Genomic DNA, 60,948 nt, shown 5'->3' on the forward strand with positions numbered 1-60,948 from the left:
TCCACTGCCAGACTAATGAAGTACACACACACACACACACACACACACACACACACACATGCTTGGACTGGCCTAATTGTCTGTCAGTGAGAGACAGAGAGACAAGTGTTTAGTACTTGAAAGAAGACATTAATGGACTCTTCTCTTTGTCTCTGAGTACAGCCTCTCTCTGTCTCTTTCTCTCTCTACGTGTGTGTATATATATACAGCTCTCTGATTTCCACTGCACACAGTATCACTCTCAAGTACAGTAGTATTCTTAGTATCCAGTCGGACTGGAGACATGGGAACTATTAGTTTTATCTAATATAACCCTCCCAGCCTAATCCCTTCTGCTGTGAACATGTAGTATTTACAATAGCTCACAGCAACTAATTGCAGTCAAATTCACTCTCAACAACCTGTTGAATCCCATCAATGAGTGAGCAGCATACTCCTCATCCTCACCAAGACTCACACGGCTCTAAGTGAGATCTGCTGAAAGGTTCCTCACAGGCTCCTGCTGCTAACTTCATGTCCGCCTGCCCAACGCATAGCACGTTCCCCTTCCCCTCTGAGCCCTTCAAGACTCTACTCACACGCCCTAGATAAACAAACATCCCTCTGCAAGATCCACCCAGCTTACCATCCATCTCTCCTAAACGAGGGAGAGAGGGGGAGAGGGGGAGCCTTTGCTTCATGACCACTGATCTGAGGAGTTTGATACTGTGAGTATGGAGTCATTCAGACATGACTCACTGAGGTTTGCCTGAGGAGACCTGCACCTGGCTCCGCTCATCATTGTCCTTGGTTACTTGCCACCCCGTAGCTAACAGCATCCCTTTCATTGGAAAACATTCACAGAGAATGCTCAGGATGCTAGATGTGTGTGTGCGAATTATAAAATTGTTCATTTTAAGTCTTACAACATAGTAGACTGTCCTTGAGGAAGTGTTGGAAGCTCAGCCTTGAAGTTGAAATTGATATGCCTTGTTTATCCAACCTGAACTGAGACGGTGGTGAAGTTTTATAGTACCCAAAGCAGATGGAGACAGACTGTCTATGGGTCTCTGATGGTTGTGTTGCCTTATCTGAAGACCGCTCTATTAAGCCATTCAAAATCTCCTACTCCATTCCTTAATGGCCTACTGTATCTTCAGCCACTCAAGGTCTTTTAAGGCTTTTAGTGAGCTTGAGGCTGATTGAGGCAATATGCATCCAGTAAATTGCATGGCTTGCATTTATTCTACAGTTAGTGTTTGAATAGCTGTGGTAAGAGTATCACACTTTATATAAAGTTTCTTGCACACTGTAGGAGTGCATTACAGTATCTTTATATACAGTACGCAACTTAAGCCCTGACCCTGGAATACAAAAGGTGTTCAAACTTAATGATCCCAGTTATCAACTGGATGAGTGAATCTGTTTGCCTGTTTTTTTCAGTTGGAAGTGTTGGCATCCATACATGTGGGAACGTTGTTTTCCCCTCTCTTTACTGAAAAAAAAAATGACTGTCCCTCTGTTTGGCTGACAGGGATTCCATATCTGACAGTTGACCCACATCCTTCGCTCTACTTATCCAAGGGCCTCATTCTAAGTAATGAGTCCTTTTGATTTCTGTCTCTCTCTGCGATAACCGTTGGGCCGAGCAGGCAGACCGCAGGTGTGAGTCTCCTCTCCCCTGATTCGTCTCAGGCCAGGATCCTGGGGACTCACGCCCAGACGCCAGACGAGCTGTCTCGCACCGCCGCCACCGTCCAAACAGGCGACAGCAGGCCAACGTTCTCACCGCTGAACCCGCCCCGTGGCTTTGTGGGATGTGTGGGCCGTGGTCACTGGTCATGTGACTCCCAGTCCTGCCCTCCCGTGGTTTCTTTCTCTCACCCTGGCTGTGGAGACTCAGAGGGATCTACCACAGCACAGAGACAGGGACCGTTTCCCGCAGAAGTGGGCATCATGAAAGGTACAGTGTGGACCTCTTTCTTTTTGGACCATGGGCCTCCACTGCTCATTCTCTCTCTTTCTTTTTCTCTCATTTGTACTGTCCATACACGCCCTGCACTCTGCACCGTAGACATATCTGCTTGTTAATGCACTGTGAAACCTAATTTATTTGCTATGGCGGGCCGGGGCCAGTCGACAGGCATTGGTGGGAAGAGGGCCTGGTTTGTATAACTGTGATTTTGCCTCTGTTGAGTAAGCATGTAGGTCAGAGAGGGGTGTGTTAGGGGTTTAGTAGGGAGAGGGGGGCAAGAGCCGAACTGGAGCTGTCAGCACTGCTCTGACACATGGCTCCCCAGCACCCATCTCTCTCTCTGTCTCTCTCAGTACCAGTGCTTTGAAGCCATTATCTCCTCACTATCTGTGTCCATTTAGGGTCGATGGCTTCTTGGATTACTAAATCAAATCTTGTGTTGTTGTAATCAGGCAGTTGTGAACTTATACAATATTGGTCTGACACCTGGGTTATTGAGGGTGAGACAGGGAGTTGAGTTTGTAAAGAGAGAAGCTCTTTTATCAGAGTGCTTTGGCTTCTCTGGCTGCTTAGTCAGCAGTCTCTAAGTGCACTTCTGGGTCATGGCAGTGTTGTTGATGTGTCAATTGTGGGAGTGAGAGCTCTTGAAATCTTTAAAATGATTTACAAACAAGTCTAGAGTAAACATGTTGCCCCCCACAGCTAATCAGTGTAATTCTGGAACTTGTTTACTATAGCACCCCCCTTAGGCCAATCAGTGTAACTTTTCAAATACCGGATCTCTTTGGCAAGATGAATCATTCACCCAAGTTTCGTCAAAATTGTCCCAGTAGTGTCTAAGATATGGCTTGTGACATACGAACGGACAGATTTCATTGTGGACAATTAGTTGAGTTGCTTTCATTCTGACCCTAGTGAGGCTGGGGTCTTTGTATTTGCTACTTGAAGATCATAGACAAAAAACAGATACTCCCTTTTTTATTTTGAGTAGCACTTCTTCGCTTCTATACAAATATGTTGGTTTTAAAAAAAAAAAAATCAGGAAAACAACAGACTTGTATGAGGGAAGCTATTAACCTGCTGAGCGAGGCCTGATACTTTGGAACCTGTCCCTCTCTATGGTATGTGGCAAGATGTTCCATTTGAATTAGTTTTGTCTAGTCTAGATAGATTTTTGAGTCCTCTAAACAGGGTTTTTATTGTGTCTCACAATAATTGGGACTGGTGCTCATGCTCAGTGCTCTGTGTGAATAGTGTCCCAGGCTGTGCTTGGTGAAAGAGAGGGGGGGGAGAGGAGAGCCCTAGGAGGGGATGGTCTGAACGGATCCAGCCTGGTCTCTCCTCCTGTGGTCAGAGCAGAGGGGACAATGGCTCTCCACAAGAGTGTGAAGAGCCAGGTTCTGCAGAGGAACATTTTAATTGAAGGGTTTTGTGTCCTGAATGCTATTTGCTCTGTATGTCATAAAAACCCGTGAGTCCCAGTTTACCATCACAGTTAAGTGTGTTTCACAGTGGAGGAATGGGGTTTATATGTGCAAATATTTCCAGTTTGTCTCCATCAATCCAGGCATTGTTATGGTTTATTTTTCTGCTGCTCATGGAAAAACAGAAGGGTAGTTGCTGTGCCGTCAGTTTTTCTCAGTTGTGCTGACTGTTCTGTGTGGTCGGGGCATGTTAGCAATAAACAGTCTGCCCTCACAACAAGGCTAAATTGAAATCACATTCGCTCCCACGTTGTGTGTCTTGGTTGGCTGCTAAAGCACTAACGTTTCCCTTCAGCTAATTAGCCTTTGAGTAGCTATTCTCATAGCCTTCAAAGCTAACAGTGAACCCACTGAAAGTACAAAGCCAATCCCTTGCCTCCACTGAAGAACCTCCAAACCTGGCTACATGCCCAGGCCCTATTTCTCAACCAACCAAGAGAACATATATCAACTCCAGGGTTGACTTCTTACACAAGGATAAACTAAAAATCAATAAACACATATTTTGGAAGACCAATAATTCATTTTATTGTTAAGCCAACAATAGGGTAAGTCAATAGATGAACAAAGTCATGTGAAGTCATGTTGCTCAATTCAAAGGGAGATTCTGTTGCTGTACCTATTTGTGAGCACTAGAGGGTGCTGCTAGTTGAGAAACTGGTTCTTGGGTTGCAGGCGATGTGGATCAGTTTATCTCTGTGTCCCAATGAAGAGTATTCAGCTTTTTCTCTATATTGCTCTATACTAGCTGATTCAATTAGCCTATGCTCACACACACACATCCACACAAGGAGCCTCTGATGTGGTCTTAGTTAGCCCTCCCCCCTCCATGCCCCCTTGTTCAGATGTTGGCACCCATTCAATGATTCCTCTAAAGCCCAGTGTAGACCCTGTCCTACTGAGGCCTGTCTGTGCTCATTGTATACCTCACTCCAGCTGACTAGTGTTATGTTCTAATTTTCCTGGGATCTGGACTTGAAATGTTTGAATTGGTCTTTTGATCAATAGGTGCTTTGTTTGATTGCTTGTCATCCCTTCGTCTTTTCATTTCTTCCAGCCACATTTGGATCTGTAGATGTTTCCATGATTACGTTTGGATGACAATTGCCCCATACTTACTTAGGTGATGAGGTCTCTCATGCTCTGTGTAGTCTGTGATTGTCATGCCTAAAGCCTGCTAGGTGCCATGGTGATGAGAGTGTTCAACTGGCTCAGATCCAGATGGCAACACCCCATCTACAACACAGGGGCTAGATTTAACCCACCACATCAACTCTCTGGCTAGCATCACACCCTATACAGTTTGTAACGCATACTGTATGAACTTGTGGCGAAGATCTTTAAATAGTCACCCACTGAACTTTGTTGTCACCTCTGCACCCTCTTGAGAATGTCCTATCAGTATTCACCATTTTCCACTATCCATTACTATGTCACTGTGTTGGAAAATACGTACATGTCCCTTAGCCTCATACATTATACCATTATGTTACTGTGCTGAATAACTGCCAAATGTTAGAATAATGACTTAAAGTCACTGTTTAGAAAGTGTGTGTGTGCGCATGCGTGCCCGCGCCAGGGTAGACTAGCATGATTGTTGCCCTGACAGCTGATTTGATCCCTTTGAGTCTATTTCTGGGAGATTGAGTGCTTTCAAAGCCTTGGTGTTGAGGCCTTAAATGGCTTCCGGCAGGTCCAGTTACCCACGTTGTATTTGGTCTGCCCTCCCAGTGCCATCGCAAGCCATGTCAGGACCAGGTACACATCCAAGGACGGCAATGTAGGGATACCAGGACACACTGGCACCTAGAGGGGATGCATCCGGACTCAGTATTTTAAAGTAAACATAACAGTGTATTGAATGACCCTCTGGAATTCTAAGTAGAAATACACCTGGAACGTACCCCAAGCCCTACCATTCCTCCCTGGTGTTGCCTCTGAATGGGATCTCTCTCTCTCTCCTTCTCAGTCTATACCCCTCTCTATCTCTTCTCTCTCTGTCTTTGATTGATCTGGCCTGGCGTTGCCAAAGTGGGAAAGCACCGTTCTAAATTTGTCAGCCTGATTCATGCCTACTGTAGATGTAGTTGCCACACATGCTCACCAGAGAGGAGGGGGTTAGGCAGGGGGAGGTGGCAGGGGAGATGGGGGGGGGGGGGGGGGGGGATGTGTTTGTGCCTGTGGAGCTGGCACTCGTGCCTCGTGTCACTCCAGTCCTGTCCTGCCCTGCTAGCCTCCTGAGCTGTGACCTTCTCCAGAACTGTGGAACTATTAGCCCCCCAAAAGACCAAAGACTCCCTCCCCCCAGACCCCTCTGCTTTGTCACTTCTAATGTAGCCAGAGAGGAAAGCCAAGTAAGTAACTACGTTATTTGTTCTCCCCTTCTCCCCTTGTCCCCTTGGCTTGCATTGTTTTTGCTGAGCATTTCCTTTTTAGCTCTTCTCCTTGGATTATTGGCTTTTGAATGTAAACTATGGCCATACATTGGTCTATGATCTGTTAATTTAAGACTAGCTGGGCTGTGGTTGTGTGTGATGTGTTCAGTGACAGAGTGATCTGATAAGGTCGCTGGCTATCTTCTATCTACTGGAGTTGTATTTGGTTGATGTCAATAGTTGGAATAAAATGAGGAAGGGAAATAAAGATGGTGTGTCGATCCTTGTTCATTCCAAGGCTGCTGATACCTTTTGGCATCTCCCTGTTTGACTTGGAGCTGCCCAGCGACAAACTCAGTCCAGAATTCTCCCTCTGTGACAGTCTGACCATCTATGACCTCTTGGACACATTTTAAGATGATTACCTGAGTACTACTGTATCTGCCTAACAGGTTGTCAGATTGTTTAAAACGCCTCTCTGGAAATTTCTGAAGTCAATTTGACATAATTGGGCTTTTTGTCCACTCTCTGTTGATCAGTAAACTTTGATAAACTCATGCCAGTTCATGATATCTATGAGAGCACAGATTTGTTGTATCCAATTTCCCATGAGACACTTTGAGATGTCTATGCCCATTCCTCCCCACTTCTTTATGATTGTGATGAGGTGTGAAAAGGGAATGGGTGAAATGGAGATTTGGGCCGTTAGCTTGCCTGTAGGAGAGTTAGTGACTGACTGGGCCATTGGTCTGCCAGCGTCTGAAACTACAGCTGTTCATTGTGCTGCACCTGCTCTCTCCTTGTCAGAATACACAGACAGAAATAGAGCTCAACTGCCGCACACACACACACACACACACACAGAGTAATGTGGCCTCAGTGTTCATACATGGTTTTGGCTTTGCTCCTAAAACCTGGGGTTCAAATGAGATCAAGAGAATGACCGTCTACAACCAGTGGAAGCTGTTCATTAGATTAGATATGTCTTCATTGTTTGATTTCAGAGATTTGCTTTACATAGCAAACAATGCCTTGTGATAAGATGGGAGACCTTGCATAAGCCAAACATAACAAACAAATTCATGAAGAACAAGACAGAAATTACAGTGGAAGGACTTTACCCCTCCCTTCCCAGTAACATAACTGTAACCTCCCCCTCCCTCATATACTCAATATTGCACATCCCCTTATACAACAATAACTTTCAATGCCCACGATTCCACATTTCACTATTGCACATTCCTGAATAAGTGGGTCCATCCCCATGCCCCTAATGTCCTCCTTACAAATTTGTTTTAGTACTGACCAGGTTTGCACAGGGGGAGTCAATAGGGCTTCCTGGATGGCAGGAGCACACACTCTGAGTTGAGTGCATGGGAGAGGTCCTCTGCTATTAGAACTACCTCTTAGATATCGCCTGTGTCTAGACAATACACCCTCCACCATGTGTGTATGCTGTTTGTGTGCGTGTGTGCGTGTGTGCGCGTGTGTGCGCGTGTGCGTGTGTGTGCGTGTGTGTGCGTGTGTGTGTGTGTGTGTGTGTGTGTCTGTGTGGCACTCATCATTTGATCGGGCTGTTGGATAAGTATCTATTTTTAGCACTGCTCTAAAAATACTCACCCAGTTAAAAGTTACTTAATTGACTAACAGTGATCTATTTTCCGGCTTGAGTGATGACAGGAGAGCTCTGATGCCATCCCTATTTTTACTGCTATTGTTTTTCTGCTCTGTGAGCCTTGAATTAGACTTAGATTGTCTCCCTCTCCTATCAGCTTTTTGACTCAGAGAATCACCCTACAGTAGCTTGCACCATCATCCAATCCCATTCCCTATGGGTGCCACTACGTGTCAGTGAAGAAGTCAGAGGAAAGGACCCAGATTCTGTCTTGGGAGTGACACTCAGTCCGTCTGTCTCTGTCTGTCGGTCTGTGAGTGATTCTAGGAGGAACTTACCACTGTCGTAAAGCCCAGGGGATCTGATGAGTCAGATCATTAGAGCGTATGTGTGAAGAACGCGTCTTAACGATGCATCTTCCAGTGCAGTGAGGAACCACCGTTGGAAGCTGTGGACAGCTTTACATTTCTCATGTTGATGTTCATCCCTTCATTTAGCTTGGACACATCTTTGTCATCACCGTCACATTTTAAAATGGAGGTATTGTTTATGTGACTCTCTTGGTTTCACTCTGTTTACAACCCTGTTTGGGCACCAGAAATGTTTGTCCATAAATCTGGTGATGATATCATCCAACCAGTACTTTGTGTAGATAGCTGGTCGTGTCTGATGTTCAGACTGGGCATACAGTATCCATGCATTAGTAGCTCTGAGGTCCAGCGTTATAGTGTCAGGTGACGTCTATCGAACTCAACCGTGTTGTAATCGGATCCTCATCCCTCGACAGAGTCACTCTGAGACGTTGAGTTAAAACATCCACCAGTCTGATAGTCAATGACACTCATGGACCTTTGCCAGGCATCAGGTGGAAAGCCTCACACCCAAAGCCAGGGGAGACTTAAACATGTCAGCCTTAACATGCTACATGCCTCAAGCCATATATTTACTTCTCCTTGAGTGTGTAACCTCTGTACAGTATGGGTGCCGGTGTTGTGAAGTATCCTGTGTCACTCTGGGTCATGTTCCCTTGACCTCAGACCCTAACAGGAAGTATGTAGTGTGACCAGATTTGGCTGTATTGGTGTTGTAGTACTGTAGTCTTTGCAGGCTTATGTGTCCGTGTTGGTATTGTGTTGTCACAGAATGGTGCCAGGTCCAGGGGTGAGTGTTTTTTTGCACTGTGTGAGAGACACACAGATATTTAAACCCTGTGAGATTTTGACTGTTACCAGGGTCAGGGAAGGTGACTGGCCAGCCTGCCTGCCGCAATAAGACTGTACAACTCCTCCTCCGGCTGGCTTAATCGGGGTGATCAGAGTCAGGCTGGGGGATGTTAAATCATACTGGACTGTTCTTACTGTATATGATGTCTATTTTATTTTATTCTATTATTCTATTCACTTTATTTTGCTGTTCTTGTTTGTGTGTGAGCTGCTGTAACGCCTTAACGCAATAAAGTATCTATCTGTCTATTTGTCTATCAATCTATCTATCTGTCTTTATAGGGCTGATATCAGAGCCCCCTACCTCCTCCCCTTACTTGCATTTCTAGTGACTGTTTTTGTTGTTGAGTGCCCTTTTGGGTTTTAGCACCAATACATGTGTACTGTATATGAACAGTAGAGGTTTGCATCAAAGTTCTGGCCTAACTATCAACTGTACTCTTTACCCATTATTTACTCTCTCTCACTGTTGGAAGATTCCATTTGAAAGTCAATAAACCATAGTGTATGCAACACTTAGTAGCTACTGTACTAGTACACACAGTCCAATCTTTGTAATGCTTGTCTATCTGAGTTTATTTGTATCATCAGCACCTTTTTGGAGTGTATTGTAGACATCTGGCTACATAACGCTGTGTTGAATAGCTGAGGTGTAACAGTGCTGTGTAGAGTCATACTGGCAGCATTAGGCAGCAGTCATGCTGCTGTATAACGGGACCTATAGACAGCTGTGGCACACATGTATAGCCAAAGGAGATGTGCATAAACTGATTTATACCTCATTTAAGCCTGACTCCAATATACAGCATAAACAGACCCACATGCAGGAACAAGGAAAACAAACATCGACACACAAACATATATATATATATAAACACACACACACACACACACACACACACACACACACACACAGGTTGGAGTGTCTCAGGGTAATGCATTTCCTACAGGTGTGGAAAGCGAGCACTGTGTGTGATTTATATCCTCTCTACCCAGAATCCCATGGTCTCTTCCTCATGTCTGGTAGTACTTATCCAAATACTAACAGTAACATCAACACCATCAACCTGGGGAAGGGAAGAAACTCTGACCAGATATGGATACATGTTGATTGGGTTTTGGCTATTTCTCTCATTTGGATGATCCATGATTCTGCTATACTCTGTTTTTTAAAGTTCCAGCAGCTGCACACAGGGCTTGGAAAGGGGATTTGAGAGACAAAAGAGGAGAAGAGAGAGGACAAGAAAGAGACAGGGGGAGGACAGTTGGGTTGTGTAGAGCGCTGGGCTTCTCTCGCTGCCAGCTCTTAGCTGAAGACCTGTTGACAGGTCTGTTTTACAGTGGGCGGTACACTCGACCTTGGCCGGGCCATAGCAGTGGATTTGGGTAAGCTTCATGTTGATTCCTTCCTTTCCATGTGTATACTAACATATACAGACAAAAATAGTCGGACTGAATTGAGACAAAAACTGTCCGTGTTCCAAAATAACTTTCTTGTGAGTTAATTTACCTTCTATTGAGTTGAAGGTCAATAATGCTTTTAATGAATGGTGTGTTAACTCAATTAGATGAGGGGTTGGAACCCTGTTCCAAAATGATAGGTCAGAAGTTCATGGAGATATGAAATATGGAGATGTATATGTATTACTGTATTACTAAGGCATCCACCGCTGAGCCACTCAGGCATCCACCGCTGAGCCACTGAGATTTATTGAGTTCCTAGTCATTTTTCTGGGAATAGGTGTTCCCTGTTTTGGCCAACATCTTCTGGTGCTACAGTTGTCTCATTATGCCAATGGCACAGTCTCCTACCCTCTGGCTTACCTTGTGTTTTGTTGACTGGAAATGAGAGCCACAAGCTTTCCAGTATGGTCATCTCTCTAGCTTTCCCATACACTAAACCAAACGGAATGACAGCTCTTGGGAAGATGGTCCAAATGGAAAAAGCACCAGGAATTCGCTGGCAGATGGAATCAGTAAACTATGCTGGTGCTGTATCCCACCAGATGCTCTGCCAACATCACACGCCTGGAAAAAGTTCCTCTTAAAGAAAATTGACATTTCCATTCTACCTTTTCAATCTGTGAATGTGTGTGCACCTGGGTGTGCATCAGAACCTGATACTGTAGATGTGTAGGAGTCTTGGCTCTCCAGCTGCACTAGATGTCTCTCTGCTGACATCATCACTCTGCGCCGCCAAGCCAGAGAGAGCAGCTCATCCACAGGTGTCCTGGTTTTCAAGCCCTTATCCTTATGCACTGCATATACACTATATCAGAAGATATCAAATGTTACAGTACAAACAGTATGATAATAGCCCAGCAGTCCAATCCTCCTAGACCTACAGAACTGTAAAAGGGGTAGTGGCTAGGGATCCATTTGGGCCTCAGATTGCGTTCCCTGAAGAGCATTACACCTTCAGCTACTGAGTGCCCCTGCTTAGGGCCACTTTTATCTGTGTTATTTTTGTTGAGCCCGAGTGAGGCAAGAGGGTATGGGTATATGTGGAGGATGGAGCTGGGGTTATCTTGGTCTACCTATTTGTGGCAGTTACAGTATGTTGGAAGGCAGGCAGGCTCTGGTAAGCAGTGGGGTCTGTTTTGAAAGTGTACATAGGTGTAAACTGTTTTTATCTAAGACATAGTGTGTCTGGTGTCTTGACTGTTTCTTGACGGATATCTTATCTGCAACTTCCTGGCCTATGGAGATGGCCCAGGCCAGACCAGGGTGCCAATGGAGGCAACAGTGACCTCTGTGCTAGTCAGCCACTCAGCTAACACCTTGCCTTATTAGGGTTGCTGGAGGTGTGTGTGTGTGTGTGTGTGTGTGTGTGTGTGTGTGTGTGTGTGTGTGTGTGTGTGTGTGTGTGTGTGTGTGTGTGTGAGAGATGAAGTGAATATTTGTCTGACCTTGTGCAGGCTCTCAAAATGTCCAGAGGGCCTACGACTGAACATGAAACCCTGACAATATTTGGACCTGTGGTCCCTGCAAAGGTGTTGGAGGAAACAGAGCACTCTAGAGATCGTGCTTTTACTATGGGGAGGTCAAAGGTGCTTAAGTAATCAGTTTCCTTCAAATTGTAATTTCCATTTTACCGTACCTATAAAACACATGAAACATGTTGCCAACATCATTTTGACCGATATCCCCCCAGCTCCTTGCATGCATGAGCATGAATATCTTTACCTTTCATTCCCTACCCCACATTTGAATTTATGGCTGTGGAGAGGAGGCCTGAGAGCTGTTATGTGTCTGTAGAGACAGCATGGCCAAACACACTGGACCCCTTCACCGGTAACTCGCCAGAAAAGAAGGATATCTTTCCTGTGGGATGTCGTAAATCTGAACTTTATTTCTGAGAGAGACGACGACCAGGCCTAGAGTTTGAGACAAACCTGCTAATGCTTTTTCTCTCCCCTCAAAAATGATTTTCCAAGCGGTGTAAACATCTAGTATTTCTCCAAGCAGGCCTGGAGAGACTGCCCAGGACTGTGGGTCACCTACAGGGCAACACTGACTGTCTATAATGTATGTAAAGATGACCTTCTGCACTGTAGACTTGAAGTCTTCCAGGCTGAATTAGTTTGACTTCAGATGTGTGGCCAATGCTGGCCATCTGTGTTCATGATTGGTGGGGAGGTGTGGATGTGTGGTGTTATGATATTAATCATGTCATTGCTCTGTTTTTTTCACAATCTGCTCAGATTACCTTGCTGTTTGTGTGTAATGACTTTGAAGGGCTTTGGGTGACACTATAGCTAATTTGAATTCTGCCAATTAAGAACAGAACGTTTTGATTTGTGTAGTTGCCTAAAGAGTTAATTTGACTAAACTAATTTGCTTGTGGTTTACCTAAGACTTGTTTTGGGATGTAGTTAACTACATTCTGTGACCTTTAACTTAAATTAACTGTAAACACTCCTAATGCAGAGCTACACTGTTTTACTGTCTTCATACTGTATCAGCCGGCGTGTAATTAGAGCTTAACACTTCCCCATTGGTCCACAGGAGGGCTTTGAACTTGACTTGTCTGTGTTTGTCTGTCTGTGTCTGCCCAAATACTATTAGCGTGTCAATGACGCTATACTACATTGTAGACTGGAGAGCTACATGTGCGGTCATGTTTCTTCCCTGGAGTCTGAACTGGCCTTCCCATCCTTGGCAGCGATCGTCATATTTAATGATGGTGTACAGCAGCAAGTCATTTCTAGCACTGATGTCATCCTAGTACCAGGTGAGCCATCGGGAGAACACTGGCTGTGCTGAACGACTTGTCTGATGATTATAATAAGGACATTAGCCTCAGGTCTGGTATGCCTCTGATGCCGGTGATAGTTTTCCATGATAAGGAAGGATCAGAGGGCTTCAGATGTCCTGTGCCCTGTCAGGTCTGCCCTCCAAGACCACCCCCCCCCCCCCCCACCCCACCCCCTCCCACATGATCCAGCCAAGGAGGACTGATCTCTGAGTCTCAGCCTCCCAGAGTCTCTCCACAGGCTCAACACTGCATTCCTCCACTGACAGAGCCCAGTCCTCACCTCCTCAGCCTGTATGGAGATACAGGGATGAATGTTAAGTGTCAGAGGGAGGAGAGTGCTTTAAAGGTCCAACATGAAGGGAGAGAGGAGAGATGAGTTCTCCTCTGGTTCTGTTGGAGCTCCATGCTGTTCTCAGAGGAGCTAGAGAGCTGAAATGGGTCCTGGGTAAAAGTCGGACACTGCAGAGTTGTTTACCCTACTGATTTAGCCATATTAGACTAAAAGAGAATTTAGTCTGTGTAATTACACTTACGTTATGCCCATTGAATACATGCCAACTGATTTTGACGAAGAACTAAACCCATTTTGGTTTAAGTTAGGGAAGTGGAAGGTCTCACTGAAGATGATGCTTCTGATAGTGTAGCATGTTGCGTGCATGGCGTCTTCTAACCCTATCCTTACCCCCAGTGTGAATTGGCAGGTCTGCAGTGTGTGTGCATGCCTAGCCCAGATGAGCTCACTAGAGAGAAGCGTCCAAACCTGCCATCTCTAATAAATACAGCCCCACAGTCTGCCTTGAAGTTTATCCTCTCCACACACACACACACACACACACACACACACACACACACACACAACCTTGCTCTGCAGACAGACAGCTAGGGTGTCTGATGTTACCAAGTCCATGCTTGGCCTGTGATGATGTTCAACATCAGTTTTTGTGAATGTAGGCATAACAGCAGGTTCCACCAATCTGGGATGCATTTAAAAGTATGTGCAAGTGGGGACTGTGCGTGTATGCATGTGTGAGTGTGTTTACCTCATAGTTTCAGTGTAAATCTGCAGGTCTGAACAGGCTCACACATTTGCGTCACTTTGGGGTTCTTTCTCTGTTTCTCTCACAGAGACAGACAATACCTCACTCACCTCTGCAGGCTCCTTGTGTCTGTGTGTCTGTGTATGTGTGTCTCTGTGTGTGTGTGTATGTGAGTGAAAAAGAGAGAAGCTCAGAGGTTGTCCATAAATCTGTCTTTTTCCCCACAGTGCTTCTTTTTGGCTGCTCTGGGGATGGCCAAAGTATTTAGCATAATGATACGATTACTCAATCTCCCATGGCAGGGCTCGCAGCTGATTTCACATTCTCCCTCTTCCCTCACCCTCCCTCTCTCGTCTCTCTCTGCACGCTCCTTATTTTTTTGTCACCACTGAGGGATGAGTGGAATTTCTCATCCATCTGAGACGCTCATTTTGTCTTTCTTCTCCTCTCTTGCTCTCTCTCTCTCTCTCTCTCTCTCTCTCTCTCTCTCTCTCTCTCTCTCTGATGCTCTGCACCTCTTTGGTTGCCCAATGCTCTGTCACTGAGCTAAGGGAACACAGTGCACTCTCGAGACTTCCTGAGCCGTCCTTTCTGTCTTTCTTTCCTCTGTCCTCCTCTCTCACTTGAGTCTCATTCTGCAGGGTGGACACTCCTGTCCAGTCTGTTAGCTTAGTAATGGGGCATCATTTCTTGACTGTAAGCTGATTAGTAAGGTACTGAGCTTCAGCCCTCTGCCTGCCTGCAGCCTGTTTAGTTGTTAGCAGTTAGCGTGGAGGAGCAGAGGGAGCTCTCAGGAGGGGCAGAGCTGTGGCCACAGCTTCACTCCTCCACACTGCCCAGAGGGACCGCAGCCACTGACTACTACTACTACTGCTGCTGCTGCACTGAAGGGGAGCAGCTCCCTCGATCCTCTCCTCTCTCTCCCTCTCTCTCTAACGCTACCTGACTCCCTCTCCCTCCCTCTGTCTGTCTCTCTCTTTCTCTCTCTCTCCCCCTCCTCTCTGCTGAGTGCAACCCGTCCTGGGGCACTGACTGACTGCGTTTGTGTCTGCATCACCTTGCAGTCAGCTGCCTGCCTTTGGTTTGCACCTCTCTTTCTCTGTCTCTATCCCTCTCTTTTTCCTTTTCTCTCTATCTGTCCCCCTTACCGACCTGGTCTTGCCAAAATGTATCGGAACCCGTGGATCTCGAATTACCTGAGTCATGTCAAGTTCTGCGGCCAAGGTAAGAGAGGCTGGGGCTGGGGACTGAGGCTGGGGATGGTACTAGGACTGGTACTGGGGCTGTGGACTGAGGCTGGGGATGGTACTAGGACTGGTACTGGGGCTGTGGACTGAGGCTGGGGATGGTACTAGGACTGGTACTGGGGCTGGGGACTGAGGCTGGGGATGGTACTAGGACTGGTACTGGGGCTGGGGACTGAGGCTGGGGATGGTACTAGGACTGGTACTGGGGCTGTGGGGGGGCCGGCAGGCTGCAGACTGACTCTCTCTTCACTGCCCCCGTTTCCAGCTGTCCTTGCGCTGTAGCTGTAGCCTCCAAGGACGTGCAGCCGAGATAAGGGACTCTGCTGAATGCAGGAGCTGTTTCTGCGCTCTACTTTTGCTGAGATTTGAGTTCTGCGCTTTTCATGTGGCTTCATTTATGTGTGTTTATATTTGTGTATGATTAAGTCCACATGACGTGTGTGTGTGTGTGTATGTGTGAGAGAGAGGGACACTGTGTTGTTGTTTTTGTGTGTGTGTGTTTATGGTTGTTTGTCAGAGAGAGTAACTGTGTACATATGCATGTGTGTGTGTGTGTGTGTGTGTGTGTGTGTGTGTGTGTGTGTGTGTGTGTGTGTGTGTGTGCGACTGTGTGTGTGTGTGTGCGACTGCGTGTGTGTGTGTGTGTGAGCGACTGCGTGTGGTTCTCATTCAACATCATTCTCATTCTCTCAGTGGTGTTTCCAGAGTGTGGATGGAGTGTCGAGTCCAGGCTCTGCATGGTTAACTGGCTGGGAATCGACAACAGGTGTCTCAGTGTTTCTGGTGCCCCAGCAGGAGTTCCCAGCCTTTCAGCCCAGTACGAGGGCGGTTCTGTAGGGCATTGGGTGTTTATCCAGGGTTTGGGTTGTTATGCCAAATTGAACACACATGCTGTGTTAAGACATGTGCTTATCAGTCATTCCATCAGCTTTTTTCCAGAGTTTAATGCCCAGGGCATAATGAATCTAACTGACTGAGCTTTGTTATTGTCTTTTACAATAAGGACATGATTGGCTTATTGGCTCTAAACCCTCTGTTTTCAAGGAGCAGGTTTTGGTTGGCTCAGTCCCACCTTATCCCCCCCCCCCCCCCTCCCTCCTTCTGAATAGGCCTCCCTTCATCTCTTCACACCATAAATCCCTCCGGGCCCATCCTTGATGACTTTGTGTCCTGTAGTAAACTCTGGGGGAGGTCGGGCTGGGTGGGCGACGGTGAGGGAGGGGTGGGGATGTGATGTAATCAATCCTGTTGTTAGGGAGTGACACAATTCCTTTTGGGCTCTCTCTAATCTCGGGTGCTTGCGGTAATCCCACTCCCGTCTCAATTTGGACATGCTAACCCCCCCACAGCCATGTTGGCTTGGTGTGTGTGTGTGTGCAAAAGACAGGAACAGAGTAAGAATCTCAAAACACTTTGTCACGTTTAATTTCAGTTATAGTCCTTTGTCTTAAAGATATAGCTCAATGAATCTGTCTCAGTGCAAAAGTCATCATGCTGCGTTCCTCTTCTATCTCAGCATGAAAGCACAGCCTTTCTTGACTATTAGGGGATTAATGAGGCTCCATTAAATCATGTTATCCCATTGTTTTATTAGTGTTGAGTGTCTTTTATAGCACCATCTACATGCATGTGTGATGGTGTTAAAGAATATCTCATACTTTCTTTCATGGCTATAGCATCCATTGCAGGCCTGGTGCCAGGACCAACACCTTGGGTGTGCGGGTGGGTGGGGGGGGGGCGGCAAGGTAGCAGCAAGGCCAGTGGTGGCTATGGGCAGTGCTAAACAGACAGACATAGTATATGGACCTACAGTAAATACAAATATGAGATTAAACATTGAAACACGCCCCCGGAATGGGTGGGCAAGATGCACGTTTTCACCCCTGCCCATCGCCACCACCGGCCTTGATCCATTGTGATCCTGTCTATTACAACCTGCATCAAAGGCTTTGGGACATCTGTGATCATTGCAGTGGTTTTATGCCTGTGCCTGGAAGGAGTTATGCGTCGAGACACTCCACCTTATGAAAGATCCCTCTAGATAGTGTGCATGCCATTAACAAAGCAGGCTTTAAAAGTAACACAGGTCTGTCTCTGATCCCCCTACATGCCCTGTTGAGCACAGCATGTCTCCACATCAACCCAATACCATGACCTCAAAAGCTAAATGTAGCTTTGCACTGCTGTGATGTAGGCCTATGTGCACTCAATGACTAGTTTGAAGATAGTGGACAGTCCCAGTTAAAGCTAATGTTAGTCATTCATTAAACAAGATCTATGGCTGGGCACTTTTATGAATAAGGATATTTTCCTCTCATATCCATTGTATCACTGTTGCTTTATCAGCTGGTAAGATGACCGCGATGACACGGGATGCCTTCTGAGTGGGCTGTGTTTTTGCCAAACGTTGCCCCCCCAGCTGAAATAATATATAGCCAAAGCAGTAACAGATCCGGACGCATGGACTTCTCACAATAATCCCTCCTCTTTCTCAAATGATGTTTTCCCAAAGTGGGGGGATTTAAGCATCAATCCAAACATCCTTAATAAGGACTAACAGATCTGGAATGGCGGTTTAGGGAGGGGTGTGTCACGTCAAGCACGCCCCTGAGGTGACCTCCTGAAGGGTGGTCTCTATACGGAGAGCCGTTGGCAAGTGGAAACACATGTCCCCCTCCCAGTCTGGCCCAGAATCCACTGCTCAACACAGTGTGGTTCAGGGGAGTCCGGCATGCCCGACTCCCCTGAATAGATCTCTATAAAGCTCTGACATTCCTGAAAGGGTGATATGATACCCCACACTCTCTTATGCCTCGACTTTATGATAATTAAAGTTTATTTCTTTTGTGGCAAGTGTGTTGTAGGCATATGTGTTGTTTACTTGACATCCTGTCCTTGCTTACATATAGCGCGTAATACCCCATTATAATCAGTGTGCTCGTGGTAATAGACTGGTAATAGAGTGGTAATAGACGACAGACTGGTAGATAAAGTGGGTCACTGTTTTATCAATCTAATAAGGTTGTTGTGCTGCACATAAATATAGGCCCACACACATTACTCACATTATTCATGTTGTATTAGAGCGGAGTTGCGTTGTGTCAGCCTTTGACTGCCAGTGACTCTCTCAGAGAGACATCGTCCCCCATCCCTCATCTTCTTGTGAAGTGTGAAGTTGAATATGCATTTCTCTTAAGCCTTGCCTGTGTGCCACTCCTCTGCATTCTGTGTTGGTAGTGCGGGGCTCTGCTGAGTAACAATGATAGGCCTGGTTGCCACTGTCCCAGCAGAGGCAACCTTGACGTGTGATCAGACTGTCAAGAATCTGTCTCAATGAAGCACTTACAGTGTATCCTGTAACAACATGAGCATTGACCTCATAGTGACAAGCCACTTTTGACAGAGTCAGACTGCAGTTTACTGTGTCTTTCACTGTGTATATGTGCTATGTCCTCCGTCACTATGTGGTTGGAGGTGGGGTATGATGGATCGTGCCAGTGACTAGCGCTCTCTCTCTCTCTCTCTCTCTCTCTCTCACCCCTCCCCCCTCCCCCACCAGGCCTCATTTCTGCTCCAGTCACAACCACAAGCCCTGCTGCACATCCATCATCAACCGTGTGTGTGTGTGTGTGTGTGTGTGTGTGTGTGTTTATGAGAACTCTCACCTGGTTTCTTCAAATAAACACTCGTGCACATTATCTCATGATATCCCTTAAGGCTGCACAAATCTCTTATTGTTCAACATCATTCAATAAAGCAGGTTTTTGTTTTCCAATTTACTCCATCATTCATTTATTTTCTCTGCATAAGTCCACTTGGGATTTCTGCCAAGATATCCCTGGAGATGTTTTCTGGATGACCTAATATAATAATATATGCCATTTAGCTGATGCTTTTATCCAAAGCGACTTACATTGCAGTGAGTGCATACATTTCAGTATATATGGTCACAGCGGGAATCGAACCCACAACCCAGGCATTGTTAGAGCCATGCTCTACCAACTGAGCCACAGAGGCTTGATTCCGTATGCTTTAATACTGTAATTAAAGTTGGAATATTAAAAATAGCCTGTCTCCTCCGCTTTCGCAGTAGATGAACTGTGGGTATGGCCCCCCTCTAAATGTCATCCTCTCCTATATTGTGTCTAGGATTTGGTAGCGAGACCCCCATCAAACTTGGGAACTCAAGACTGTTGCAGAAAAAGGCTCTAAGGTAAGATGCTTTATTTTTATATTGTTATATATTTTGTTTATATTTTTTTTTTACATTTTGTTAATGCTTGTACTGTAGCAACAGTATGTAATGTTTGCAGATATAGCCTGCCTGTATGTACAGTACAGCATTATGTTTGTGTTTCTGCATGTGTGGGTATGTGACGGCACGTTTCCCCGAGTGCGAGTGGTTGATGTGCGTCAGGCTGGGAAAGTGTCCAAATGAAGTGAGAAAGTGAAACATAAGGTCACTGTGTGAAGGCCACCGACCACAGCATTAGTGTGATTGCTCCCTTTGTCAAAGTGCTGGCTGGGTGTCAAATACTGCAGCCTCCATCCATGACTCTGCAGACAGCACCATCCAGTTCTAATAGGATCACAGAGTCTCATTGACAATGACGATAGGAATGAGTCTGCATTATATCTGTAAGAAGTTGTTGATTTGAAATTGATGATAAAGAAACCTATAAATATAGATGATACTGTAGATTTTGTTTCAATTGTTATTTACTGTGAATGATACGATCCTGAGGAAGGGGTGGGTTCTGTTCAGAGTTCTGTGGTAGGCTAGTTGTCAAAACCCAAAGGATGTTTTTGTGTTCCAAACTGTCTCTTCACAGAAAATGCCTGCTGTCATATTTCATATCATAGCTTGTTTGTGGTAATAAAATGCACCTCACTCTGACACAAACAACCTCAGGATATTTCCAAGGATATTATTTTCCCAAGATAATGGTTTTGCTATAATAGGGAGAACAGATTGATGTCTGGGGTACGTTTGTGTTTTAAGCCTTTTTAATCATTGCTACATTGTGTCTGATGTGTGGAATTGTGTGACGTTTGGATGTTTAATCACTTGTTTTAGCTGCTAATCTGACTAGGCCCAAATGTATTGGCCTATTTAGATTCTTGAACATTGTTCAAAATGATGTTGCTTCCAAAGGAACCAGAATTATTGTTTTTGGATGTCCTCTTAACCTCAGTATATGAATACATGAGTCATATCACAACACATGCATTTGCAATAGTCAGATTCTACTCACTGAAACTGATCCACATTTTACAACCTCTGATATTCTTTTTTCTGCCCCCCCCCCCCTCAGCTTCCAGAAGGAGTTCTTGTTTGATGAAAGGGACGACCTAGCCAAGAGCACCAAGGATATAGATGTCAATCTCTTGGCAAACCTCCCTAAAGGTGAGTCAGGGCTTTTTATTTCAGCATGCACACACATAATGTGTACTCTCACAAAGTTGACTTTCCCATGGTTTGAGGGGGGAAAGGCTCTCTGTTGTGCTGTAACCACAGCCATATTCACTCAGAGGAAGTAGGATCTTTAACAGGGCTGGCCCCTATCCCTCAGACCACTGGAGAGAACCACTCACTCAACCCCTTGACCTGGCCACATCTGTTACGAAACCTCTTTTACTAAAATGGTTCTCTCTCATGGCTGTGGCAAGGAGGTTGTTAATATATGAGTTTGACGGCATCTCAGTCGATTATTCTCCTCATCTCCTATCCATCGTACCGATTAGGTAGCATAGGATAGGTGCAAGTTATATGTGTCTAGTTATATGTGTTATATGTGTGGCAAGTTATATGGTGGGTGTCTACAGGGTATTACATTTCACTTGATTAAATGGCGTATATTGCACATCAATGCTGATGATGGGAAAGGAGGTGAGGTCACTTTAGAGTATTGGGATACACCCCTTGACTTTGAGCTGGTTTGAGAGGTTGTTTTTATTGGGTGCTTGTTGCCTTGACAGGCTTAGTCAGTGTCTTGTAGATCTCCAGTGGAACAAGTTTGATGTGTGTGTGTGTGTGGTCTCACTGAATGGCTTGTGATAGTATGTGGGGCTATTTAAAGTGTGAACAAATAATAAGTCACGTCTGCTGGAGCCTCAGTGTTTGGATCAAGGTGTGTGTGTAACATGGGGGTACTAGCAGTGGACACTCCGCAGAAACCCTCTGGGAAATATTTTGCATTTCAAATTGTAGGGTTGTGTAATCTTATTCATTGTTTGGTAGTTGTGAAACAGCTCTCCATTAATGATGCTAACAGGCTCAGTGTTGGTTGTTTGTTGTGACCTCAACTCAACTAATGGATAGGGCTGCTGTCCTAAGAGGAGCAATCTGGTTCAGTCTAATCCAATAACCCATTACCCAACTGGTCATACTACAGTGGAAACTCTGTTAGCAGGATGTGAATATCCACTAGATGTTTGTTGCGTAACTTTCCCAGTATGCAGGGTCATCATTGTAAGACCAATCACGTAAGTGAGTTCCTAATTAGTTAACGTCTTCTGCTAAAGTAAGTCAGCAGCCAGAAATATTCTGCTCTATGTTGATGCCCCTGTTCACTGCAGACTCAAATGGCAACATTTGATTTGCTGTGTTTGGGTTGAGTTTCAGAAAGACAACAGATCTCTTGATGTTGACTGTGTGACTCTTGATGTTGACTGTGTGACTCTTGGTGTTGACTGTGTGAGGTGATGCAGGTTTGTTGTGATCTGAAAGGGAAGCACCCTCGTGCAGCGTCGTTCTTCCCATCATTCATTATGTTGAGGGTGCAGGGTTTGTTACTCATCCGTGAACGTCTCCAACTATTTGTCACTGTGTTGTCAAGTACAAACGGTACTGTAGGAATCATTCCCTCCTTTTATAACGCAATAACAAGACAGATAAACAGAGTATGAAGGAGTGGACTTCCTTCACTACAAAGACTTTGTTTTAATTTACAAATGTATATGATATGTTTGTATTAAGCCAGTAGTGACGGATGTATTCATTGAAGTTAATTAGTTTGTCACTCAGCATAACTCACTTTGATTGTTCCTGTGAGCTGATTGGCTGGCTAAGTTGGTGTAACTGATTGGTATGACCTAAGCAAGAACTGCATTAAGAGCAGATGTTGCTCTGTGTTTGGAGTGTCTTTGTGTTTCAGGTGAGCCACAACTTTCAGCCCTCAGTTCTTGTACATTTGTACTTGCTTTTATCCTGCCTTTTAAATACATTAAGTAATTTGAAAAGTGCATTTCTCAAGCATATTCAAAGCCTTCTAAAGTGACTGAGTATCAGCCAGTCTCCCATAAAAAGATGTACTCTATCTCCAAGTCTGTGCTTTACAGCTTCAATTGTAGAACCTCTCTTTCTCCGGGCTTCTCATCCTGTCCATCTGTTGAACTAGTTTTCTCATCCATGTCTTTTCCCTCAGTTTCAGAATTGAGGAAACGTTTTGAAGGCACTCGGTCAAGTGATTGGGAAATGAACAGGTACAAAAATATGGTCATAAAAGGTAAAGATGATAATGTTGCTGGTGATGATGATGATGGTTACAGCTGTGTGTGTGTGTTTGTGTGTGTGTGTAGGAAGGAGCGGATCGCCAGACGGCTGGAGGGCATCGAGAGCGAGGTGCAGCCCGCCCTGGTGCCCAGCTATCCCGGCCTGGTGACCAATCGGCTGCTGGAGGAGGACACGCCCCGCTACACACGTGCCTCTGACCCCTGTGACCCCTGTGGTGGTGAGAGCCCAGCTACAGAGCCTGTAGGGGACATGCAGTGACAGCTAGAGTATATCCAGAACTAGAATGTACCAGGCCTACAGGATTTGAGCATAGCCAGAGATACAGAGTGTGACAGAACTAGATCATAACCAGAACCTTAAAAAGACAGTGTTATTATTGAAACCCTACTCATTTTTCTAGATAGTTTGGGTTATATTCTGTCAGTCGTGTTCCTTCTCTAATGTACATTCATGTGCATATTTTAAGACTTTCATTAAAAGTCACAGATAAACATGATATTACTTTCTTGATTTAGTTACATAGGAGTAAAAGGAGTCTGAAGGAGTAACTCTGTCCCTCTCCTCCAGTCACCGTCCAGCGTTACAGTCAGGAGGACATGGAGATGGCAGACATGCCTCCAGAGAGGCAGTCTAGGGCCAGGTGCCGTCCAGAGCCCCAGACAACGGTCTACACTGAGCCTGCCTACAGCTCTGGCTCCACCGACAACACCGACTCCAAGGCAGAGCGCATCGCCCGCTACAAGGCGGAGCGCCGGCGCCAGCTAGCCGAGCGCTACGGCATCTCCCTGGACCACGAGCCTGACGCAGACCCCACCTCACGCTACACCCGTGGCCGCAAGGAGTCTGATGCCTCAGAGAAGCACGGCCGCAGTGGGGACGAGGGGAGTGACTTCACCTCCTCCTACACCACCAACAGCACCAGGGGAGGCAGGACAGCCGCCCCCCAGGAGGCCCAGGGGGACCCCGGCCATGGGCGCTCCAGGGTGGACTCCTTCACTGAGAGAGAGAGGATGATGAACCTGGAGAACCAACGCAGGGCCCAGGAGAGGAGCATCCCTGAGCCGTCCTCTTCCTCTTACATGGATGTGACATCATCGACCACCTCATCCGCCTCTGCCAGGGTGCCCGCTAAGGACTATACCATCACAGGGGTGCCACCTAGCTCGCCCAAGACGAGCAGGCGTCCCTCCCTGCCCTCCCCCAAACACGGGGTCTCCCCAGGGGACATGTTTATCGAACAGCAGGCCCACAACATCCTCAGCAGACAAGGGTGAGTGGACTATATCTATGGTGCAGGTTTCTTTATACAGGATCTCTGAAACTGTATCTCTGTGTTTGTCTTTCTAGTTTCTTTCAAGTCTTAGTTTCTCTGATCTCTCTCTGAATCTGTCTCCTCTATATATCTCTGTCTGTCTGTGTTATTTACTCTCTCTGGCATATGCTGAGTGTCCTTGATGGCTTAAACAGAGCTAGTCTTTGTGCTCATCTGAACCTCTGATTTTGTCCTCCTCTCTGACCCCTGTGAATGAGGGTTGAGGAGGGTCTCTGCTATGTGTGTTGCGACAGACACACCCGTCTGGTTTTCCATTCCCTGCTATGGGTGGGCCCTGCACTGGATATGACACCATCCATTAGAGCAGCGCTCGCTCTCTCGCTCACAAGGTCATCTTCCTGGCAAGCGTGCTATTTCATACAAGGCATGGCAATCGGAGCAGTCAGTTGACTGGAATGAAGTTACAGCGCAGGCTGAGTCCAGCAGGGTTTCCTGCAGGATTTCACAGCTGGGAGGGCTGAATTCACAGCAGTGATTGATGCTGCATGTCTTTTGTCTTCCAGTCCTTGCCAGAACGTTCAGGTGGCCTGGTAGAACTGCAAGAGAAAAAAATTAGAGCTGTAGGATTTTCTTAATCAGGGTAAATGGGATTTTGAATAGGTCAATGGTTGGCTAAACAGGTCAGTTTATCTTTCTGTTTGTCTGCAAGTGTTGAATGAACTGACTAAGCTAATTAGCTAACTAAGTGTGTTAGTCTGAGGCTCAAGACTCCACCCATCAAGGCGTGTTGGACTTGCTTCATGACTTGTTTATTACATTAGGATACTTAAGACCCTGAGATTGAATTAGACTTATCATTGCCTTACAAGTGGATATCAGTAGGGCTCCACAGTACACTGTTGACATTCACATCAAACATCTAATTACGCACACTACTCATTCCTCTAGTCTACTAAAGCCCTTTTATTAGCATGAACATCTGCAATCTAGTGGCATCATACTGTACAGTATGCCATATGAAGCCGTTCTATCTATGAGATAGATTTAGAGTATATAGTAATGATATCTCATAGATAGACCTTACAAAATGTACCAAGTGCTCTGGGGGCAATGGACCTTTCCATCGTTGGCCCTTTCATACAGTGCTGATCCTCTGTCCCTCCATCTTGATGTAACACCCAGTTCTTGGCCAGACCCAGCCTTAGCCTGCTGGTGCTAAATGTTGACTTGCGGAGAGGAACAGTTGGGGACACATGCTCTGACTCCATATCCCACCAGGCGGCCTTCTCTCTCAGGTTTCAGAACCTTGCAGCACTGTGTGTTTGCCATCAGAAGGGGTGTTGTGTTACAGGGTGCGCTGTGTGACTCCTCGGTCAGAACTATGACCGCATCCGGAGCACAGCTGGGCCTGATAAAGGCCAGCAACGCCTGCAGAAAGACTTACGGACACAGAGCAAAGGCTAGTCCCTCCCTTTGTCTTTCTCTCTTTCTCTGTCCTTCTCCTTACCATCTATCCATATCATACCTTCTTATTTTTTCTCCTCTGCAGAGAGAGGTGACTGTTTTCCTTTGTGTTGGAGGTTCACTTTGTGTGCAGATCACAGATGTGTAGGCTATTCACAGTTCAGCCCAATGTTAGGAAGGTATGGCTCTGGCCTTTGTTCAGCCTGATAAGCATAATGACTCACCTGCTGTTGATGTGTGGTGAAGGAGATGGGGATGCCTCTAGATACCTGGTCTGATAGATAAGGACCTGCATGTGACAGGACAGCAGAGTGGGATTTAGTCTCAGCTGTATTCAGGAAAAGATGGTGCATGTGCATAGGCTGTAGTTATACAATACATTCAGTTGAGGCCCATTTTTCTGTATAGATACAGTATTGTATGTGCAATACATGGATGGAGGTCATATTTTCATTTTCTGCCATTTTTTCATTTCAATGAACATTCCACGGGAGATTTATTGTTTCATATTTCATCATTTGTGACATCTCTCCAAATACCAGAATACTTGTAGTTCCCATCAGGGAATGGAGTATCCATTGAAGTATGAGGCAGAGGTTTGCTGATGTGGATGACTCTGGTCAAACTCAATGTAAATTCAATGGTGTGTGTGTGTGTGTGAGCTACATGTGAATGCTCGGACTAGCCACTCACTCACTCACCCAGTGTCTCACTGCATTTCCTGTGCAGCCTGGAGGTGAAACCAACCAGCGATTGGTTTCTCCAGACCGATTCGGAAGGCGACACCCATTCCCTTATCAACTGGCCCTCCAGGTACCCCCTCTCTGGGGCGCGTGGTTGTGTCTGACCCCCCCCCCCCCCGCCATCTGGGCAATCTCTAACACCAGGGCTGGATCTCAATACTTCAAATTAGCCTCCTACTCTATGTTGCGCTCTCTCTCATTCAACTGCTCACTGATGATTTGAGGACTGGACAGGTAAAAACAATGTGATGGCTGCTTTCCTCATCTGGTTGTCCACCACCACCCTATTGTTTTGAACCTATTCACCTTTTCAATGCTTTTAGATCAAATAACCATATGAGATGGAAGGAAGGCAAGAAAGGTAAGGAAGTCACTTTGAGTATTTGAGATCCACCCTATATCAGGCCTTCTAATGTATCCCATCATGCCATAGTCACATCAGACCCCAACACCCATTTATAGTTGACGCAACAGTAACCCAAGCCCCTTCACAGATAATGGGTGGTGTTGTGTCATTTTTGTGTGAAATACTTTCCTCATGTAATGTTTACTAATGATTATCATCAAGGATCCCAAACTTTTTGAGTTATATTTTATTTATTTATTCTTTTATATTTTCAATTATCTCATTGACTCAGTGTTACTTACAGTAAGTGCTCTTCTGTGCCACATTCTTTCTCTCTGTATTTTCCTCTCTTTCTCTGCTGACGAGGGAGGGAGAGGGAGAGAGAGACTTCCTGTGGGAGAGAAACCCTTAGTCACAGCTCACCCCCCCCCTCTCAACCTTGACTCAGCAGATAGCTCCTCTCCCCCAGGCCTACAGTGCATGCATGCAGGGAATCATGAAATTAGAACAGGAATTATGCTGCTGATGTTTGCTTCATTTTCACCCCAAATAATTGCACCCATGGATTACCAATTATATCCATTTCAAACATAATACAATACGCCGAGGCATCTGTGTTTAGATCAAAGTAACTCTGTGGTGGTGTACAGGGCTGTCCAGGGTATATTATACAGTCCATTTGTGACCCTTTAAACCTAGCCTTTTATCAGTTTCCAAGGGGGCCAAGAGGGTTACCAGTATGGTCCTGCGTCGTCTGTAGTTCATCAAATAGAACTGTGGGCTCAACAGAATGAAGAACAGCTGACTTCACTGGATATAGTCTTAAAGGAATGTGTCACTCACAAATGACCTTAATATGAGTAGAAAAGCAGACATGGGAAGTTAACCATCCATAGCGAGGGCAACGTGCATGAGTTGAGTTGATCTCACAGGCTACTGTAGTAGTCCAGGTTGTGGCTGAGGCTAGCCTGTATCTGCCCACCTGGGTGACTCAGCGGTGGAGGGCTATTATGGGATGCCTTGATTAGTGCAGACAGGTGAGGAGAGAAAAAGGTTTTTCCTGTTTTTACCATTATGAAGAGTTCAGTGATGGTCATTGTAAAGTCCATTTTTAAATGCACAGTACCCTCAGCAAGGTTTTTTTTACTAACCTATTCAGAAAAAATAAGTACATTACAATAACAGAGGTCTTGTAAAAAGATACTGTAAAGCTGGTGGTTTCAGACCATCTGCTAGTGCCCTGGGGGATTAGATTAACCTATAGTGTTGCGCTTTACAGTAACTGTCCCAGGAATACCCCATCCTCACAAACGGGTATTAGACAAGAGCTAGTGTTAGCATCGCCGCCGTCTAGCGACAGCTGCTAGCTAGCATGCTGTCAACCCCCACCATCATCAAGCATGCAGTCTGCAGACCAATCCCCATGTTTGTTTAGTTTTGTAACTGTTTCTCATGTGTTTCTCATTTGTATCGTAGTTGGAAGGATGAACATTTTGGCATTAAATTAATCTTGACTTGTTTTCTCTAGGGATATCTGTGATGACATTTTGACTGTTTCTAAATGGAGCCAAACTGTAATATGATGGAGGAGTGTTGGGGAATGTTTGTGGTTGAGGGGAGGTGTTCATTCACTATTTCTCTCTGCTCTCTGTGTGTGTTGAGCTTCAGTCCTGAAGCACGTTGTTAACCCCTCTCTTTCTCCCTGAAGAATCAGAGTTAGGGAGAGGCTGGCCAGGGAAGAGGGCCGACAGAGGAGCCCAGAGCTGGGTAACGTTCCTGAGGCTCTCATGTACAGGAGGCACCTCCAGCCATCCACACGCCCCACAGCCTTTCACCATGACCCCCTGGTCCCGGGCTACACCAACTCTCCAGGCCCCAAGCCGGCTTACTCCCATCCCCAGCCACAGCTGACCCGGCCTGGGCTGACTGAGGGGCCTGAGGGGGGCAGCTACCCCAGCTATCTGTCCATGGCTACTGGCCCAAACCCCAGAGCCCAGCCTGAGGAAGAGGAGGAAGGAGAGCCTGCTCCAGGACGGGAGGGCAGGCAGGAGGTGAGGACGGAGGGACTGCTGAAGAGCAGGAAGGCTGTGCTGCCCTCGGAGATCCGCCGCAGGGAGAAGAGCAGTGAGGACCCACGGAGGGGCAGGAGCGAGGAGGCGCAGGGCGGATCCAGGGCACGAAGCCTGTGTGTTGGGAGGGAGGCAGAACCTGAGGATCCCAGAGGGTTTGGAGCAGCAGGGAGAACCAGGATGAGGTGGGAGGAGGACCCAGAACCTCCCAGACCTACAGAGCATGTGTCCCGTCTGCAGGCAGCTGAGGCTAGAGCCAGAGAGGGCCATCAGAGGAGTGACAATGCCATCTACACCCACGTCCACAACAGGGGGGACACCGTGGCCACAGACATCTCCAGCAGGGCCCTCAGCCACTCCATATCAGATGCAGGGACCCCTCGAGGCTCTATCCAGAGGATCCAGGACCCAGGGTCTGTCAGAGAGGCAGGCTTCCAGACCACTGAGGGGGGGGTCAGTAACGGAGAGAGCCCCGAGGACACCAGGATCTCTGTGGCCCGGCTCCGTCACTCCTACCTAGAGAATGCCACGGCTACCCGCAAGCCTGAGCTGTAGGTTGTACAGTACAGAGCACTGCATCCTGGGATTGCCGCTGCCCGCTGGCCTCTCTGGAACTCACCGCTGCCTAACACCACCAATGCCTGAGAATAATCTGTGTGATTATTTGCATGGTTTCTATTAACGTGTAGAAACACTTATCTAATAACCAGTAGAAGTAGAGCAAACATGGTGCGGGGTCTGGGTGGCTGTTGCTGGGCTTAGCTCTGGTGCTACTGATGGACAGTACGTTGTGGGGAGTGTGTGTGTATGTGTTCTAAACCTTCTTTGAGTGCGGGTCAGAGAGTGTGTGTCTCACACAACGTAGTGGCTAATCTATCAAGGAGTGTGGCCAATGGTCAGCATGAGTTTGGCCTCAACCACACCTCCAATTTAAAAACCAGGGGTTGGATTGCTGTGGGGAAAACAAATTACAAGCACGCCTCTGTTTTTAAATGATTCCATCTCTCGCTGCTCTTTTCTTTTTTTTTCTCTCACCATGCTATTTTTCTCTTTCCTCTCTTGGCTCATGGCCCCCTCTGTCTCTCCCCCTCTATTCTCTCGGGTGGTTCCAAAGGGACACAGAGGTAGAGTGGGCACCCGTGGGTGCTGAGGTACCCTGGAGGGGGGAGAGGGACAGAGACAGGGGACGCAGGCCCAGGCACTACATCTCCCCCGGGGAGAGTAGAAAGACCTCAGAGAGGTTTAGGACCCAGCCCATCACCTCCGCAGAGCGCCAGGAGTCTGATAGGTACTCTACAGCAGGCCGCATGCATGTACTGTGTGTGTGCTAAAAGATTCCGATTCAGACAACTTTATTGTTACACTCTTGGGCAATTTGTTTGGCACCTCTATGAAGTACATTGCACGTAACGGATACAGTATGAGAGTAGGTAGAGGGCTGGAATGCATGTGGTATCTAGCAAATTACAGGCGTGAGAAGTTTGCGTCTCTCCAAAAAAGGGGGAGACATTAAAGAAGAAGTGGACTCTCCACCTTGTTATTTGAGACTTATGACAGTTCTTCTAGCCTATGGATAGACACACAAAAACACGTTGGCATGCTTTCAGCATGGTGTAAGCATGTGTCTGTTCACACATCACATGCAATATACAGTGTACAAACTCACAAACTCCTATACCTAAGATAAGCCTACATGGAACCTGTATGCTCATTCCCACTGGGCATCAGCGGTACAGTAGCCTGCCTGCAGAGAGGAAAGATTAAAGCCCAAAGGTCTTCTGACTGAGTGGATCCTGGCAGTGTTTGTCCCATGTGACCAGCGCTTGGAGAATGAATCGGCCATTGTCTTTGTTTACTCTCCATGGCCAGGAAACTTCTCTAATTCTGTAGATTTGGGCAAATCTGCTAGACTCTTGATTTCCATGTAATTTCGTAACGACACCCCACTACATTACTCCTGAGAAAACTGTTGCTTTCTTTTTTTCAATCTCTCTCTCAAACCGGCTCTCTATGTAGCAGTACTCACCATAGCATTTCTCTACCATTGATTTCTTACATAATTTCATCATGTGCTGTATTAACTGCCTGTGAATATACAGTAGCTGATGCTTGATTCGTTTTTCTTTGTCCTTTCTGAAGGTCTTGTTTGAGCCCAGAGCTTCCCAGCACTGAAGGTAAGTTCCTATTAAACTTAACTCAACTGTGGTAAGGGAAAACGATTAACTTACTTACTTTGAAAAATGAAAGTACATGTCATCGAAAAAAACCCATTTTATATGTTTACGTGTCGTAAATGTTTCAGAATTAAAGCCCACTTTCTTAACGAGAATAGGCATAGAGGGGCAAGCAAAATGACGAAAACTCTTCATTAACGGTCTGATTTTAAAGAGAAAGAAAAACATTTTAACTGGGTTTTATAGAGTCATTATTGGTGCTCACAGTAGCATAACAGCCCAGCGGTTCTACTGAGCGCAGGAAGATCCATCTGGTTCCTATAATCAGACATTTGCTCAGGACTGGTTTATACTCAGCAGAATTAGAGGGCGCAAAGCAGAGCGGCGTCAGTCAAAGGGAATGGTTGGAAGGTGATGTCATGTGTCCTGCAGTGCTCTCCTTCCCTGTGCCTCTCACACCTGTCTAGCTCTGCAGTCACTCATGTTGACTATAGGTTTGTTTTTATTCTGTACACATCACAGTTGGTGATGGAAGTGGTGGAGATGATGATGATGATAGACTTAAGTAGCTTTTATACAAGAACACCTTTGCCCAAAGTGTTCCACAGCACTAGTGCGAGGATGTCGCCATGTGTTTATCGCTAGGAATTGTAAGTGTATTGGTTTCTTTTAGGTTTCTGGCCCTTATTTAGCCTCTTAATTACACACTGTTTTGGAGAGGATATTATAGAGTTTTCCTTTTGATATTCATCTTGCTCTCTTCTCTCTCTCCCTCCCTCTCTCTTTCTCTTGGATAGATGGGGAGAAAGTGGATGAAAGGGCCAAGTTAAGCGTGGCAGCCAAGCGCTCTCTCTTTCGGGTATGAAGCTTCTCTGCTGTTTCCACTGACCTCTGTATTGAATCCTGCCCCGCTCTGCCTGGGGGGTAGACGGAGTGGGCAAGTTCCTCTCAACCCCCCTTCACACACACACACACACACACACACACACACAGACACACACACAGACCCTAACCCTAATCCAGAGTGTAATAACTACGGCTCTGGCTAACTCAACCGTTAAACAATCCATCTGATGCACTGAAACTAGGAGGTTGAACTGGCGTTCATTTTAAGACACAAAAGACCTATTTTCTTCTCTTCGTCCTGTTGCACCCCTCCAGGAGTTAGAGAGGAGCACAGCTGGGGGTGCCCCCAAACCCCGCACCCTCAACGCGGCTGTAGACAGGCGACTGAGACGCACCCAGGACCGCTCTCGCACCCAACCCATCACCACAGAGGAGGTGGTCATCGCCGCCACGTAAGTCAAGAGGGACATTGGGGTTTTGAACCCAAAACTCATTCTGACGTCATTCTCCATTTTGACATCAGTGTAATTTAGACCAGAAAGTGGAAATGGGCTCTGGCATACCTAGACCTACGTTAAAGAATTAGTAACAACAATTTTTACGTAAGTCTCACCTTTTTGCTTTGTGGTCTGGCTGGGTCTCAGAGGTGACTCAATGGATCCCTTTTTCAGTTGAATCTGAGCTCATTTAGTTCAGATGCAAACACATTTTGACATTGCCTCTCATATATTGCTCTCACATTCTTAGCTTTAATAGAGGTGGATATTTGATGCACATATTTACTGTGTTTATCCAAAGCTTCACTTCCAGTTATGTAAGGTAATGTGTTTTTATGGAGATGTGATTTGCCTGGTTTCAATCAGGAGGTAAATACAGAGGATGAGGAATTTTAGCTTGTGACATGTTGCCCTTTAGCAGTCACATGGTTTCTTTGACTCTCAAGGGGTCTGACACCGGTCTGTACTATACCCAGAAACACATGTGCACACGAAGTAACTAATGGAGCCTATATACTCTTTTTTACACTGCTCTTCGCTTCTGTACATTTTTCTATTTCAGCCAACTTAAAAAAATGACCTGGGTCTCTCCTTCTCTTTCATCTTTTTGTTTCTGTGTCACTTGTCTCTGTGACTCTGTCCCTGTCCTCTGACTGTGCTGTAAAGTGTCCCCGCTCCCTCATCACAAACAGTGACAGTGCACACCACGGTAGCGCGCTTCCCTAGCCCCACCCTAGTCAACAGCACTGTCACGCCCTTCAGGTACACGGCACATGCCTGTGCATGAGCAGGCCTATCACAGACAACTACGGTGGCCTACCGGGGGTCATCCTGCCCTGGGCACTAACACAATAACAGCTACATGGAATGCATGGTTGTTCACTGGCGCTCCTAACTTTAGTAGTAAGGAATGTTACTGTCAACTGACGAGCAATTGCTCCAAAAACAGTTTGTGTGTTTGATGATTATATGAAATTAACCTGTGTGGAAATCATATCCGTAAACCTTTGCTAGATTTTTTTTAAAGTTCAGTCATAGTCTTTGGATGTTTGGCGCCCTCTTGTGTTTTTGAGGAAACTTGACCACAGAGGAAGTTTTTTAAATGAGATGTGCAGAGCATAAGAGTTAACTTGTATATCTGTGATCTCTTAAAAGTTCCTCAGAAGTAAGTATGCCTATGATGATTATGGCAGCATTGTTTTTTATGCAAGATGTCACATTTTCTCTCTCCTGTATGTTCTGTTTGGATTGGGCATGGCGCAACCTGCATGTTAGTAATCTGTAAATATTCTTCATATTTTTCACATAGCACAGAAAAGGCCAATGTGATATGTGCCCACACTGTGCACTGTTCTGTACACACTGTTTATCTGAAGCATGCCACTAGCCTGCATGTGCTGCTACCTCCATGTTTATCAGCTCTTCTTGCTCTCCCATTTTCCCCACCCTCCCTCCCTCCCTCCCTCCCTCCCTCCCTCTGTGTGGGTGTCATTCCTCCTCCCAGCCTGCAGGCGTCCTCGCAGCAGAGAGCTGCGACCCAGGAGCAGGCACGACAGGCACGACAGGCCATGGATGTCCAGGAGGCACAGCGCTCCAAGCAGACCTCAGCAGAGGAGGGGCACGATGAGCCAGATCTCTCGACCCTCAGCCTGGCTGAGAAGATGGCCTTGTTCAACCGGCTGGCCCAGCCTGCCAGCAGGGTGACCCGTACCCGGGGCGACACTCGCCACCGCAGGAACAACTCCCGCTACCAGACCCAACCTATCACCCTGGGAGACATGGAGCAGGTAGGAGGAGTTAGATCTGTGTGTATGTGATTCTTAATGTAATCATGTAGGTCTATCTCTCCTGGATGTTTGTTTGTATCCATTCACATTGATGCTGTCATGTCTGTGTCCCTGCCCCCCAGCCATCAGAGGATTCAAGGGGCAAATACATGCCTCCATTCTTCAGCAGCTTAAAGGTGTAACCTTTCTGATCACTGATCGGCTTTTCCTACTCTAGATTATTTGCAGTAAGAGTGTGTGTGTTTGTGTGTGTGTGTGTGTTTCTGGTACAGGAGTCCTCAGACACAGAACCCTGTGATGAACAGGAGCTGTGTGACAGGCTGGTAGAGCTCCTACAGAGCCAGTGTGACACCACACAAGTAAGGCTCTCCCCCATTACGGCTCGCCAGTGAACCTGCGCCTACCTGCCATACAATGGAGGCTGATGCAACTAAGGCTATGCTTGGCATTGGCCACGTGCTTCCTGTTGAGTGTTGAGCAGTACAAAACCTGCTGCATTATCTGTGCAAGCATCCCAGTATAATATCATATATTGTTTTAAGCCAGGCAGTATAATTTGATGTTCCTCATTGGCCAGAGATGTCAATGAAGGGATTGTGTGATGATGTGCGGATGCTGAACATATTTATGTGAGCTGCACTTTGCCATGAAAGACCCATCTGTGGAGGAGGAGAGGAGAACAAAAGGGTTTCAATTCCTCGTTATTTGCTGAATGGACTTAGTTCAGTTATCTGTCGTTGGTTCATCTCAACGGTCACTGTTTTAGAATGGGGATGGCTGTTAGAAAGCAGAGTGAATACGCTCTGTGGTTGGAGTCAATACTATACAGTTACAGTAGCTATTAATTGTATTATCTCCTGAATGGTGTCTGTGAAGGAGTGGCCTTTCACCAAGACATTCACCAATTTATTTTATTTATGTAATGTATTTAAACTGTAAAGAGCAAGTGTTTTTTGTGTTTCATATACCATTTACAAACCTTTCAGTTACATAGTACTTATTCTACTATCTTCATCTCACTGCAGTCAAATGTTAATTGTCTTGTTTCCCATTGGCTAACATAGATTGGTGGCTAACTGACACAGGGTTTTAATTGAAGTAATCAGGGCATCTGCCATTGTAAATGGGTGTGTCAATTCTGTTCGTCATTAGAATGTATTTTACCAAGGTGAGCCACAGGGTTTTAGCTGCCATTGTTGTGTTGTTTTTACTTGCGCTCTATGTTTGCAGTTTTAAAATAAATCATTGTCATAAGCCTTTTAAGTGGTTGGGCCTCGGCCAGCTCTTCCAGTGTCACTGAACCTTATGTCTACAGAGCAGCATGTTCAGTGAGGGGACATGGTTATTATATTATATGAGTATTTTAGATCCTTCTACTGTAGGTCAGATGTATGTACGTAGTGTGGGAAGTATTTTCGTGCAACTTTTGTGAAACTGATTAGCTGTCTGCGTTTGATAAAGGAGGGGGCAAAGAGTCTACTAAATCTGACTTCTGTCATGTCCTAAACACACTCATCTCTTGAACAGAGTACAGTGTTGTGATCTCATTGAGTAGACATCCCTGGGAGGGGGTTGTTTTGTTTCTTTTCTTTTTATGTGCACCATAAAAGTGATATATTTCTGTCCTTCCACTTAGAACTTGAGCAATGCCTTGAACTTGATGCAGTCATATGGAATGTATCATACTGAGTCACATATTTATCATAACACAACTCACATGTAGGACCTTTTATAGAAAAAAGATGTCACCACAAAGATGTAAGATATAAAATATTTAAAGTAACTATTGGCTATTTGAGATTTAGAGACGTTGTGAGTTGGGAGCCATGGTGTTTTGGAGGCAAATATAGAATGAGGTCTTGCGCGAGGTCTGAGAAAAATATCTCAGACTTTTCTTAATGTACTTTATAATGGTGCTGGTCCTCAATTCTATATAGACCATTATAGTGATGGTAAGAGCCAGAGGTCATAAAATAAAATGAGACGTACTCCAGAATAGGTTGAAGTTATTTCTTTTGATTTAATCATAAAACACAAACAGAAAGCAAGCCAGTACTCGACGTTTCGGCTAGTTGTCTTTTTCAAGAGCATGTTTTGGAGTTAAAAAATATGAATCTATAGAGGATCATTAGTGTCTTCTCTGCCTGAAAAGACATAATTAGCATTATTGTCATCAGAGCATGATGCTATGAGGAGTGTGTGGGTGAACTCGAGGCTACCCTTCAAGGACTGTTGGCTGCAGCTGGGACTCATTGTGTTCTGTGGTTGTCTGCGGTTGGCAGGGGGGCATGATGGGCATGGCTTTGTGACATGGGCTGTGATTGGTCAGCCAGACAAGCCGCCTTTGATCCACAGGAAGTGCAGTGAGTCAGCCTGTGATTACTCAGCGTGATTCGCTCCTATTGTGTCTGTGAGCCTCCCTCTTACTGGACGCCTCTTCTCTGTAAGACCAGCTTCCCGTCCATTGACCCCATTCTCTCTCTCTCTCTCTCTCCTCCACCACGCTTCTCTCTCTCTCCTCTCCACTCTTCTCTCTCTCTCTCCCTCCCTGTCACTTCCCTTGCTTATTCTTCTATCCCTTCATCCAGTTGCAGAATGGAGCAGGGGCTAAGTTTGGCCAGCTCTCCTCTTCAGCACTCTTATCAGGAGGCACAGTCTCTACAGACCACGCAGGAGACATCCATCTGACCAGGGCTGGAAGCCCCGCTGAGGCCACCCCCGCGCCCCCGGGCCCTGGGTACTACAAGAGGGCCTTATCCCGGCACCACAGCCCCCTCAGCCAGACCACCGACAACACACCCTGGAGGTCTGAGACATGCTCCCAGGCCTCTCTGGACCACCACCAACACCAGAAGCAGCAGGGCCAGGCTAACCCCGTCGTACCCCAGGGAGAAGAGGGTGGTCTGGGGGGAGGGAAGAGGAAGCTGCCCTCCCCTGAGGGAGCTGTCAGACAGGCCCCCCTGCCCCATCCCCAGGCGGAGAAGGACTGGGAGGAGGAGCAGCACGTGGCCAGGTGGGGGGATGAGGGGGAGACCCGTGAAGTGCAGTGGTCAGAGAGCAGGAGCCTCCAAGACAGGCAGGAGCAGAGGGGCTATCTGAGGCAGAGCCCATCCTCACATGACCTCCACCAGCCTGACTGCCAGAGGTCAAAGGGCATCAGTGCAGGTAAGAGGAGCCTTGAGGGGATTTAGGCTGAGAGGACAGGGTGGGATGTGGCTTTCTTTTTTTGTTGCCTTTCACTCTTTTGTCGTCTTTCTGTTTGTCATGTTTTTTTTTAAATCCTTGCCTCCCCCCCTTCCTCAATCTCTATCTCTCTCTCCCTTCTCCCCCTCTCATGAGTAATCGTCATTGTGCTTGAATGCTCTCAAAGCCAGAGAGATTGTTCTGAATTTATTGCGAACCATCAGACGGATTACATTAGCTCAGTCCAATAGCCTGTGTTTTTCCCTTTGGCTAGAAGTATGAAACCAGTACACTGCTCACAGGCAAACGTCAGCCTAGCCAGTATAAAATAATTGACAGGATTAGTACAGTCAACTGTGTTGATAAGCTGCAAGTGTATGGTACAGTATCAGAGAGCCTGTGCTGTATCTCTCATAAATACGTGCTTCCTGTTGTGTCGGTGTGAACAGTGTTCACACTCAGACTGTGGTTTTCAGGCTTTCCCCTCATTTGACTTTGCAGACGTTAGCTCTTCCCCTGTTTTGGTTTGTCAGTCTGTATCAGTGTTCAACATGTCCCCGAGCACACCAGGAGAAATATGTCACCAGACAGACAGACGGAGGGAGACAGGACTAGTGGTGGTCAGAGTGCCTGGAGGGCAGAGACACACAGAGATACTGTCGAGAGATAGATAGAGGAACATTGCTGGTAGTGGACAGTGTTAAGGACTGGCGTCTACAAAGCAAGTTTCACTGTTCAGACAACTTACAGTAAGAGCAGAAACGAAGCGGAGGGTTTTTCGAGGTGTGTGTGTGTGTGAACACTTCTTGTCAGCTGTTAGTGGTTATTGACTGCATTGGGGCTCTCCTAACGTTTTTCTGTGTGTGCGTGCGTGTGCTTGCGACTGTGTGTGTGTGTGTGTGTGTGTGTGTGTGTGTGTGTGTGTGTGTGTGTGTGTGTGTGTGCACAGTGCTGCAGGAGCCCAGCGTGGTGTCGTTGAGAGAAGCGGCTTCATCACCCCCCTTGTCCTCACTGTGGAGTGTATCTCAAGCGCCACACACACTGCAGCCGCAGGAGCTGGGAACAGCGGACACACACCCAGACGGCAGCGGACACACACACAGCCTTGTCCAGCCAGAGTACCAAGACGAGCTCACAGAGGAAATGTCAGCCAGACAGATGTCTATCAAAGAGAGGTGAGCCTCTTTTTTCTATTTTCATACCCAGATGTTTCTATTTTCATCAGAACCCAGATTGGTAGTATTGTGTGTACTGTTACACTCATTCTGAAACTAAGTTGTGTGAATGGGCGGTGTAGTATTTGTGAGTACAGTGCTTTGTGTGCTTGATTCGATCATAAATAATGTGCACATTTGATATTAATCTATCAATCTATTGTTTGAATAGTTGGATATTGGTCATTGATTGATGCAACAACTTGGTGTCCTTAACCTCATGGATGGATTTGTTATCTTCAGTGCAAAATGTATTAATTCTTAATTAATCTTTGCTTTAGCTAATGTAAGCAGTCATTCTACTGGCATTTAAGAGCGGGATGGATGGATGGATGGATGGAAGGAGAGATAGAGAGAGAGATTCACCTTGACTCTCATTATAGAATGTAGGTTGCGAGAGAGAAGAGAGTGAGCGAGAGAGTGCCGTGTTTGACGTGAGTTGAGGGGATTTATTCTGGGCACTTGGTGCTGAGCACCCCAGGAGAGCGGCAGAGGCCGCGGCAGCATCAGCAGCAGGAGAGCTCTAACCCCATTTCTCTTCCCTGACCGGGGGGAGGAAATTAGGTTGTCCCCTGCTGCTGCTGCTATTAAATCAGCCTGCTAGCCACTTCTACTGTCATCTCTAGGATTAGATCTCTGAATTATACCAGGCAGGCAGGCAGGCAGGCAGAGAGCACAACACTATGGCAAGCTACTGTATGGTCTTGATTCACTAGCCAACAAGCCCATGTCACATCATCCAGTATAGATGTCAGTGTTAACACATTTACTTTCACAGTTGTGAGTGTTGTGGTGGTATTTGCTTTGTGATTGCTCTAAAAATCCATACTCCACAGTCTAGGTACATGCTGTTTGTGGGATAGTGAATCAATATAACAGTCTAGCTATTGTATTCCACATTAAATCAAATGATTGCATTAGTCTACTTCTGCCAGCTCACCCATGTAAATGGGCTGGGCTTCAGCTGGACTTTTATAGATGATTAGGGTGTGTGTGCGTGTGTGTGTGCGTGTGTGTGTGCGTGTGGCATGCGTGTCATGTCACGTCACACATTCTTTTATCACATTAGCGTGGTGTGGAACTTCTCCCCTCAACAAGGTCTCACTGTCTGCAGGGCTGGGAGTCGCTTTGTCTGCTGCTCTGAGATACAGCTGCAGATGCGTATGCACTGCTGTATCTGTCCTGTTTTTTAGGAGTCATTTTCACCCAACCCCCAGAACAGGATGAACACTCATGGGGACACAGAGGGGTGTTTGTGAGAGGGGCAGAGGGCACCACCACCCCCCCTCTGTCTAAGGCCTTTGACCACTATATCCCTTCTGCCAGATCTGCTTTCACCCCCAGGGTGATAGATAGATAGACTGTGCTTCAGGCTGAATGACCTTGATCCCATCTACAGTGATCTGTGATTCTATTTAGAATATGTCTGCTCTGACTTTGTCAGTAGCGTATAAAGTATATTCTGTATATCTCTGCTGTACATTTGATACCTCTATTCTGGTACTTGCAGTAGTCCTTGCCAAATGGTATTGTTTTGTATGGCTAAAATTAAAACTCCTAATCCTTTTGAAATCCAAAAGATGAGTGAAGCTAATTTAGGCATTGGCAAAGAACTCCCAACTCTCGGGTTTCCTGAGTGACATTTCTAAGTGTTGTTTGGTAACAATGTGCTTTACGTGTCATCATTCAGCCTGGTTAGTTATGTTCCAGATACATCTATGACAGTGGCCGCTAAGTGACCTCCTCTAGCCTACTCTGGTTAGTCTCAGCCAGCCTCACTATGGGTCTCTGAGGAAACAGTCAACCCCAAACATGGAGACTGTTTAGAGAAGTGAACACGCTCTCTGTTCGGCTGTCTGTACTGCAGAGTGACAGGCTAGGTCCGAACCTCGCTCTAGGTTCTAGCTTCAGCTAATGTTAGTCAGAACCATATACTGTATACTTTACAGTACAGAGAGTTTGGCCATTGGCCTCCCACCTTGCCCTCCAGACTGACACTCACTCACTCCCTCTCTCCCTCTCTCCCTCGCTCCCCCTCTCCCTCTCTCCCTCTCTCCCAGGCTGGCCCTGCTGAAAAAGAGTGGGGAGGACGACTGGCGGAACAGGATCAACAAGAAGCAGGATGTGGTGAAGGCAGCCGTGTCAGAGCACCATGCTCAGCTCTGGGAGGTGGAGCAGAGCTTCAAGAAGAAGGTAACCTGACTTACCGTACTGTACATACAGGTGCACTGCTCCTCCGTCAATAAGCATCCTGCCCGCCCAATATGGCCCCTACAAAAGACTCCACAATGGCATGGTTCTAGTAGTTTATGGCTGCATTATTGTGCAAACTCACTATACCTGCACACGTCAGACGGAAACAACGATTTTTTTGGGGAGTTCACTCAGACCTTAATTGTCTGCCGTTAAATTGAAAGAGAAATTGGAGCTGCCTATTTATGCATCTACTCTCATGGTCAATATGCACTTGCTATACAGTCATAGATACATACACATAGTGACGCAGTTGTGGCTATCTCTGAACAGAGGGGTTGTGTGTTGTCATTTTTCTTTTGTGTTTGTCAGTGTGTCTTTTCTTTCATTTCTACTACTGTATGTCCAACATGTTGTTGTCTATTTGGACTATTGTAGGCAATAATGTAGAAATGTAATGGAATAATTTATTCAGTAGAATACTGTCGGTGGATTTAACCAGTTTATAAAGGATTTGATTGTACTTAACTGCACTGGAAACCGGTGTATCGGTAGTGTAAGATTCTCCTTAATTTGTTTATTTAAGTTATGTACAGTAAAGTGTACAGTATCAGCCTTTTTGCCTACGGTGCTGCTGTAGCTTTAAATACGTTGTGTATTCTGATGAGACTGCATGGTTATCATTTTTTGTTATAAAAGTAAAGATTTTTGGTTTGATTAGAGATTTGGAGATGTAAGGTTGGTTGGCCTTGAGCATACAGTACTTTGCCTAAATCACATACTCTGTCCAAGAGGAAATTCATAATATACTGAAGTGAGTGATTTCAGTATATTGATCGAATTCTTTTAATTCAAATTTCACCACCTTTTCTATCCTATGTTTTTATGTCATTTCTATCTATTTTTCATTAGATTGCAAGAATCAATGCATGTCATTAGATTTAAATAATGCATGTTCAATGTAACCTCTCTTTCTTATTCTGTCTATTTTCTCTTTTTCTCTGTTTGCATGTCTTTTTCATCTAAAATAAACCTTGTTTCAATCTCTGTGTGATATGTTGATATCTGCAGTGTTTTACAGGGGTGGGGGGAGGGACATGGCGCATGCCTCTCTGTTTGGATTTATTCACAACATTGCATAGCAAGACTGTTTTTGATTCTTCATTTAGTTTTTGCTCTCCAATCTGTGTTTTTTCAGCTTGGCTATTTTAGCTTATGACAGTACAAGCCAATCACAATGGAAAGAAAATATTTTCAAATTTCCACTCTGTGACGTTGTTCACTCTGTGTCACCAAAAATATATACTGCTGTTGCCAAAATTTAACAATAACAACTTTGATTCCCCCTCCCCCATGAACCCAAAACAAGGTCAGAAGCACTCGCCATGCCTGTTCTTTAAGCTTTGAAAACCGAGGTCACAAAGTTTTGATCAAAGCATGTCAAGAGAAGTTAATCAAGTTCCAAGGCCAGACTTAAGGTTTCAAATGAGGTCATGGAGAAGGATGGATGTTTTTGTTGCCTCCTTTTGGCCGCCCATTCAACTCAGTCAAGACCGTTTCCCATCCGAGATGAAAGGAGATGTACAGTAGGAATTAGAGAGTGGCGTCCGAGAGATGGGGATGATTAAAGAGAACCCATGGAGTATGAGATCTAGTAGACTCTTCTGTAGGACGGGTGCCAGGGCTTGTGTAAAGGTTAAACTACAATGATTCGTTGTTACTGGGTTTCTTTCAAATGTAGAAGTTTTGGTGCAATTAGATGCATTGAGAGGGGGTTTAAGTTAGTGATTTGATGAACTGTTTAACTTGAACGCGTGAATACTGTATGTAACATGACAGGATTTACACTCTATTGAATGTCAAAGTCAATGCTGATATGAAGAGTTATTGTACTGCAAGGTGTGGGTCAGTGAGGAACAGAGTAAAGGGGTAGGAGAGACATTGACATGTTGGTGTTTGAGCCAACTATGGGGGACAACCCCTCACCTACAGAACACCTGTCCCCTTTCTCCCGCTTCCCTTAGGATGAAGGGATGATGATGATCGATGAGTTTGCTGTGTCTGATCAGTTCTGGGTAAGCCAGTGTGTCAGCAGGAAAGCTCACACAACTAGACTCCGGTGTGTGTGCGCTGTGTGGTGCAACACACACACACACACACACACACCAGTGGTGTTTCTAGGAGTGACTGCACAGTTGGAGGTCTGTTTTTCCCTTACTTATCATGGTGTTGGTGTGATGACCTGCTCCATTCTAATTCAACCCTGCTGCTCTTCACATGTCGTAATCATGGTGGCTTCAAGGTTTTCTCATCTTGTGTGCTTGTGTGCGTGCAGAGGCATTTTGTATTCCTTTTAATTCCAGCCCCATTATTGACTCTGTCTGTCTCTGTGTCTCTGTCTTCGTGTCTTCCATGGCCCTACTTCCATAGGAGCCAATCTTTTCCACTCCTTTCTCTCCTTCTCCTGAATCCCCTGTCCATATGACTCCATATGTTGACCCACCAAGCCAGGTGAGCACATGTATCCAGTGTGGCTTGCCTGCAGTGTGGCTTGCCTGCCTGAGTATCTGCCCCCCCGCCCTCCCATTTTACAGTAACTGCATGCCAGAGCTCATGCTAAGATGAATATATCATCAACATGTCTGTCGATGTAGGCTAGCTAAATATGATTGCACTGTATGGGTATATGTATATCTGCATACTCTGCTCAGATGTCGTGTATGGGTGCATACAGTAACATATTACAAATCTCAGAATCCCTTCCAGAGTTGCACCATGTCTGTACTCCTCTCCCTCACCACAGCTAAACTGCACCAATCCTCCAACAAGTTTTTGAAGCTCCTATTGCAGATGTGCTTACAGTATTCTTCTGAAGCTTGGATCTGCCAACAGTAATGAAGAGCATGGCTGCTTCTCTGGCTTTGAGACTCAGGATTGTTCTACACCCTGTATACCTCCTTGCTAGGCTGCATCCCCTCTCTTTCTCTTCTCTTCTCTTCTCCATCTCCTATCTCCTCATCCCTTGTTTCTTCTTTTCCTTTCCTCTTGTCCTATCCATCCATCTGGTGTGAAGGCTAGCCCTCCCCTGGTTAGAGTGGCCAGCCCCCCCATGGTCAGAGTGACCAGCCCCCCCATGGTCAGAGTGACCAATCCCTTGCAGCAGCTGCAGGTGGATGAGAGACACCCCTGGAGATGGAAGGTGACCCACCCACCCCCTCCTAGAGCCCACATTGACACCCCTGTAGTACTGTACAAACAGCACCTCTCCAACTGCCTACCATCACATTGCATACAGTACTATAGCCTACTGTGCTGGACTGTGCACACATCCTATAATTCACTTTTACAAACATCCCGCACAATAAGCAAACGTTCTTCTCACGATGTCATGTTGATGGTACAGAACATTTAGATGAAACTGACCACCTCTTTTACAGTATATTGGTGTGCATTTATTAGTCCACAACTTCTGGATGTGAGACACTTAACTGTAACAGGCGAGAATGGGGATGTGTAATGTGTGTGTATTTACAATTCACTATTTGTGCTGTTTTACGTACTGTACATACTCCATAATCCTGTTAGAGAGCATGTCTGTGATGCTCCTGTCTTGACTCTGATCTGCTTATGTGATATTCTCCTATTTCATGTTCACTGGAGTCTTGTCCATTAATTCTATCCAATACTGTACAGTCTTACATTCTACACTTTGAGGAGAAATGTACCTGTTCAAATGTAAGGATATTAACATTGAAATATTTTTAATTTGGAGAGCCCAAAACCCAACCCACTTTGTCAAGCCAACCAATGCACCTGGTAATAATTTGGTAATATTATACCAATATGGTAATATTGTTGGATGTGCTGAACTGGGCCCTATATTGGCTGTTTGTGTGATGCAGTTCAGTGTTGTCCTAAGCTACAGTGGTGTGAATGGGTCCTAAAGGTACAGCGTAGCCCCACAGCCAGGTATCCCTGACCATCTCTCTCTGTGCTCTCCTACCAGAGGATGGGGGAGGAGCTGGAGAGCCAGCACATCGAGGCTCACATGTCCATCCATGAGAGGAAGCAGCTAATCACGGCCCGTGAGGAAGCCTGGAAGACCAAGGGCAGGGGCGTCGCCAACGACTCCACCCAGTTCACCGTAGCTGCCCGCATGGTCAAGAAAGGTCAGGCAACATCCAGGCTCCCACCACACTTCTACAGAGGCTTGTTGATACACACACACACACACACACACACACACACCAATAGAGGTACTTTCCTACCCAGTCAGTGACCATAGAGCTGAGAGAAAGTTGTCTACAGTGCCCACAAGTCCGCTTCACTCATTTAATTCTGTTCATTGGGTATCCAGTGAATGGAATCCTCCAGCTCCTCAACAGACCAGTCACCATGGATTTCACTCAGGCAGAAAATGATATAATGGCCTCCTATTATCCCATTAGCAGTCTGCTTGGCCAGAGGGGGCAGTTCAGCCAGGTTTACTCCTATCCGAGGGTGGTATGGCAGGATTAGTGTCAGAAACAGAGAGGCTGAACTCACACAGCTACAGCTTCTGGTACTGCTGTGTGGCTAGTTAGCGCTACTGCTACTGTTCACTTAGTTACACAAAGCTGCTCGGCCAACTTAATACTGACACCTACTTGTCAGCATACTGCAGTGGTTTGCTAATTTTCATCCATTAAGCCTTTATAAGAACTTTCCTATAGATGAGCAGTGCTAATGCTTGCTCTTGCCCCCATCTACTAGTAATTTTAAACCAACAGACATTGCTTACTACAGTACTAGGACAACATTATAAACCAACATTTGTTTATCTTAACCTATCAGAAATGACGGCTCCCTTAATACAATACAAGGAGCTGCAGCGTGACCTACATTCAGCCTCAGTAACACACATTTCCTGTTCCTGCCCGTAGTCATGCTCTAATTTACTGATCATGTTTGTTTTGCTGCTTGATGGCCACAAATCTCTTATAGTGGAAAAAACTGTGTGTGTGTGTGTGTGTGTGTGTGTGTGTGTGTGTGTGTGTGTGTGTGTGTGTGTGTGTGTGTGTGTGTGTGTGTGTGTGTGTGTGTGTGTGTGTGTGTGTGTGTGTGTGTGTGTGTGTGTGTGTGTGTGTGTGTCAGGTCTGGCAGCTCCCTCAGCTCTCATCACTCCAGTGCTGTCACCCCTCTCTTCCAAACCCAAGAACAGCACTCCGGCCATCTCTAAACCCCAGGAAGGTCAGTAGTGCACTCTCTGTCTCTCCCCCCCCTCACTCTCTCTCCCCCCCCACCCCCTTTTCCCCAGGCTGTCATGTGAGGTCACTCACCTTGTCCATTTAGCAGGCCTAATAATGACATGGAGGGCTATTTTGTTATTTAGAGTAAACGGTATGGCTGGGTTATGTCCTTAACTGTCGTTGGACACACATTAGCCCTTATGTATACTGCACTGTATACAGTAGGCTCTTTATAGAGCTGTACACCTATGTACAGTAGTTCTTTAGGACATTTTTATTTGTAAGATTTATGTGTTACCTTAGAGTTGTTTCTGTAAAAGGCATTCAACAGGAGGTCATTTCTACAGTATTACAGAATATGTCAAAAGTAACGTAAACTTCTGGGAGCTGAAAGCCATTTGACTAAGATTACAGTTGAGAGTTGTTTGTAATCTATTGCTTTTTGTTTCTCTTTTATAAGAAATGGAGGAAATATCTGATACTGAAGGTGTATTCAAATTTCTTTTGGTGTTGTACAGTATGCATTCTACATGGTCTTAATGTTTTGTGTAAATAGTAATTATTGATGTGAATGTTATGATTCTATCTCAGTAATTTCAGATAGAATAGATCTGTGGATAGTGCTTGGTTGGCATCACAAGGCTGTCCTAATGCATTATGGATGCATGAGTCAAAACAAGTCATCCAAATTACACTTTGACCAGGCTGGCAAATGAATGTGCTCTAGATCAAACTGTTGCTTTGGAATGTGTTTTAAATTAACATACAGTGTACTGTAGCAATATGTTTGTCCATTGAGAATATAACTCATGTTTGTTGTTGTACAGAAATTGAGGCCAAACCAGACATGAACCTGGAGTCTGACAGGAAGCTAGATAAACTGGAGTCCTTCCTGGGCAGGTTAAACAATAAAGGTGAGAGTCTCCTGTACTGTAATGGATTGTGTACAATACCTTTTTGACGGTCCATGTGGCCCTGAGGATGACCAGAACCAAGGGCGTAGGGAGTGTATCAGTTTCATCTCGTGGCTGTCAACAAGACCTAGCTTGTGAGGCATTACCGTAACCCTTCTACCGTATTGTTTCTCAGCTGCCGGTCTTCAGGAGGCCACCATCACAGTCACAGAGAAGACAGTGAAAGAGGTCATGAACCTGGATGATGAGATCTTCTCTAAATTCTACCGCCATGTGCCTGAACTCCCCCTCATGACCAGCAAGGTGGAGATCGATGACGACTTTGACGCCATCTTCGGCACCCAGATGCCCATGTAAGCACACATTGCCCCAAAACAACCCCCCCCCCCCCCCACACACACACACACACACCAAAAGAGTTATGAGCTGTCATAGTGTAGAACTCAGAGATGAGTCAACATTGAAACAGGCCTGTCTCACCTTTGAACCCCGCTAGGCTGACCTCTACCATGGTGCAGCATAAGCGAGCAGTGCGGCCGGCGAAGAATGTCCAGTCGTCCAGAAACCCTCTGAAGATGCTGGCGGCCAGAGATGACATCAGGCACGAGTACACAGAGCAGAGGCTCAACATCGGCCTGCTGGAGAGCAAGAGGATGAAGGCTGAGAAGAGTGAGTGACAGAGGAGAAGACAGGTGTAGGCAATAAGGGTTTAGGAAAGGGCTGGGCCAATAGTGCTGGGCCAATAGCGTTTGCTCTGTTTGTCATTTTATTAAGTAGTGTGTACAGTATGACAGTCAGTGGCAGTGGTGCTGTGTTGTGAGAGGAACTCTGAGTGAGAATGTAGTGTTGACATGACATGCAGAGTAACGCAACCACAGCAACTCTGTGAGAAAGTGTGCTCCGGCACTTCCCATGAAAACAACCTCTCCAGAGCATACTTTAACTTCATAACATAACTTCATAACTTCCTGCACTTCTACCTGAACCATTTGAAATCAGACTGCATGGATCTATTTATAATTCCACAGAGTGCTCGAAGGGACAGGTAAACTCTGTAGAAGTGACCTATATTTGCGTCTGTTTCCTAGCATTGTGCAAAGCAGTCCTCCAAAGTTAAGCATTGTTTTTCAACCATTGTTAGTTGCACATGTGCAGTGGCCTGTATCAAGGATAACATCACGAAAGCCACAAAGTCAAAGGCATGTTATTCACAATGTCCTCCTCCCACCACCTAGAGTGTCAGAAAAACACTCGATACAGTATTTGTTCGAATACCTTAGGAACGCTGTGTGTTTCAGGGTTTAGAACATTTGTTACCTGTATTTGTAACCATTTCAGTGTTTTAAACTTGTATGGGTATGCATGAGTATGTTTGTGTTTGAATGTGTCTGTATGCCATCCCCTCTTTCTGTGTCTGTTTTGCAGTGATTAAGAACTCTGGCTTCTCAGAGGTGGCTCTGGCAGGCTTGGCCAGTAAGGAGAACTTCAGCAGTGTCAACCTGCGCAGCGTCAACATCTCCGAGCAGATGTCCAACAACAGCGCAGTGCCGTACAAGAAACTCATGCTCATGCAGGTCAAAGGTGAGAGATCACCTGACCCGTTGACACTCTAAGGTCACCCTGGGGGCAGTCATGTTTAGATTGAGATAAAAAACCCAGTGAAAGAATGTGGTTGACCAGACGCTGTCAGAACCTCTACACAAACAGATGTTAGATAGACAGGTATGCTACACTGACCTTACCTTCTATGAAAAGCAACCACTCCCTCTCCAATCGCTTGCCAGTGGTCGCATATATCAACATACTGTAGCTGAACAAAACTGTTTAAAGGATAGGAGCTGGAATCTCAACCACATTTCACAACACAGATGTCTCGCATATCATTTTACAACAACAGACACTCATGGACTGCAGTCATTTATCTGTTGCATACTGATAACAGTTTGTCCTCAGAAGGCATGTTCTTGGGCTGTCAAGCTAATGAGAGAGATATCTTGCAGTGGCCTGCAGGGTCACTGCCCTAGTAAGCCGAATTAAGGGCAGACTTCTGGAAGAGACAGACTAACAAGCATGCTAACAGACCAGAACAGTGAGCATAATGTTCGCCCGCTGCACGCTAATCTTTTAAATTAGCTTATTGTTTTGTTCTGGCAGTCTTCTAGTCTGGGGAAAGAAAACAATCATTTATTTCATCCATCAACCAATTTACGCCTTAAATAGGTCAGGCAGATCTGTCACAGTAACCCATTTATTAGTACTGCGGATGTCCGCCAAAAAAATAATTGCCATTTTACGCAATGCCATGAAGGATGCTCTTCAAGGGTGTCCTTCCCAGAGGATATTGGAAAAAAAAATTCCAAGCTATTTTGGTTTCTGAACACCTCTTCCACAAGGCACTCCATGACAGCTGGGGTCCTAAATCTTTCTCTCCATGTCATGAGCTAGCCTGTCCCTCCAATGCCCCTCTACTCTGATCCACCTCAAATCCATTAGATCAGGATGACCACTTTATTAGTGAATTGTAAGCTGACCCTCATGCAATCTGTATTTTTAACGGCCTCCGTCTGCTCAAAAGCATCACCAATTAATCACTTGTGTCTGTCTATGTCTGTGTTTTGTTTTTTTGTTTGTTTATCTCTGTTCAACCAGGCCGACGACACGTCCAGACCAGGCTAGTGGAGCCCAGAGCCTCCTCCCTGAACAGCGGGGATTGCTTTCTGCTCATCACACCCCACCACTGCTTCATCTGGACTGGGGAGTTTGCCAATGTCATCGAGAAGGCCAAAGTGAGTCTGCTCTTTTATCCATGTTCAGACATACTGTATCACTAATTCAACACAGGAACCCACACTGTCATAGAGTAAGCGGTAGCTGTTTCGGAAAGAGTATTGAAAGTAGCACTTTCTGTATGATGTGTAACTGTGTTCAGCTCAACACATGTAACACTCTCATTGGCCCTGTTATAATTAAAGGGCTGTTATTATTAGGCGAGGGCTTCACGTGCAGGAAGTAAACACAGTCTTGGGAGGAAGTAGCAGTTCACAGGAAGTGGTGCATGAGGGGAAAACAGCTGCAGGAAATCACACACTGACGCACACACACGCCCCATGCCATTGTTCAAAGAAGGCCCTGGCCAGATGAACTCTGGGTGGCCGAGAGGGATATTGACCTTATTCTGACTATAAACAAACTATTACCCATGGTCCTCTGTTTTAGTGAGTTATTGTATGAACAGCCACCCACTCGAGCAAAATGCTCATTCCAGGCACAACTCACTTACTGTAGATGGCTGACATTGAATCATAAAGCTATATTATTTCCAGTTGCATATTGTACAATATAATAACCAAGTTAATCATTCCCTTCTTTTCCATGTCTTTATTTTTCAGGCTGCCGAGTTAGCCACTTTTGTCCAGACCAAGAGAGACCTGGGTTGCAGAGCCAACTATGTACAGATCATTGAGGAGGGCATCAACACCCACAGCCATGCAGCCAAGGAGTTCTGGAAGATTCTGGGCGGGCAGGCCAGCTACCAGTGTAAGACAAACACAGCATGCACAATGTTTTGCCACCCTGTTTTGCTGAGCAGCAGTCAACATGTTGTCACTGTCTTTATGTGTATCATCAGCTTCAAAGACCCCAGCCACAATATTCTGTCAGAAAACAGAAAAGCCTGTATAAGTCACTATCCGTTTTGGTCTGTGGAATTTGTGTGTAAACAGAGGCACAACCTTTTCCTTGTTTCGAATTGGCTTTCGAACAGGTTGTCAAATGTCAAACTCCTCCAAACATATTTGTCTGTAAAAAAAAAAGACACCTTTGTCATATTCGTTGTCCCATAGAGAAACCATTGTCTCAATCCATATGTAACCGATACAACAGTCTAGTGGGGCTGGGGCCTCACACAACTTCTTGTTTCCTGTAGCTGCCGGAACCCCAGATGAAGATGAGCTGTTTGAGAGCGCCATTGTGGAGACCAACTGTATCTACCGTCTAGTAGAGGACAAACTGGTCCCAGATGATGACTTCTGGGGGAAGGTTCCGAGATGCACCTTGCTCAACCCCAAAGAGGTCAGCCATCTTATAATCAACCGTATCAGTGACTATTACATCATAGTATTCTGTTTATTTTTATCATGGAGTCATGCCAAAACCTCTAAAAAGAGATTATTAGATGCTTACCAGGAACCCACTCTGACCCGACCTTGTATACAGTAAACATCTATTTAATTTGAGCTGAATGCATTGCACATTACAGCTTGTGTGTTCTTACATTTGATGAAGACAACAACCTCTCTGTGGCCCCTACCAGGTGCTGGTGTTTGACTTTGGCAGCGAGGTTTATGTGTGGCACGGGAAGGAGGTGACACTGGCACAGAGGAAGGTGGCGTTCCAGCTGGCCAAGCACCTGTGGAACGGCACCTTTGATTACACCTGCTGTGACATCAACCCCCTGGACCCCGGAGAGTGTAACTCTCTTATACCCAGGTATGGAACGTGTACACACACACACAAACACACACACACACAAACAAACACACTTGAACTCTCGCTCGTACACAATAACACCAAATTATTGGCTGCAGTATGAAAATGAATGTATTGGTGCGTCAAACTGCTACTCTATGTGTGAAACTGTGTGTTATGAAGTTCTGAAGTAAAGCGTCCTTATTAAAACCTCAAAGGTCAGCACAGGTTGTCTGTTCATGACACCGTGTCCTCTCTCCCTAGCCAAGTATTTCAGTATCTGTAAACAACTTTTAAGGGTGGCTCAGCAGGATCCACAGGCTATAAATGGGCAGGAGTGTCATTGCTCCCTCTGAGCCATGGACAAACTGGTACAGGCTAGGCTACACACACCACCCCTGCTCCTACAGTACAGACACCCTGTAACAGCTCCCCTGTCTCCCCCTCTACCCGTGCCATATAGGAAAGGCCAGGGTCGTCCTGACTGGGCTGTGTTTGGAAGGCTAACGCAACACAACGAGACCACTCTTTTCAAGGAGAAGTTCATGGACTGGACCGACTCCAAGAAGAAGGCCACTAAGAAGAACAGCAACGATCACCTCAGTGAACACAAGGTACAAAGTCAACACGGTCTCATCAATATGTTCCTACTGTACATGACCACTGTTTTATAGTGTCTCAGGCATTTCTTACAAACACCCCCCCACCCAGCCGAAACCAATACTGAGATCTGAGAGCATAAACTCACTTTCACTTCTCACACCCTACCATCTTCACCTCCTCCTTGTCCCCCCACACCCCTACAGTAATGTCCCCATAATGCCTCTCCCCCTCTCCAACATTTTTGTCTCTGATCCTTCCTGTATCTCTGTCCCCTCCTTGCAGGAGCAGCAGGGTTCAGACCACCCCCGGGCATACAATGCCTCTCTGATGCTGCCCCTGCTGCAGACGCCGGTCCGGACCATCCTGGATGGGGTCAATGTAGGGCGGGGTTACGGCCTGATTGAGGGCGAAGAGAGGCGGAGCTATGAGGTGAGCACGCTGGTGGTGGACGTGTGGCACATCCTGGAGTTTGACTACAGCCGGCTGCCCCGCCAGAGCATCGGCCAGTTCCACGAGGGAGACACCTACGTGGTCAAGTGGAAGTACATGGTGAGCGCTGCAGGTCAGTGTCCAACCCCCGCCCCTCGACACCGCCACACACTCATGCCCGCATCTCTTGTTTCTCCGGTCGCTCTGGCTGACTGACTCTCTCTCACAAACACTCTTTGATTCTCTCTCTCTGTTTCTCTCCCCCTCTCTTTCTCTCTGCTCCCATCCCCTAGATGTTGTCTCTATCCATTTCTCTCTAGAGAAGGAACGAAAAGGTGAAAAGCAAAATAGGAAAGAGGTGTGACCTTTTTCCTATTTTGCTACCTTTTCGTTCTATTGCTCTTTTTCTTCTCCCCTCTTAGATGTCTGAACTCAATGCAGTTCAGGTACTGTATAAGAAACCTACAGTACAGTAGATATATATATATATATATATATATATATATATATATATATATATATATATATATATATATATATATATATATATGTATATGAAACCTACAGTACAGTAGGTGCTGTCTGGGATTTCGCAGTGGTAGGCTAATGTAGCTCTTTGCACCCCGTCTCCCTCTTGAATATAGCTGACTCGAAATTCATCTCATAGAACATTGGAACGTCACCTCGCTGATTTAAACACCCTTTCTGTCCCTGTACAGTACAGACCATATAAAGAGATTAGTGTATGAAAGGTCAGATTGCCCTCCTTCACTCCTCTCTCCACCCCCTTGGTATGTTAGGGTAATAATTAACCACTGCATAAACTCCTCAGGGTCACAGTATGGGAGTCTTCCAAAGCTCTTCTATCAATGCCCCCAGTTTGTCATTGCAGGCCTGGGCCTTTCAGAGTGCAAAGAAACATTCATGGCACTACATTCAATATAGTGGAGACGGGTGGGAGAGAGGGGCCTGAGGGCTGCTGAGATGACTGATGGTTAAATGGTAGTGATGCTACGGTCCAACACTCTAGAGTCTATTTATGGGCAGTAGAGGAGGAAAGCTGATCACAGCACAAATATCATGGAGTCCAGGAGTGAAGATGGACAGACACAGTTAACTATTGCTTTTCATAGCAAAGCGATGGATAGCAAAACCAATAAAAAAATTTCAGGTTGCATTTCAGGTTGTTCATTGCAATTTGCACAATATGAAATAAAACATCCAGAATTAAATCTATGGCCGGTTGTCATCATTCAGTTGTGCAATTTCTCTTTGCTATTTTTGGAGACCATACATATACAGCATTTGTTTTTTTAGACATGTCACCCATCTGCTGTACTTGTGTGTATTGTGTTTCTCACAGGTAATGTGAAATTGATCAGAGGTGTTATTAACTTGTTTGTGTCTGTCTGTCTGTCTGTCTGTCTGTCTCAGTTGGAAAGAGGCAGAATCCGGAGCAGGCGAGGACGGCAGGTGCTGGAAAAGAAAAGTGTTCCTACTTTTTCTGGCAGGGCCGGAATTCTACTGTGAGTGAGAAAGGAACCTCAGCACTGATGACTGTGGAGCTGGACGAGGAGAGAGGAGCACAGGTATTTATTGGTGTGTGTCTGTGTGTGTGTGTCTGTGTGTGTGTGTCTGTGTGTGTGTGTGTGTGTGTGTGTCTGTACACACACACACCTGTCTCACCACACTCTCTTCTAAACCCACAGGTGCAGGTGCAGCAGGGAAAAGAACCACCATGTTTCCTGCAGTGTTTTAAAGGAGGGATGGTGGTCCATGCAGGAAAGAGAGAAGAGGAGGAGGAGAACACACAGAGTAAGCATCTGCTGTCCCCTCTGTACCCTCCTCCTCCCTTACTCCACCTTCCTACTTTCTCTAGCCATCCTCCCAGTCTCTCTCTCTGCGTGCGTGTGTGTGCGTGTGTGTGTATGTGTGTGTATGTGTGTGTGTAAAAGAGATGATCTATTTAGACAGTATAGAGGTTTGGAACACCAATGGAAACTCATGAACAACATGTTTTGCATGTTGATTATTTTCCTGTCATTTTTAGTCATCAGTTAATAACACAACATCATGTAAACACAGGATCCAGGATCCATCCATCATGTAAACACGCTCTCCTCTCCTCTGGTTCTCTTTCATCTCCGTACTCTTTATGTTGGTCTTACTGACTAACTCTGTTTTCTGCCAGTTTGAAAAGGATGTGATTACAATGGTTGTTTAGACTGGAATCACAGAATTGAATGCTCATGACGGATGGTTTGTAAACGCGTCATCTGTAGTCTCCATGAGAATGAACCACAACAGGTCATGTAATGGCATTGAGAAGAATTGGATGTAGCTAGTAGATAGAACTAAAATGGATGTATAAGCATTGACTCAATCTTGTTTATATAGACCAGGCGCCTTTTCCCTTCTGAAAACAATAAAAGAGAGAGCGAGTGGTGAAGAGAGAGGGTCGTAACGTGCGTGCGTGCGTGCGTCGGAGTTCTGTGTTAATCTGTCTGACCCTCTACCTCAGATGACTGGCGTCTGTACTGTGTGCGGGGTGAGGTGCCAGTGGAAGGCCACCTGCTGGAGGTGGCATGTCACTGCAGCAGCCTGCGGTCACGGTCTTCTGTGGTGCTGCTCAGCGTCAGCCAGGCTGCCATGTACCTGTGGCATGGCTGCAAGGCCCAGCTCCACACGCGAGACGTGGGACGCACCGCTGCCAATAAGATCAAAGAGCAGTAAGTCACATCCCACTCCTACTGTGCCTTCTGTGCTCTTACACTATAGAAATGTCAAAGGATTGGATAGGTGTATGCAAATATAGCATAACGTGTGTGTGTGTGCAGGTGTCCACTGGAGGCAGGGCTCCACAGCAGCAGTAAGGTGACCATCCACGAGTGTGACGAGGGTGCTGAGCCCACGGGATTCTGGGAAGCTCTGGGGAGGAGAGACAGGAAAGCCTACGACTGCATGCTACAAGGTGGGGGGGGACATACAACACAAATCTATGTTTTTCATTTAAAGCACACATAGTGTGGTGTGTGTATATATACAGTGTGTGTGTGTATATATATGTGTGTGTGTGTGTATATATATATATATATATATATATATATATATATATATATATAGTAAACTTTGACCTCTGTTTTCTAGATCCAGGGAAGTTCAACTTCACTCCCCGCCTCTATCAGCTCAGCAGCTCCTCTGGAGAGTTTGTTGCCATGGAGTTCTTTTACCCCGCCAGAGACCCCAATGAGGTCAACTCACTACCTTTCCTACAGGAGGACCTATACACAGCCTCTCAGCCAGGTACCACACACACACACACACACACTTTGATACGCACACACATCCAACACCTACTTTCTTCAGCCCATATTTTATATTAACACCCTGAGGTGTAATACTGTATGTGTCATTCCCTGACTTCCCTGTGGTGTGTGTGCAGGCCTGTTCCTGGTGGACAACCACCATGAGGTGTACCTGTGGCAGGGCTGGTGGCCCCAGGACAGCGAGAGCACCGGCTCAGCACGAATCCGCTGGGACGAAGACAGGAAATGTGCCATGGAGACCGTACTACAGTACTGCAGAGGTACTCAAACTGGTGGTCTGTTAGGCCTTATAGGCACACACCCAAAGAAGCATTCATAGGTGCTGAATTGAGAATGGTGTCATAGGAATGTTTGATTTGTTGACTCTCTTTGTTTGTTTCCTACCTTACAGAGAAGAATGAGAAGAAGCCCCCCAAGTCATACCTGATCCACGCAGGTCTGGAGCCCCTCACCTTCACCAACATGTTCCCCAGCTGGGAGCACAGGGAGGACATTGCTGAAATCACTGAGAGGGTAGGTTAGGGTCACCACACTTACGACATACTCAACTCCTAGTCTGGACTTGATCACCATAACAAAGTCTTCAGGGATAGGGCCTGATTGAGCAAGCACATGCATGCTGTACATGTACAGTATGTGTGTAGAAATGTTGTTTGTATGCACTTTATATGGACTTGGTGATGACATACTTCTTGTCCCTGGCCCTACCAGGAAGCAGAGGTGTGTAACCAGATCATCCTGGTGGAGGATGTTCTGGCCAGGCTGTGTAAGACCACCTACCCCCTGGCAGACCTGCTGGCCCGGCCCCTGCCTGAGGGAGTGGACCCTCTGCGGCTGGAGATCTACCTAGCAGACGAGGACTTTGAGGTGAGACCATGCCTACCCACTGTACAGATGGCAGAAATGCCTCTACTTTACATTTCCACAAGGACTGCCTTGGCTCCATGTCTACTGTATCCATCATGTCTCCACTTATTCAAACTTAATGTTTGTGCGTGTGTGTGTGTGTGTGTGTGTGTGTGTGTGTGTGTGTGTGTGTAGGGTTACAATGGTACTCTAAACCTGTGTTTTCAGGTCATGTCCATAAAAGAAAAGTGAAATGTTTCCTTGAGTCATTTTGACCTTTCTGTCGTCTATTCATGTCATCATGTGTTCATTCTCCTTCATCCCTCTTTCCTCTTTCTCTGACTTGTGTATTCAACCTGTCACTTCACCTTCCAGGGTGTAGGGGCATATGGTAAGGTGAGTTCTTTCAAATGAGCACGGGGTGGCCCCAGTACCAAACACAACAGCCTCACCTTGCATTCAATGACTGATGAACTACATCACCCATAATACTGTGTGAGTCTTGCTCACCTCCCCTCTTCACTTCCCTCTCTCCCTGTCACCCAGCAAGGTGTGGATCAACGCCGTCTCTCATTGAAGTTGTGTTTGCATGGATCTGTTTGTTTTCACTCACAAAACAGTAGTTGTGTGGACAGTGCTGGACGCTGGAGTGACTTGACCAACGCAATTTGATGTCCTTGGTGTGACAGTGTCTGCATGCTATCCTCCCACTCTTGCTCCTGTTGTTAGATCAGTCATCCTGACTGTGCGTTTGGTTCCACAGAAAGCCTTGGAGATGTCGAGGGACGAGTACGAGGGGTTGCCAGGATGGAAGCAGGTGAACGTGAAGAAAGCCAAAGGACTGTTTTAGGAAGTTGACAGAAAGCTGACCTCATTACTTCAGCACAGTTGTTGTCGAAGTGCGTCACGGATGGTCTGATTGGAAGGGGACACGCCACTGAGAACTCTTTAGCCCTTTCACCTCAGAACTGGAGAGGGCTCAGAAACAGCCTCTTCTGAGTGCCCCCAAAATGGAGGGAAGGGGAGATGCAGTGGAAGAAGCGAAGGAGCAGAGGAGGTTTGCCAGCCTTTTGTGAAAGTGTTTTCTTTTCTTTCCTTGATTTTGTATTTCATTTGTTTGTTTTGTCCATTGTATAGGATACAGAGGTGTGTGAATGCTCCCTTGAGTGAATGTCTGCATGTCGTGTTCGGCACTGGCTGTTTTCTTTTGTGAATATTTTTTTAATTGTACTTCATTGAAATAATAATAAACATAAGACACAAACATCCCAGGCTTTTTAATCCACGCCGTTATGTAGCTATGTATGTATGTACAGACCTGCCCATGCCCTAACAGAACAGTATCAACAATAGCATTGTAGGTCCATCACCCTGCTCCTTCACACCATCCAATCCAGTTCTCTCTGTAAGGTGTTCTTTTATGTGTTTGTGTGTTACAAATAATTTATATTTATGTGGACTCAATATAGGAATAAAAAGCCTTTTTGAGTATTCAATGAGATAAGAATGAAATAAATGGTATTATTCATGTTGAGGAGGTTGTGTCATATGTTGATAAGTAGTAACAATACAGTATCTCTCCTTTACCAGGACTGTGTTCATGCCATTTACAGAGGAAATCATGCATCTGCATTCTGTCGTACGTTATCGCTGTTTTCCTGTGTATTTCTGGTACTCGGATTGAAGTGTTGTATTTTACAGGCATGGATTTATAGAGAGAAAGGGAGAGGAGAGAAATATTTCAATATAAATTCAACAATGTATAGTGCCTTGCTTTTGTGTACAGTTTATATACAGAAAGATGCTAGTCTGCATTTTGAAGACTCTCTTTGTGATATAAAGGAAATTAGAGAAATAAAATACTGAAAGTTATCAGAGTATTAGTTGTGTTTTTATTACCTAGGAAATGTCATTGTCCATTTAATGTTAGTTTGATGCCAGAACTGATATGATCGCTTTTAACCACCTAAAACTAAACATATTTTAAGTTCATCAGCACACTGATAAGATATGTCCGTTGCTGTATCAAAGTGAATTTCTGCCCAGTTCATCCAGCAGAGGGCGGTGAAAGACTGATGATTGGGTCTGTGTGGTCCTATCAGCAGTGGAGAATATGTCCCTGTAAACCACATAAATGGGTTCATGATTAATCGCACAGTATTTCAGTCAGATTTGGGGTTATTGCAGCCGCATTATTTAGTGAGTCACTGAGTAAGATTTGATTGAGTGCAGAGGGACTTGCAGTGATTTGAAAGAATAAAGAAAAATGTTTTGAGGCAACTCCAGCTCTTTCATGATAGAGTACCAGCTCGTTGATTTATTTTCAAAGATATGTCAGACTCTCAATGTGGTTATTATATATTCACAGTAGGTATAAATACCATTCTAGACTAGAGTAGGCCTACGTCCCTCATGAGTCTCCTCTAACTACATTTAATGTAAGATGTTTTTATTCTCTTTGTCATTGACTGGTAGTCCCTGTAGCACGAACATGAATGCCAGACTAGACAGACTGTGCCTCTGAATGTGATCATGTCTCCTTGTTGTCATTACCAGTCGCAGAGCTGTGCCCATGCAGTAGGCCACCCACCAGCCTGGGAGAACCCAATATGCCAGGGGATTTTTATGGATTCTTTTAAATGGTTTTGAAAGATGAAATACGTATGCGTGCTCCCCATCACTTGAAATGTTCTAATGTCAAGAAATGTACCCGTGTTTTAAAAGCCACCAGTTATGCAAACACACCGCTTAGACTTTTTGTCAAGTAGTAAAGCTCTCATGGTGTCTTTTCTATTTTGTTGGCCCTCAAGACTTTCTATTGAAGATGGTCTCAGAAGCACAGTTTTCTGTTATCAGACCGGTTCGTTAACCTCACTTTCATCATCCCAATTCATCACTCCCATTCCTGTTCCATTGTTTTATTTAACCACACGCACACACACACACACACACACACTCTCTGTGGGTGTTTGTTAGGTATCTGCCTCCTTAAACACTAAATGGAGCATCGCACTAACCCCACCAAGCCATCCTCCTCTCCAACAGCCTGAAAGCTTTCAGATGTTCACGCTGGTGCTCTGTGGACTGTGTTGGAGCAGGAATGAGGGCGGGAAGTTTTGTGTAATCATAAAAGAACAATATACCCAGCAGCCTGTCAGCTGGCTTCGCTCTGCTCAATGTATATCTGACACTGTTACATTCATCCAGCAGCGTTGGGCGGGGCCCTGTCTCAACGTTACACAATCCCTCACAAGGTCTCTGACAGCACTCTCTCAATTGGGCCAAATGAACAGATGCTGCATATAAGATGTCTTCCTTGTCTCATTGTTTTGTGTGTAAGTATTGTGCCACATGCTAAGATGTAGAGGATGCAAAGCTCTGTTCTGTTTCAGTGTCTCTTCAGAGCTTGTCCCCGTGGCCTCCACAGCTGCTCACTGTAAGATGATCCAACCTGTATGTGCCATCATGCCCAAATAGCCTATTGTAGCCAGGTTGTCTCAGACAGTCGCAGGTAGCATTGCAAGTCTGACTATTGCAAGTCTGACTTCCTGTGCAGGTTTCTTGCATGTGACTGACTTTTTCTATCATCTTCAGATCAGAAGTCTGTCCTAGCTTCACATTGAGTATCTGAGTGAATTATACATTAGATACAGTACATCATCCGAACAAAACAAAGCAAATTCCACATTACCTGAAGTGTCTTATCAAATATATATGACTCTCCTCTTTCTTTCTTGTTTTGAACCTCATCTCCTCTACCTGTAATTTGTTTTGGTTTGCCATACCATTAGATGGTCCATTCATAGAGTACTGTATGCAGGATGTGTGATACACTCTATATGTTAAACATTGAGGGGTTAATATGTACTGTCTCAATCACTGAGTACACAGGAAGCACCAACCTCACGTCACCTACAATGCTGGCAGGTGTGTTTGTGATTACTTGTTAGATTATGCAAAGTATAATTAAAATATAAGTCAATATTTAGCCTGCCATATGCCACAGGCATATTGGAACCCTCGTTTGTCTGAACACTCTAATAGACCCAAACTGGAGGGGGAGAGCACTTTGGCAGGTATCTCCCTAATGCTCTTAACCATCTGTCGTTGCTTAGCCCTTTTCCACTGGAACATAATGTTTATGATAACAGTGTTAATTCAACACGCAGGCTTAGGTGTGAAGTGGCACAGTTGAGGTTTAGCACCTTTTATTTCACAATATTTGCATTTGGCTCAATGCCGACCGACACTCTACACCTCCCCTCCTCTCTCTGATATCCATAGAAGACGACAAGTACTGAACAATCACAGTTGTAATAAGGCTTAGCATACATTCTTCTATACTGTGTTTCGGTTTTGTTGGAGTTTCTATTTCTATGTTCGGATTATCACACAGCTCAGTGCATCGTCTCTGCTGCTTTCCTCACACGCACACACACACACACACACACACATACACATACACACACACACACACACACACACACACACACACACATACACACACACACACACACTCACACACACACACACACACACACACACACACACACACACACACACACACACACACACACGCACACGTTCTGTGTCTTCTCCACATTCCCTCTATCCCCTGTTGGAAAAAGCTCTGAGCA

General features: G+C 45.7%; 1 protein-coding gene across 1 annotated transcript; it reads left to right on the top strand.

The window, feature by feature from the left end:
- Positions 1-15,112: 15,112 nt before the first annotated feature.
- Positions 15,113-58,157, top strand: svila (supervillin a; the record flags this gene model as incomplete). Its single annotated transcript, XM_083683544.1, has 42 exons — positions 15,113-15,170; positions 19,343-19,406; positions 20,509-20,600; positions 22,621-22,678; positions 22,775-22,926; positions 23,277-23,979; positions 26,176-26,259; positions 28,244-29,155; positions 29,719-29,892; positions 30,744-30,778; positions 31,576-31,637; positions 31,940-32,076; positions 32,788-32,883; positions 33,626-33,908; positions 36,497-37,073; positions 38,041-38,266; positions 40,366-40,498; positions 42,523-42,573; positions 42,929-43,009; positions 43,572-43,697; positions 44,505-44,667; positions 45,632-45,727; positions 46,554-46,640; positions 46,816-46,993; positions 47,137-47,309; positions 48,066-48,221; positions 49,290-49,426; positions 50,030-50,177; positions 50,566-50,711; positions 50,953-51,128; positions 51,571-51,721; positions 51,993-52,272; positions 53,574-53,728; positions 53,849-53,954; positions 54,661-54,868; positions 54,977-55,110; positions 55,287-55,442; positions 55,582-55,725; positions 55,857-55,978; positions 56,177-56,332; positions 56,687-56,707; positions 57,075-58,157. The coding sequence occupies 42 exons, from the start codon at positions 15,113-15,115 to the stop codon at positions 57,159-57,161; spliced, it is 7,284 nt and encodes a 2,427-aa protein (XP_083539670.1). The 3' UTR covers positions 57,162-58,157.
- Between the last annotated feature and the right edge of the window lie 2,791 nt (positions 58,158-60,948).

This window comes from Argentina silus, assembly GCF_951799395.1.
Source record: "Argentina silus genome assembly, chromosome: 1".
Taxonomy (NCBI): Eukaryota; Metazoa; Chordata; class Actinopteri; order Argentiniformes; family Argentinidae; genus Argentina; species Argentina silus.